The 72,089-nt window shown below is 43.6% G+C and overlaps 1 protein-coding gene across 3 annotated transcripts; it reads right to left on the bottom strand.

Annotated features, from left to right (window-relative positions):
• Window positions 1–12,654: 12,654 nt before the first annotated feature.
• On the bottom strand, window positions 12,655–59,937 carry ATAD2 (ATPase family AAA domain containing 2). Of its 3 annotated transcripts, none has more exons than XM_058668503.1 (28): window positions 59,720–59,937; window positions 49,395–49,543; window positions 47,170–47,219; window positions 46,367–46,532; window positions 44,916–45,018; window positions 44,307–44,394; window positions 43,495–43,647; window positions 42,783–42,900; window positions 39,262–39,369; window positions 37,596–37,704; window positions 37,009–37,124; window positions 34,677–34,851; window positions 31,971–32,059; window positions 29,985–30,144; window positions 28,584–28,674; window positions 27,983–28,297; window positions 26,735–26,861; window positions 26,288–26,474; window positions 24,126–24,311; window positions 22,655–22,790; window positions 21,629–21,825; window positions 20,367–20,526; window positions 19,005–19,127; window positions 18,748–18,891; window positions 16,327–16,713; window positions 14,859–14,992; window positions 14,002–14,130; window positions 12,655–12,809 (listed from the first exon to the last, which is right to left on the bottom strand). In XM_058668503.1, exons 1-28 carry the CDS (start codon window positions 59,885–59,887, stop codon window positions 12,765–12,767), a joined length of 4,113 nt encoding a protein of 1,370 aa, XP_058524486.1. In that variant the 5' UTR covers window positions 59,888–59,937; the 3' UTR covers window positions 12,655–12,764. The 3 variants fall into 3 exon arrangements, with proteins under 3 accessions (XP_058524486.1, XP_058524487.1, XP_058524488.1); XM_058668504.1 differs by having other exon boundaries at window positions 12,669–12,809; window positions 22,655–22,784; XM_058668505.1 differs by lacking the exon at window positions 59,720–59,937 and adding an exon at window positions 50,598–50,690 and having other exon boundaries at window positions 12,669–12,809.
• Between the last annotated feature and the right edge of the window lie 12,152 nt (window positions 59,938–72,089).

The raw sequence follows: 72,089 nt of genomic DNA, 5'->3' as shown, positions 1-72,089 counted from the left end.
TTTTATTACAAAGTCAGATATCAGAGAGGAGAGACAGAGAGGAAGATCTTCCATCCGATGATTCACTCCCCAAGTGAACCGCAATGGCCAGTGCTGCACCGATCCGGAGCTAAGAAGCCAGGAACTTCCTCCAGGTCTCCCACGTGGGTGCAGTGTCCCAAGGCTTTGGGCTGTCCTCGACTGCTTTCCCAGGCCACAAGCAGGGAGCTGGATTTGAAGTGGACATGCTGGGATTAGAACCGGCACCCATATGAGATCCCGGCGGGTTCAAGGCGAGGACTTTAGCCACCAGGCCGCCACGCTGGGCCCGTAAAATTAAATTTAAAAAGAGAGAGAAAGAGGGAGAAAGGACGAGATCCAGGGAGAAATGTAAGTAGCAATTTTAAAGTTTTAATGGGTGAGAGAATTTTGGGGAAACTATTGGGAAAAAACAGATCCTTAGGAGGATTAACAAAATGCTACATAGACTGCTAAGATTTTGAAATACAGTGATTCATTGCTTCAGTATTGCTTTCTAGTTGGATGTTACCCTAGGAATTTTTGTGTTCTAAGATTTTACGTTAAAAAAAAAAGCTACTTATTTTTTTCATGGATGACATTGACATAGCCACTAAACCCTTTGCTAGAAGCATTTATATACCAGGGAGTGAACCAACCTAAATCACACCAAGATGAAAATATGAAGAGCGCCAAAATGATCTTCGAATAAAATGAGAAATATTTTTTCCTTTGTTCTTTTTATTTTGTAGTTATAGCAATATCGTCAGATATATGATGCAAAACTTATATGAAGGAGTGGAGTGGGGTCCATTGCTCTTTGTATTTTATGAATTTTATTTTTATTTTTATTTTTATTTTTATTTTTATTGAAAGGCAGATTTACAGTGAGAAGGAGAGAGAGAGAAAAAAAGAGAAAGATCTTCTGTTTGCTGGTTCGCTTCCCCAAGTGGCCATGACAGCCAGAGCTGAGCCAGTTCAAAGCCAGGAGCCAATAGCCTCTTCTGGGTTTCCCACAAGGGTCTAGGTTCCCAAGGCTTTAGGCCATCCTCTGCTGCTTTCCTAGGCCACAAGCAGGGAGCTGGATGGGAAGTGGAGCAGCCAGTAACTTAAACCAGTGCCTATAGGAGATGCCGGCATCACAAGTGGAGGCTTTACTGTTGTAGCACAATGCAGACCTGCCCTCACCCTTTTATAAGGAGGAAATGTTATACTTGTGTTCTGTCTCAAAAGACGGATAGTTGATGTAAAGGAACAGGTTTTATTTTGGTTTCTCAGAAAACTACCAGCCATGATGATGCCGACAGTTTCCTCCAGGGTCTGTCCAGCCTGAAAGTAACAGGAACGCAAGGACCTAAATAGGTTTCCTGCAAGCCAGGACCCCAACCAGACCAGAAGTTACTTTAGTCTCAAAACAGCACACCTGAGCCCAGCACAGTAGCCTAGCGGCTAAAGTCCTCGCCCTGCACACTCCAGGATCCCATATGGGCACTGGTTCATATCCCGGCGTCCCTGCTTCCCATTCAGTTCCCTGCTGTGGCCTGGGAAAGTAGTCGAAGACAGCCCAAAGGCTTGGGACCCTGCACCCACATGGGAGACTCAGAAGAGGCTCCGGTTTCCTGGCTTCAGATTGGCACAGTTGTGGCTGTTGCTTGAGGAGTAAATCAATAGACAGAGGATCTTTGTCTCTCTCTCTCCTCCTCTCTGTATGTCTGACTTTCCAATTAAAAAACAAAAAACAGCACACCTGTCTCCAATTGCTGACCAAACAGAGACACACATTGGTGTTCATCAGGTACTCCCACCCCCGACTTTCGAGGGTGAATCACTACTCTTAATTCCTCAGGCCGCCTGAGAATTGACCTGTAGCCACCTGACTTCTCATCTGCACTTTCCTAATAACCAGCTAAGGTGCACTGTCCAACTTTACAGTTAAGGTGGCCACATCCCACACTGGGTTTGATTCCCAGCTTCAAGTTCCTGGTAATGCAGATGCTCAGAGACAGCAATGATGACTCAAGCCAATGAGTTCCTTTCACTGTCATGATGGAGCTGGACTATGCTCTTGGTTTTGGCCCTGACCCCACCATAACAGTTGTGAACATGTGGGGAATGATAAAGAAGACAGATGTAAAATATCTCAAATGCATTATTTTAAAAAAAATTTTAATTCCAGTGTTTTGACACAGTGGGTAAAGTCCCCACCTGTGACAATGGCATCTCAAATGGATGTTAGTCCATATCATGGCTCCCGGCTGCTCTACTTAAAATCCAGCTCCATGCTAATGGCCTGGGAAAAGCAGCAGGAGATGGAAGGAGTGTCTGAACCCCTGCTACCATGAGAAAGACCTGTATGAAACTCCTGGCTTCACAGAGAAAGAATCTTCTCTCTACTGGTTTACTCCCGAAATGACAGCAATGGCCAGAGCTGAGCTGATCAGAAGCCAGAAGCCAGGAGTGGTTCCCCTATTGATTCGGAAGCCCAGGAACCTGGGCCATTTTTAGCTGTTTTCCCAGGCACATTCGAAGGGAGCTGGACTGGAAGTGGAACAGGCAGAATTCAAACTTGCATCCAAATGAAGATGAGGAGAAGACTCAAACCAAGTGCTCAAATTTGGCATGAGAGCATCCCATCCCAAGTGGAAATTTAAATGCTGTGCCAATGCTCATCCCTGTATTTTGTACACATTTCTTCAATGCCTTACATGTTTATTTTCAGCTATAGCATATACTTCATTTATATGTATATATGCATATATACATATAAATTGAACGAGCATTTGTTGAACAAGACATAGACTTTGCCCAAATCACTAAAATTTTTTTAGTGTTTCATCTTTTCACTTGTCATGTAGTTTAGTTACCATGATCTCATTTTAATTATTAATATTATAAGTTGAAAATACAGACTGGCACAAGCATTGTGGCTTATAAAGTTAAGCTGCCGCTTGTAAGCCAGCATACCATATGGGTGCCAGTTCATATCCCAGCTGCCCCACTTTCTCATCCAACTGCCTGCTAATGTGCCTGAAAAAGCAGCTAAAGATGGCCCAAGTGGTTGAGTCCCTGACACCCATGTGGGAGACCCAGAAACTTCTGGCTCCTGGCTTTGGCCTGGTCTAGCCTTGGCTGCTGTGACCATCTGAAGAGTCACCTAGCGGCAGACGTCTCTGTTTCTCCCTCTCCTTCTGTAACTCTGACTTGTAAATAATCTTCAGAAGAAGAAAATATAAATCAATTACTCACAGTTGCTTCCCTTTCTGTTTCATAGCTGGATGATAATTTACAGTCAGCAAGGATATATGAAACAGGGCCCGGCAGCGTGGCCTAGCGGCTAAAGTCCTCACCTTCAACGCCCCGGGATCCCATATGGGCGCCGATTCTAATCCCAGCAGCTCCACTTCCCATCCAGCTCCCTGCTTGTGGCCTGGGAAAGCAGTCGAGGACAGCCCAAAGCCTTGGGGCCCTGTACCCGCGTGGGAGACCCAGAAGAGGTTCTTGGCTCCTGGCTCCGGATCGGTGCAGCACCGGCCATTGCGCTCACTTGGGCAGTGAATCATTGGACGGAAGATCTTCCTCTCTGTCTCTCCTCTCTGTATATCTGACTTTATAATAAAAACAAATAAATCTCTATCCTCTCTGTATATCTGACTTTGTAATAAAAAATATATCTTTAAGAAAAAATGATTGCATGGTTGATCAGGGTGGGTAGAATTGAGGTTTAGGGAAAATTGGGTGAATTCATTGCTTCCAAATTTGCTATTTCTTCTTGTTGTTCTTGGGGGAAGGGAAGAGTTACAAAGGGGGAACACACTCATGACTAGCCATATGTCCCAGTACCCAGGGATGAGGAATTGCCACCTCATATCAACCCAGAGTCTCAATGTGTACATATTCTGAGGGTTCTGTCCAAGTGATTTGGACAGTTCTGAAATGCTGTCATTTTCACTGACCCAAGAATGATGTCAGCCTCCCAATGTCCGTTGGCTCCATTCACCAAGATTTTTTGCTGTCATTGTTTGTTAGGGTAGTTGTCCAGTTTGTTCTGTTCTCCTTCCTCTGCTACAGCACCAAATATGCTGCCATATTCTTCTTTTACAACAGGGTCTATGTCCACTGTTTCACCTTTTTCATTAAGTAGGACATGTACCCAGGCCAGGTATCCCTAGAATCACTGGATCCCCCACTCCTGGGGCTAAAGAACCTGGCACCCACCTAGTAGGTGGGCCCTGGGACCCGGGCCAGGTGACCCAGTCCCCACCGTATCCTCCACCCCTGGGGTTTACGAAACCAAGATCCACCTAGCAGGCAGGTCCCAGGATCTGGGCCAAGCGACTCAAACCCTACCAGTTCCCCTATCCCCGGGGCTCAGGAATGCAACCCCCACCACACAGGTGGGCCCCAGGACCTGAGCCACTCTTTCTGAGCCCTGTCAGATCCTCCATCCCTGGGACCCACATACCTGGCACCTGCTGGACCCAAGCTGGCATGACTCACCTCATCTCAACATGTGCAATCTTATTATGCAGCCTGGTCCAGTCCAATCTGCCCCTGTTCCAGCTCCTGCTGGTGGGTGCTGCAGCCTATTCCAGCCCACCCTAATTGCTGTCCCGGTCCTAATGTGAACTGGCTGGTGTTGCAGCCAGATCTGGCTCCTTCTGTCCCCCGCCCTGGTTCTCAGATCTGCCAGTGGGTATTATGTGCTGGCCCAGATTGGTCTGTCCCCAGACCTGACCCACATCTATGCCGGCGGGTACTATAACCTGGCATGGTCTGGGCTGCTCCTTGCCTTGATTCTTGTGCTCACCTGCAAGGACATTTCTGTTTTTAAGGAGGTTTTTTTTTTTTTTTTTTTAAGCTTCTATTGGGGCTAGCACGGTGGTGCAGCAGGCTAATTCTCCACCCTGTGGCCCTGGCACCCCATATGGTGCTGGTTCCTGTCCTGGCTGTTGCACTTTCCGTTTAGCTTCCTCTTATAAACTAGGGAAGCAATGGAGGATGACCCAAGTCATTGGGCCCCTGCACCCATGTGGAAGACCTGGAGGAGACTCCTGGCTTCGGATCAGCTGAGCTTTGGCCATTGCAGCCATTTTGGGAGTGATCTTGTGAGTGGAAAGCCTCTCGGCCCAGCATTGGTAGCCTAGTGACTAAAGTCCTCATCTTGAATGTACCAGAATCCCATAGGGGTGTGGATTCATGTTCCAGCTGCTCCACTTCCCATCCAGCTCCCTGCTTGTGGCCCGGGAAAGCAACAGAGGATGGTTCAAAGCCTTGGGACCCTGTACCCAAGTGGGAAACTGGAAGCAGCTCTGGGCTCCTGGCTTTGAACTGGCTCAGCTCTGGCCATTGTGGCCGCACGGGGAATAACCTAGCGGGTAGATCTGTCTCTCCTGTTTGTAAATCTGCTAAAAATTAAACCTTAAAAAAAAAAAAGGGAAAACCTTCTCTACATTTCCTCTGTGAAATCTGCCATTCAAATAAAAATAAAATTTAGAAACGTTTTTAGTACTAAAGGAGTGTATGGTCACCACAAAACTTACAAAATATAGAATCCATCTTTTTTTTTTCCTTCCTGTCTAAACATTTTAGTGTAGTTCCAGGTTGGCTATTTTTAGTTGAAAGAAAATGTGTAGTTATATCCATTCTTTCTCCTGAAAGGTTATTTGGCCTCAGAATATTAGAAAACTGCCTTGTTAGATGTAGACATGTTCATTTAGTTAGCATTTTTGTGATTACATTTTGTGTAACAGCTGTGAGGTGAAGGCTCCAAAGACAGCAAGAAGTTTGAGCGGTGGTGGAAATTTCCGTTTCTCTGCAGTCGGGTGGAGAAAGGGACTTGGGAGAAATCTAAGGAAGAACAGCAAAGAGGCACATGCCGTGGTCCTAGAGCCAAGATCTGTAAGCTGCATGAAAAAAAAAATGTACAGAATTTACGATTGCGGATAGTTTAGTCTTCATAAGTAAAGCGAAGCTTGTTTTTTTTAATCCTAATTTTCCTAAAATATTCACTACAGTAAATTGCTACCATTAGGATTCATCACACGTAATCAGTTTCCAAATGATTTCATGAATACATTACCTATTGAAATGAGCACTCCTCCCTCCTCACTCCCCCGAGTCAATCTTCAAGCCAACTGAAGTTTTACAATGGTTCTTTACGCTGAGACTCAATGCGTCCGCATGCCGGGGTCCCCACGGCCAGCTCTCTGGCCCACCCGACGTCTTGGTCCCATATCTTTCAGCCATTTAGATCGTTTTGATTCGGCATGTTCCAAGAGCCTCTTGCTGCATGCTAAGTGCCGTAGCTCCGACTCCTCGCCAGAGCTCGGATGCTGGCAGCTCGGCTGATGCCTCACATGTAGTCATTTCATTTCCAACTCTGGCACATAAAATTACACAGCCAAAACACAAAGCTGCCAGATTTTCCTTTTCAAAAACAGGATAAAAACAGAGCATTGCTCCAAAACAAAACAATCTTTAAAACAGGAAACAGTTGAGAAATAAAATTGCTATGCTGTCAAATTGTTGGACCATCTCATAATTTTCATTGATCTTACAGCGTCTTAAGTTAGGCTCCTCTTAAAGCAGACCCTGAGTACAGGATACGTGAGTGGCTGGTTTATAAGTGGTGTGTGGGAGGCAAAGGGAAGGAAGCTCAATGTGTAGTTCCAAGCAGGTTACTGCTCTGGGATCTAGGCAACCTTGGTCCCAAGGCTTTGGGCCATCCTCTACAGCTTTCCCAGGGATGGGAAGTGGAGCAGCTGGGACACAAACTGGTACCACACGGGATCCCTGTTATTTGCAGGGATTTTGCCCACTCTAGGGCCAGTAAATTGTCCAAGTTGCTCCAGGAACATAAAGCATAACTAGGTACCTGTGACAAGGCTGGGCATGAGTCGCTGCAGCTGTGCTAAGAGCTGCGATTTACTGAGACTGTTATTTGTTACTCAGGGTTGCCTCCTGGAAGTTGCAAGCCTTCAATACATCCCAGAATTCAACAGTACTGACATGAGAATCCACCAACATCTTTTTCCTCTAGGTGGATAAATTCCTGGTGCTTTCTACTCCATCATCTTCCCAGAGACCTTGCAATCTATGAGGGCTTTTGAGAAGATTCTTGAGAAAATGGAATTCAGGTTGCATCTCTTTTAAAAAGGGAGAAAAAAAAATCCTCATAAGTCTAAAACATCACACTTTTTCTACAATTTCCCAAGAGCTTTCTGAGGACCTGTATACATGTTAAAATTCTACTTTCCACACTTTTTGAAATGTCTTCATGATGTCTTAGCCATCTCTTCGCGCACCCCAAATGCGACCAGAGTGGTATGCAATTACGTACTTTATCCCCACTCTGTTCACTGACTCCTGGGTTGAACTTTGCCACTCTTGAGACTTTGAGGTAGAAACATTAGAATTCAAGTGCTACAGCTTTCCTCGAGAACACGGTCATGGTTCCAATCATTTGGTCTGCTAAGTACTCCTTTCCAGTAGAGTTGTTCACTGGAAAAATGCAGTGACCATTAGGAATTCAGATCTGTACATCTGGGTTATTCCCCTTGCAAGGGAGACGGTAAAGAGGGCTGTTCTGATTACCAGCCTTAAGACTAGACAGAAATAATACAGCAGCTAGGTTTATTTTTTAATTATTTATTTTTGATAAGACAGGGACAGGGGTAGGGAGAGGTAAAAAGAGTAAGCTAGCTCCCACTTACTCCCCAATGAATCAACTGGAGCTGTGAGCCCAATCCAGGTCTTCCTGATGACAGCAGATACTGAGCCACCTTGTGCTATCACCTGTTGCTTCATGGCGTATACATCAGTGGCAAGATAGAATTTGAAACAGCACCACCAGGCCCAAACAAGCTAGATTCAGGAGCAAAGCAGGCAGTTCAACAGGGGGTGTAGCTGTCCTAACTACTAGGCCACTGTCCCCTTTAGGAGATAGGATTCAAAGAACTTTTCTTCTTTCTTCCTGCATTATGTCCCCGTCCCTACCCCACTATCTTCAAGGAATACCGGCTGACATTTTAGGTTTCAGGTGGGAATTGGAGTAAAATAAAAATCTTAAAATTATCTAGATTCCCACATACCTGGAAATGTACTGATGTTAGTAAACGTTTTTCCACCTGGGCCAAAAGTGGACACAGAGGAACACCAGCAGACTGTAGCAGATAGGTTACAGCAAGGGGCCCTCAAGTCCTGGCTGTGCTCCATTTGGTCTAATTACACACTCCAGCCAGAGCCCAAGACTAGAGTGAAAGCAACATTGATTCTCCTGTTCCCTCCAAACCAGGTTGCCTGCTTTGCTCAAAGTGTGACTATACAAGCTTCCTTTCATTCTGGTAACTGCTCTAACTTCTCCCTCATTCTTGGGGGCCTAGCACCATATCATTGCTTGTCATTCCCTTCCACCTTTAATCTTACCTTGTTCTTTCTTAATATGCAAGTGGGAAGTCTTGCACAATAAGCACAAAGGATGCAGGGGGCAAGGATTTTTTTTGTAAGATTCATTTTTTAAGTTGGAAAGGCAGAGCTGCAGAGAGAAGGAGGGACAAAGATCCTCTATCTGCTGATTCGCTCCTCAAGTGGCTGCAACAACCAGAACTGAGCCAATCTGAAGCTGGAAGCCAGGAGCTGGGAGCTTCTTCTGGGTCTTCTATGTGGGTGCAGGGTCCCAAGGCTTTGAACCATCCTCTGTTGCTTTCCCGGGCCACAAGCAGGGAGCTGGATGGGAAGTAGAGCAGCTGGATATGTACTGGCACCTGTATGTGGTCCTGGCGCTTGCAAGGTGAGGATTTAACTATTGAACCATTGTACCAGGCCAAAGAATGTTATAGTACTCAGAAATTAAATGCTTATCAACAGTAAGGTGGATTAATAAACTATGGTTTACTTACAAAACAGGATTTATGATAATGAATGAACTATAATAGTAAGCAATACTGTGAAAACATTGTAGCAAACTAACATTAAGGGGGACAAAATTATTCCTATAGAATACCTTTTCATTAAGTAAACACCTGATGGAAAAATGTTAACCTGTAAGAACATAGATTAATAGTCCCATAAATTGGAAATCAAGTCACATAAAATGTAAAGCAACAAAAAGACTTGGTTTTTTTTTTTTTTTCTTTTTTAAGACTTGGGTTTATATTATCATGTGCTTGTGGCAGGTGAGGCTATCTGGTGGGAGGTTTGGTTAGATGTTAACTATCATGGTTTTGATTTTCCTTTTGAGAAGTAAGTTTTATAGGTGCTAGTTACTTGCAGTTCAGTTTTTCAGAGGAAGTGGATTTATACAGGCAGCTATGGGAATCACCAGGAAGTCACAATTTAGCCAGGAAGGACCTCCTGGAAAGAGAATAGGTATTGAGGATGGCAGGCAATTACTGCTGGCCGAGGACACAACCTGGGCAGGGGGAAGGAAAGGTATTGTTTATAATTACTGTTGGTATAAAAATGATCACACACTCGGTGGCTTTAAAGAACAGATTGTTGGGCCCGGTGGCGTGGCCTAGTGGCTAAAGTCCTCGCCTTGAACGCCCCGGGATCCCATATGGGCGCCGGTTCTAATCCCGGCAGCTCCACTTCCCATCCAGCTCCCTGCTTGTGGCCTGGAAAAGCAGTCGAGGACGGCCCAATGCATTGGGACCCTGCACCCGCGTGGGAGACCTGGAAGAGGTTCCAGGTTCCCGGCATCGGATCGGTGCAGCACCGGCCCATTGAGGCTCACTTGGGGAGTGAATCATCGGACGGAAGATCTTCCTCTCTGTCTCTCCTCCTCTCTGTATATCTGACTTTGTAATAAAAATAAATCTTTAAAAAAAAAAAAGAAAAAAAGAACAGATTGTTCTTTCACAGTTCTGGAGTCAGAAGTCCAAAATCAAGATCATTAATCTTCAGTCCATCCAGACCCTGGCAGGGCCGCCTTCCTGGCTTTCAGGCTGCGTGATCTCCTTTCTGCAGGAAGGTCCTGACTCCCTTTTACAAAGATATAGATGATGTGTTCAAGGCCCACAGAGTCATGGAGGGAAACACCCACTGAACCCCAAAGTGCTTCATCAGCACTGAAAAGCATCCTTTCCTTTTCATGTTTTGCCACATCATGTAATTGACTATTTCCAGACTGCTGGTGGTGGTGGGTGAGTTGCTATCATGTTTTCAGCCAATCACCAAGGTTTCATGCAAAATATGAAGTAGACAGCTGCACTCTCTTCTGCCTCTGCACAGTACATGAAAACGCAGATGCTTCTGAACGTATCCAACTCATCCCTGAACGTGGCATATTCCACTATTGTAAACATCCACACAGAAGGCTTAGGAAAACACCTTCACAACTCGGAGTTACCTTTAATATGCACAAAGGGGGATTTTTTCTCAAACACCTACACTACTCCAAAACTCATCAAAACCATGCCCACTATGTTTCTTATTATTAAGACCTTCAGGATAGCTGAGTTTTTAAATTTTGAAGAAGTCCAATTTCTCAGAATACTTATTTTTAATTTTGTTAGCTTTTTTTTTTTTCGGGCTACCCTATCCACTATCTAAGCACTAACCATCACCAAATCAAGGCTTTATTATAAAAATTTGCTTTTTGTAGTACAATCCCATCTCAATTTTAGGACTGATCTTCCCATTTTCAAAAAAAAATCAAAAAAGCAAACAAAAAAAACCCCAAACCATGTCACTGGGATTTTGATCAGGATATAATCTATAAACTGATTAGAAGGTTACTGCAATCTTACCAACACTGGATCTTCCATACCATAAACAGGTTATGTTTCTGTTTATATAGGTATTATTTCTTTTAGCAAGATGTTGCCATTGTGTGTGTAAATTGTTCGCCTCTTTAATTTTTTCCTTTCCAGACTGTTCAATGCTAATCTACAGAAATACAACAGATGTATAGGAGCAGGTCTTTAGCCTAGTGGGTAAGACATCCACATCACACATCCGGGTGCCTGGGTTTCATTCTGTGTGCCAGCTCCGGATCCTAGCTCCCTACCAATATCCATCCATGTGGGAGACAGGATTGTGTTCATGGCTCTACGTGATGGCCCCAGTTGCTGTGGGCATTTGGGGAAAGAACCAACAAACAAGAGAACTCCTTAAGTAAGTACAAATTAACTTTTGAATACTGATTTTCTATCCTGTAATACTGCTGATCTTGTACATCTAAGTCATTTTTTTTATAAAGATTTATTTATTTTATTACAGCCAGATATACACAGAGGAGGAGAGACAGAGAGGAAGATCTTCCGTCCGATGACTCACTCCCCAAGTGAGCCGCAACGGGTCGATGCGCGCCAATCCGATGCCGGGAACCTGGAACCTCTTCCAGGTCTCCCACGCGGGTGCAGGGTCCCAAAGCTTTGGGCCGTCCTCGACTGCTTTCCCAGGCCACAAGCAGGGAGCTGGATGGGAAGTGGAGCTGCTGGGATTAGAACCGGCGCCCATATGGGATCCCGGGACTTTCAAGGCAAGGACTTTAGCCGCTGGGCCACGCTGCCGGGCCCCATTTTTGTTTGTTTTGCACTAAATTATCTTTAGTATGTTTTAATATACTGAAAATGACAAATCTGGTAAGTTTTCACCTTTAAAATTTATTATGCAAGCTGTACATACAAAATGAAGTACTAGTTACAAAAGCTGTGTTTGCAAAAATAAGTTAAATTTTAAAGAGCATATGTATGTGTCTCCAGCAATACACACACACTGAAATCTTGTGACTGGCATTGCTTGATGCATTACAGAGGGTGGCAATCTACCTATTAAAACACCCAAATTACTGCATTTGACAAGCCCTGAAATATAATATTCAGATAAAGCAACAAGAAGCAGGTCAATTCTGCATTGTTTCAGAATCCAAAATCTCTCATTTCAGATTCCCACTCACTATTCCACTCAAACAAGGATTCCAACAGTTTCACAATTTCTTAGAGTGTCTTCTCCACAAAGGATATGCAAGGAAATGAATGATCTTAGCATTAAGACTGCATTTTTTATATTAACACAGAATTTATATTTGCATTTATATATTTGTATATAAAAGATATATATAGGCTACACAATTTAAGATATAGTTTTTAAATATAAAAATTTTGCTATTAAAGATGCTTAACAAGGTAGTTTTTAATAGATTTGCTGTGAATATAATTACAAAAGCAAACAAAAATGTTTTAAATCTTTATTGACACAAACAAGATTATAAAAATGTATCTAAAAACATTAATTCTAATATTTAAATGAAGAATTGTATGGTGCAGTCAAAAACTGTTCAAGGGCTGATATACATGGTAACTTGAACTCTGGCTTTGAAGTGGACACGCAATGGATGCTTGAAGGCAGATGGGAAAACAGCATTAAAGAAAACCAAAACAACAAAACAATGGCAATGATACAACGGTTAAGTAGGTTTCTGCTCTGATAGGATAAACTGCTCTGATACAATAAACTGTTTTTAGGTAGGATAAAATTAAAAGTGCGCAATACAAAAAATTTCAATGTTGCTAATTACTCTAAAGTGCCATAAACTCTTAGCTATCAAAATAACTTCTAACAGTTGGCGAAGTTTCAACTACTATTATTATAGTGCTGTGTTCAAGCATCCAATGTTCATCAGTTCTTACACATGTACAACATACCTGGAAAGTCTTATGATTTTAATATTTCCCTTATGAGGCAGGACTTCATCTCATATCAGTTACATGGATAAGTAAAGTGATTTACATAGGAATGGAGTATGAAGAATATCTGAGACAATATCATGATCTTGAACAACTGAAGTCTTCTACCTCTTGCTCCATTTTCTAGGTAAGATAGGAAAGAAAAACATTACGTTAACATAAATTACACATTTGATAGTGAAAATAAAAAGTGAACTTTACAGATAACTGCATATAACTTGATTTTAGTGATGCAAATTATCATTCATTATTTAAATATCTTTGAAGTAAGTTTAAGATGCATCCATGCTATATTTAATTCCAACAGGCAAAATTAACATAATGGTATAATTTGACATAGTATTACACTTGGTAGGTCACAGCACTATGCCAACCTAGGTATCATAATATGGGTTGGTAGGTACACTAAATGCTACACATAATGTATATACTTAGTATATTTATACATATATATATTACATAGTAGTAGGTAGGTAGCAGGTACAATTTTAAACTTTGTAAATACTGATATTGTAATGTACCATGGAATAACAATTTATTGAAATCAGCATTTCAGTACGAGTAATAAAGCAAAATTATATTTAAATAAGTAGTTCTAACAAAAAGCTACAGCTTCACTAATACAAAGTTTTCATAGTTTACTGATATTATAGTTAAATTGCTTGATGAAGATACAAATGAATGAAGTTCTACATTTAAGAAATTCTGAGCTCGAATTTGTACTTACAATATACATATTAAGGATGGTCTTTAAATTCTTAGAATCAAACCAGTTGGGGGGAGAGAATTTGGGGAGGGAATAAGAGAAATCCCAGAGCCTATGGAATTGTATCATAAAATAGAAGGGGAAAAATTCTTTTTTTTTTTTAAAGATTTATTTATTTTTATTACACAGTCAGATATACAGAGAGGAGGAGAGACAGAGAGGAACATCTTCCATCAGATGATTCACTCCCCAAGTGAGTGCAACGGCCGGTGCTGCGCCGATCCAAAGCCGGGAACCTGGCACCTGGAACCTTTTCCGGGTCTCCCATGTGGGTGCAGGGTCCCAAATCCTTGGGCCATCCTCAATTGCTTTCCCAGGCCACAAGCAGGGAGCTGGATGGGAAGTGGAGCTGCCGGGATTAGAACCAGCACCCATATGGGATCCCGGGGCATTCAACGCGAGGACTTTAGTTGCTAGGCCACCGCTGCCGGGTCCGGGGAAAAAATTCTTACAATGAGCTAATTTTTTATTTATCTAGATTAAGTAAAACTTTAGCAATCTTATGATACGTGACAATGGAGGAATAAAACATTTTCAACAACAGTTTACCTGTATAAGAGTGGTTTTGTCGTAGTCCCTGCGATGCTGATAAATACACTGGCTGATGACTGCATACAAATTTTCCAGCTGCAATATATTGTATTCTTGACTTTTTTTCACAACAGTTTTCAAAAGATTCTAAAAGAAAACAAGATGATTGCTGTGAAAGATCACACTTCCTGAAACACGATATTTAGTTTTAAAGATCTGGGGAGCTATTATATAAATCGGAGAACAGACCAAGCCATTACATAAAAGATGGTAGGCAGTGCTTGTCATTTCGCTGTAGTTAACTTCACCATCATTTGGTGATCCTGGCTCTAGCCTTGAGAAATTTCCAGGGTAAAAATTACAGCTGCCTACCTCTGCCTAACATGCCCACCCCTACAATGGCTCAATTCTCCCACTGCAAGTACTGTGATTTCACTGGGGCACTGGTCCATGTTCCACTTCCTATCAACGTCCTGTTACTAGTCCACAATCCAATGTGTGGAGATTATTAACTTAAAACACTAAGATTTCAATATACATACTTTTTAAAAAAGATTTTACTGGAAAGGCAGATTTACAGACAAAAGGAGATACACAGAGAAAGTTCTTGTGTCCACTGGTTCACTCCCCAATTCCAGCCTCAATGGCTGGAATTGAGCTAAAGCCAGGAGTCAGGAGCTTCCTCCAGGTCTCCCACATGGGTGCAGGGTCCCAAGGCTTTGGGTCATCCTCAACTGCTTTCTCAGGCTACAAGCAGCGAGTTGGACGGGAAGTGGAGCAGCCAGGATATGAATTGGTGCTCATATGGGATCCTGGTGCATGCAAGGCGAAGATTTAGCCATTAGGCTATTAGGCCAGGCCCTCAATATACATACTTTTAATCGCTCATGGTCCACAACAAGTGAGGGTGTAGGCTGAGAAAGAATCGCCAAAGCCTTTTCAACACTGATGAGCTGCTGTTGCTCAACTTGGGAACGTCTGGCTCGAGTCATTCGCAGAACAGACATTTCTGGAATGAAAAGTTAACTATTACTTAGACAGACATTATAATGCTTAAAATGACTACTAGGCACATTCAATAATACAGCATGTTTACTAAGCACATAAGCACCAAACAGAAATTCTGGTTTATTACTTCTAAGATCACAACAATGGAACTTTTTAAAAAACTTAGACAATTTAAGAAATACTCCTCAAATGGATTTCTTTTATTTTAAGGGAATTATCAACCAGTCTTTCACTTGAGCTTAACACTCACATCCATTTTACACCTATCATCAATGGAATGTCCCCAGCAGGGTTAAGTAGTTCTGGATGGAGACCAGCCTGAATTTTTTCATTAACCTGGCCTAATAATAATAATAATAATAATAATAATAATAATAATAATAATAATAATAGAAAACAAACAAAAAACCCAGGCTGACACAGTAAGTTAATCCTATGCCCAGTGGCGCTGGCATCCAGTATAGGCACTGGTTCATATTCCTGCTACTCCACTTCTAATACGGCTCTCTGTGGAAGATGGCCCAAGGCCTTGGGTCCATTCAGCCACATGGAAGACCAGGGCTGAAGTCAATGTTCCAGCCAGCTTTCTCACATGGGTGGCAGGAGTCCAAATATTGGGCCATTATCTGCTATTTTCAGGTCATTACTAGGGTGCTGGATGGCATGTGGTAGAGCCAGGATATGAAGCAATACCAATACGGGATACTGCTGTTGCAGGTGGCAGCTTTACCTGTTACTCCGTAATGCCAGCCCCTCTTTATGACTAAATAATATCAGGGACCTGCAAAATCCACATAAATCTATTATTAAACATTGAGAAGATTCACATGGAGACAATTCTATAGGGAAAATTTGAAGAGTAAACTCATTGAAGAAAGAATAACAAGAATTGTTCCGTATCATTCAGTAAGAGTAACAGAAAATGCTTATCTTGCTTAAATGCAAAAGGATATTCTGTCAGCTTTTTAAAAGCTCCAAGATTTACATGGATTACCCTATTCATTCTCAAAATACCTCTTAAGCCTGAACATTTTCCCTTGCTTTCACAGATGAGTAAGCAGGCCAACAGGCTAAGTGTCCTCATGAGGGTCCCAGGTACTATGTGGTGGACTAGCGGATCAGCTTCACGTCAGCTCGCTGTCAAGTACACTGCTGGCTAGTGACCAACTTACTACTAGTTCAACAGCAAGTAATGACGATGTTATTTTTCCCCAAGTAATGATATTTACATTAAGAAAAAAAAAGACCATAAATTGAGAAGTACTAAGCTGCTTAGGGATTTTGAGCAGAACTTTTAAAAATTAGTAAGCTGCTCTTTAATCAAGGAAAACTTACCCTTTGCTTCATTTTCATCATAAACACCTACTATCTGAGAGCTAGAAGCATCTCCATTGCAAACAATCTTTTCTTTTCTGAATTCCAGGCAAGCTGCAGTCTTTCTGGATTCTTCGAGCTCATTCTCGGTATTACTAGCACTTGAATTATTTTCCACTTCCCCCTTGTCCTCAGAGGCATGGTGCAGCTTCTCGCTGTCTTCCAGTGAAGACTCCCCTGTGTTGCCTGTCTCGTGGTCTACACTCGTCTCCTGCATTTCCTCCGGATCACTCTCGATTTTGTCGACAGCACTTTGGCTACCTTCCTTTGCTTGTGAAATCTTTCTTCGCTTTGTTATGGTGCCCAAGTACCACTTTGACTTTTTGCGAATTTTTCTTTTCAACTGAGCTTCAAAGAATTTAAAATTATAAAAAAAAAAATTAATTTTTAAAATTCTAAGAAAATATGAAACATTTGAGAAACCACAGTAATTTCATATGGTTGTAGTATAGAAACAAAACAGAGGGCACAGTGAACAGAAGTTGGCAAAGTGGGAAGGCCCAGATCACAAAACTTGTCATTCCAAGGAGTCTGAATTTTATCTTCACTAATTTCAGAAATCCTGAATAATTTGAAGAAGGGCAATGACATTTTTAGGAAAATCTACCTTTTTAGGAAAATCACTTTGGCAGCAACATAATAAACTAAAAGAAAGGCAAACCTTAAAATAGCCTATAAGTATAAACTGCTTACACTTATTTAGGAACTTGTTTAGCTTTATCTATACTGACTCATCACTCACTAGACTTATGCTATCATCACCATTGGACAGGGGTACCTGTGTTCAAAACCCAATTCCGGCACCTGGCTCTTGGAAACAGGGGTGATAAATTAAGTAGATGAAACCCAAAGTGGAAGACATGGAATGAGTTCTTGGTTCCTGGCTTTGGCCAGGCCGTTCATTCCCTGTCTACTATGGGCTTTGAGGAGCAAATCAGCAGAGGAAAATCTGTCTTTCAAACAAGTGAGGATTAAAAATAGCAACAAAACAGAATATCTGGAAGGGTGTTCGGTCTAAAGTTTCAGAAATCAGGATGCTGATGCCCGCCCCCCACCCCTGTGGAGTTCTGACCTATGACCTCTGGCTCTCGCTTCCAGCTTCCTGACAATCAGGACCCTGGGAATCCCAGTTCCTGCCACTCAGGAGGGAGACCTGGATAATATTCCTGGCTCCTGGTTGGTGGCATTTTGGGAGTGAGCTAACACATGAGAACATTGCTTCCATCTTTCAAAATAAATAATACCTAATAACAAAGAACCTGATTTCTAAAACCAAATTAGTTCTGCCCTTTGTAAACAAAAACTTAAATCATATTATCATGTGTGTGTATAATATAAACATGTCCTATTCTTACACGCTGCTTTATGTAGAGGTTTAATCATTTCTACTGCTGTGCCATAATCCTGTTTCCATTCTGTTGAGGGAAATTTAAGCTGTTCCCAGTGTTGCTTTCATGAAGATTCTTCTGGATTTTTTAAAGGGATTACAGCATATGCAATTCAGCCAGGTATGTAACCAGGAACCTCAATCTCCACATATAAGCTTGCCCAGAGTTAATTTAACCAGGGGCTTTCTGGTTAGGGAAAGCTTCTTGCTGACATTCTTTGTCATCCCCTCCTTTCTTGTTAATAACTTTAACTCAAATCAACTTGTGAATGAACAAATCTGTGAGGGAATAGCGAGTCCTAACTTGAGCAAAGTATACACACACACACACACACACACACACACACTCAAGATTTAACGTGGCAGGGAAGAACTGGGATGCCAAAAGCAGAGTCTGCTACTCAAGGATTCTAAGAGAATAAACTGGAATTAAGACATGCCTGGGGAGGTAGCCTCAGCAAACTGAAAAGTCTTTGGCTTGCTACTCTGTGGTGTTTTACCACAGGGGCAATGGGAAACAGGTCAGGAGTCACAGAAAATATGATCACTCATAATTAGATGGTAAATTGGGTTTGTAATCAATATAGAACAAACTTCGATTTAAAAATGCAAAGTTGCATTAATATTAGTAAAAATTTATGCGATTCATTGTATTACCAGAAATAAAGTGAGGGACAGAGTAAATGGCACTCAGATATATAGAGAAGAGAAAAGACTTTCCATTCGTTGATTCACTCCCCAAGTGGCCGCAATGGCCAGAACTGCGCCAATCCAAAGCCAGCAGCCAGGAGCCTCTTACAGGTCTCTCACATGGGTGCAGGGTCCCAAGGCTTTGAGCTGTCCTTGACTGCTTGGAAGTGAGGCTGCAACACCCATATGGAATCCCAGTGCGTGATGACTTTAGCCACTAGGCTACCGTGCCAGGCCCTAAATGGCATTCCTGAAGAGAACAGACACACTGATTTCATGGATGAGAACTAGCCCAGAGTGCTTACCAGGCGTGCTGCAAGCCACAGGAGGACTGGCCACCTTCAGCTTCTCACTGTGCTCTTGGTCAGATCTTTTATCACCAGCAACAGTGGAATTTTGTTTTGGCATCACATGGTAGTAGGAAGGGGCGTACTTGGAGGAGATACAACCTAAAAATAGACATGTGGGGTGTCTAAAAGATTTCCAGATTTCAAAATTCTGTAAATAATTAAAAGGACTCAATCACTACATCTGAAACTGCTTCCGGTAATAACTTTCTTACCTCTTTTCTTTCTAGATTCCTGAATTTCTTCACAAAGCTGCTCAAAATCTTCATCAAGTTCCTCCTTAATTATTGCGTAGGCAGTATCTCTTAAAGCACAGGCTCTATGCCTGATAAGACGATCTGAAAAACAAATAAAAATGTAATTATTAACTTCTTATTTTTCCTCTCTAAGAAACTACATATATTGAGCTAAAAATTACAACTTACATTTTTAGTAAAAGTTGTTGGAATTACTATCTTTCTCTGGTATTGATCTAATGTTCTAGATACTTGAAGTTATTGCTGCTACCTCATTCTGATCCTTCCTTTTAAATAAATTGAAGAATCAACCAATAGCAACAACGAACAAAACAATTAAGAAAGGAATAAACAAAACATGGGGGGGTTAAGTGTCATTAAGGGTATCAGGGAAACCAGGCATGTGAAAGAATTTTGGAAGAAGTATAAAGGATATTATTACACAGAAACTAGACCAAATGAAACAGCAATTCTACACAGGAAATACTAGAAAAACCCTTTAGAACAAAGGGGCATATAACTAGTGAAAGCAGACCAAAACCCCTCACAGAAAATACTGCAATAGCAACTCCACGCTACAGCTCATGAGAATCAGCTCTGTCTGCATCAGGGTGCTACAGGAGGCTTCCAGAAAGACATCTGGTTCACAAGAAAAGCACGGCAGTCTAGGCAGTGGTATCCGAAGGGTGGGTCCCAGACCCACCACATTTCAGTATGACCTTGAAACCTGAAAGAAATGCAACTTCTCAGGCCCCCACATCCCACATCTAAAGGACAAGGAACCTGATATTGGTGTCCACGTATCTGTATTAACAGTTCTATGAGATTCTGATCTCTACTGATGTTGGACAATTTTAGTCTCACAACAGACAGGAAGCCCAGAAGCAGCAATATGACTACTAAGCAAACAAAAAAACCCTGCTTCCTTCTTTGTATGATTCAGACACGTTCCCAGTTTCCTAGCTTTCCTTAATTTCCAGAACCCTGAGCTACAGAAAAAGCCTGAGGAAGAGGGGGCAGAAGACTAGGAGGGGAAGAACAGTGGCTTTTCAGTCCAATTTATAAGCACCACTTAACTTTGTGGCTATAACCTGTGTCCTCCAACAGCACTGCTTCCAGTCCAGTTGCTCCACTTTGATCCAGCTCCTTTCCTTGCTAATGGCACAGGAAAACAGCAGAAAATGCCCAAGTGCCTGGTCCAGGCCACCCATGTAGCAGTCCAAGATTAAGCTCCACGCTTCTAGCGCCCATCTGCCCCAGCCCTGATCTGTGTGGCCACTGGTGAGTGCGTCAGCAGAAGGAAGCTCCATCGTTTGTGCCCCAGTGCATCCCTCCACTCACCTCCAGGGTCCCTATCTGGGTTATATTCCAATGCGTTACTACAGATCAGGTCAATATCTCTCAGATAGTCTTTCACAGTAAGATACTTGTGCAGATCAATTTTGCTTATTACAGATGAAAGGTCCATTGGCTGTTTTATTACAGTGACATAATCAGGAACCTAGAATTCAAGCAGACGTCCAAATCACATTAACTCTAAGCAAAACATCTGAGTTAAGCTGCTTTACCAGGCAAAATAGAGGAGAGAGTAAGTGCATATAAAGTGACTTGCTTCTCTGAAGTAGCTGTATTCCATAAAAACCCATATCACCCAACTGCCCCCCATCGTTCAATGTCAACTTAAAGTTTGGCTGTTCTAACTTTGTAGATCACAATATTATGTGGCTATAATATATTCACAAACTGCTTCTAGAATGTTCTAGGCTAGAAGTTATTCTCCACAGGAAAAGAAAGAATAAAATTATACATGTTGAGCACACTTAACTCAGAACATGCACCTACGAGGGAACACACCCTGGGTCCAGTGCTGTGGCAGTGACTTCGGCTGCTGTTTATCATGGAGAGCTAGTTTGGGTCCCGGCCACCCTGCGTCCTACCCAGTTTCCTGACACTGAATCTAGGAAAGCATATCACTCACGTGCTTGCCCCTGCCATCCATGTGGGTGACCCAGATGAAGTTGTAGCCATTAGTGGGGAGTGAAATCAGTAGATGCAGCATCTTTCTGTCTTTTCCTCTCTCTTGCTATTGTTCTTTCAAAATAAATCAATACATTTTGTAGAATACATTCTTGTTTTTGAGATTCATTTTATTTTTTTTGAAGGTTAAGACCAGATTTATGGAGGAGAGACAAAGATCTTTGAACCACTCGTTCACTCCCCTAATGGTCACGATGGTCTGAACCGAGTGGAGGCGCAAGTCAGGAGTCAAGAGCTTCTTCGGGGTCTCCCATGTGGGTATAGGGTCCAAGGTTTTGGGCCATCCTCCAATGCTTTCCCAGAACACAGGCAGGGAGCTGGATGGGAAGTGGGGCAGCTGGGACACAAACTGGTCCCCATATGGGATCCAGGTGCTTTGTGAGGATTTAGCCATTTAGCCATTAATATATCTTAAAATTTTAAAAGATCAAAATGTATCGCTTCTCAGCCTTTTGGCTAAGATCAAGTGTAAAAAGATCAAAATGTAGGCAGGGAAACTATTCAAACATTCTGATTTCGAAGCATTTTGGCAAAGAACACATCCAACACAAAGATTAAATTAATACCTCATCAGGGTCGACGGGTTTAGTAAATATTCTAAATCGCTTATCAATGGCAAGTCTATGCGTAACATTTCTTAAGAAAATCCTCAGTTCTCTGAATGTATCTTCCTCTTGTTCTTCAAGTCTCTTCATTTCTTCTGCTGTCAGTGGTTTTGGCTCAGGTGGTGGTGCAACTGGGAGTACCTCCAAGGCCTGCAAAACTTCACAAGTAAAAAAGTTCAGTTACTATTCCTCTGTAAAACACAGAAATTACTCAGCAAAAATAAGTTTTGAGGGGGTTATCTTCCTGACATTTATCAGGAATAATAAGAATTTGAAATATAAAAGTGTTATCATAATCTTTACCCTTATATCCACCCTAGAAATAACTGGTAACTTATAATTTTGGATTGCTAATTTGTAATCTCCTCTGTTCAATTTCAAGATAATTTTTAAGAGTCTATTAAAACTAAAAATGCATTATCTCCAAGACAGGAAGATTTAACTATAAGTCTTCTGTATTAATTTATTAACTAATGAGAAATTATAAATTCAAATATGAAAGAAGTTTAATATTGTTTAAATACATACACAATGAGTACATGGGATAAGAGTCCTATGTCCAAGAAACTGGCAATCTATTAAGGGGGTAAGAGACAATGATGTCACTGTGATGTCATAGTATTAGTATGAAAAAATACAGTAAGTCATGAAGGTAGCAAAAATAAGTTTTGACCAAGTAAGTTTTGGAATACTTCCTAAGTAAACAAAACAAGACAAAAAATCAGTTAAACAAGTCCATCTTTAGGCACAGATGGGCAAAACGGACAGAAGTAATACTGAAAGGAGTTATGAACGAAATTAGGAAATTCAGAAATATGTTTATTGGGCTTAAAATGAGCTGGAAAGATCAGAACAATCTATGAATGGCCTATGTGTTGTAGAACATTTTAACAGGAAGCATAGATTTTTAGATGGTTGTCAGCACCATTAACTAACATTTTATTCTGTTTTTCAAAATTACCTATTAGCTTTCATAGAGGAACTAACCTGCTTTCTTCTTTGAAACAGGAGGCTTAGCAGCTTGCTTTAGAATTAAATCTTCAAAAAATTTAGTTCGTTCTTCTTTACCTGGCAACTGTACAGTAAAAATCTCTCCATAATCTTGGATAAACAACTCCTGCACCTTAAAAATACAGAATAAATATTAGGGTGCCTCAAAAATGTCATGGAAAAAGGTAAGATAATTTTGGTTCCAAACTTCTGAAATCCACATCTTTTCAAACCACAGCTTCTAGGAACATTTAGAGGACACCCAGCATAAGAGATCTCCATGGACTGAGGAGGGAGAAGGAAGAGGTGACAGCTCCTGACGGGAGGAAATGGACGTGCTGTCATCGCCCAACACTGTATCACATGCTGAATGGCGGTTCAGATGGTAAGTTGTTAATGTGCATCTTACCACACACTAACCAAAATAAGAAATATAAAATTGATAGAAAAAAGAAGTCTCAAAACAAGTCTCCATATTTTCCAGTATCATGCTGACTAGAGGTTCATTTTACAACCAGTATGTGGTGTATTTTGGTTCAGACATCTTTGATACACAGAAGTTTACATGTATGGCTTTGACATGTTCCATCCTGCAAGGTCTTCCATGCTCCTACATTACTGCCAGGACCTGGGATCTACATGGTTCCTCCAAAACTCCTGTTGACACTTAGCCCTGATGCCTCAAAATGAAGAGCTCCAGGGAAGGAGCTGGGCCCCTTCCTCTGTGTATAGACAGGGTTCACCAGCTCTGCCAAGAGCACTCTCCTGGAAGTGAACCACAGTGCTCTCCAAACTCAGCTGCTACGGCCTTTATAACGCATTGCTAACCACCAGAGTTACAAAGCTAAATCTCTGTTGTTGAAAAAGACATTCTTCTACTCACTGGTTCACTCCCCAGATGGCCCACAATGGCTAGAGTCAAGCCAATTTGAAGCCATGATCCAGAAGTTTCTAGATGTCCACATGGAAGACAAGTGCTCAGAGAATCCACACCTCCTCCACTGCTTTCCCAATCAGAAGGGACTGAAGTGGTGCAGCTATACTCGAACCAGGACCCATGGGACACAAGTGGAGGATTAGGCTGCTACACTACCATACCACCCCCCAGCGATCATTAACATACTTCAGTTTCATTTTTATGTCTGACATTGGCCAGTCTCCACCTAGTACAGGAACATGCATTCATTTTGCGTCCTTACTATGCTCAATCCTATTATTTCAAGCGTAAATCAACCTAGATTTAATGTTCCTTAGAAGATTTTGCCTCTATGCCTTACTATTTTATTTAATCAACTTTCAAAAAAAAAATCTGAAAAGCATGATTACAGTGAGAGACACTTTTTTAGCAATATTTTTGATAACTTTACCTTATCATTTGGCAGTACTTGAATTTTTACAATGGGCTATAATGATTTTGGAAAAACAAGTCTCTTGGTAAAGTATGATAGTCTCCCACCCCCTCAATTACCTCTTCTGGCAGAGCAGAATGGGGTTTGTCAGAAGTTGCAAGTAATAAAACTGGAGCAAATGAAGGAATATTTTGTAATAACGTGGTAAAGGTGGCTTTGAGCGTTGGTCCAACTATTTCCCACCACAAATGGATATGTGGAATATACACTATGCTTGGTGCTGTTCTCTTAGCTTCACGAATCACCTAGTAAATAAAGGAGGAAAAAATACTCATTTTGACAGTCAGTACATTAATTTACTATTGCTTATTCTATTAGTCTGAAACATGGTATAACTTCACAGACTGCCTTAGGGTCAGCTAGGAGGCATAGTAGATTAAGCATCTGCTGGCATTCCCCACTGTTCCACTTCCGATCCAGCTTCCCTGCTGTGGCCAGGGAAAGCAGCAGAGGATGGCGCAGGTTCTTAGGTCAGGCACTAAGGTGGGAGACCCGGAAGAAACACCTGGAGCCCAGTTTCAGACCATCCGAGCTCTGCAGGTTAGTCAGTGGGAAATGAGTTTGCAGATGGAAAATCTGTCTTTCATATAAAAGTAAATAAAATGTTCACAAAACTTCCCCCTATATCCTGTAACCTTGTTTATATGTTTTATGACGCTCTCATTTTTTTTTTTGGTAACATTCTAATAAGCACCAGAAACAACTTGAAAAATCTAATTAATATACTTTCCCATTGTGGTAACTACCCTTAAATAAAAACAGCTTCAAGCAATTCAGAAGAATTGAACACAAAGATAATATTTTGGTGCAAGTTGGAAATACATGCATAGTGCCCGGCGTGATAGCCTAGCAGCAAAAGTCCTCACCTTGCATGCACCAGGATCCCATATGAGCCCCACTTCCCATCCAGCTCCCTGCTTGTGGCCTGGGAAAGCAGTTGAGGACAGCCCAAAGCCTTGGGACCCTGCACCCGTTTGGGAGACCTGAAAGAGGTTCTAGCCTCCTAGCTTTGGATCAGCACAGCTGGTCATTGCAGCCACTTGGGGAGTGAATCAGTGGACAGAGATCTTCTTCTCCGTCTCTCGCCCTCTCTATATGACTTTCCCATAAAAATAAATAATAAAAAAAAAAAGCAAGTTGTTTGGGAGACGGGCATCCACAGTAGATCCTTGGCTTGGCGTTGTGGCTTTGCTTCCAGTCCAGCAGTAACACCTATCCTGGGAGGCAGCTGAAGGCGGCTAAAATACTTAGGTCCTGAGCAACCATGTGGAGAGCCCGGAATGAGTTCCAGACTCCCAGCTTCTGTCTGGACCGCTATGGCTGTGCTTGTTACCAGCAGTTGAGCGAGTAAACCAACAAACAAGAGATCCATTTTCTATGAATAAATATTTTTAAAAACACATTAAGTAGTAGATCTGGGATTTAAATCTGTGATTTTTTTCTCTTTACTTATTCAAGAGGCAGGGAGACAGAAAAAGAGAGCCTGCATCTGCTGCTTCACTCTCCAAATGCCTGCAATGGCCAGGCCTGTCCAGACCACAGCCAAGAGCTGGGAACTAAATCCAGTTCTTCAGTGTAGTGGCAAAGACCCAACCACCGGAACCATTACTTGCCGACCCCCACGTTCTCCGGCAGGACCAGTGCCAGGAAGAGAACCTAGCTACTGATATATAGGATGCAGGCATCTTAATTGCAAGGTCAGATGCCCACCCCAAAACCTACATTCCAATCTATCAATAATTTTTACAGCTCTATTCCATAATCCTGAAAATGAGAACCATAAAAAATGCAATTCAAAAAAGACGACTCACCTTGAGATTTTCTCTCTGAAACATTTCTCTTTTTTAAAAAAGATTTATTTATTTGTTTATTTATTTATTTATTTTGGAAAGGCAGATGGATATACAGAGAGGAGGAGAGACAGAGAGGAAGATCTTCCACCCGATGGTTCACTCCCCAAGTGAGCAGCCACAATGGCTGGCGCTGAGTCAATCTGAAGCCAGGGGCCTCTTCCGGGTCTCCCACAAGGATGCAGGGTCCCAAAGCCCTAGGCTGTCCATCACTGCTTTCCCAGGCCACAAGCAGGAAGCTGGATGGGAATCGGGCCCGCTGGGACCAGAACCAGCACCCATATGGGATCCCAGTGTGTCCAAGGCAAGGACTTTAACTGCTAGGCCACTGCACTGGGCCCCTGAAACATTTCTTAACCACAAATAATTACCTGGGCACATGTTTCTTCAGGAGATGTAGCACTAACTCCAAAGAGAACAGCAATGTCTAATGTATACACGGCAAATTTTTCCAAAGCATGGATGACAGCAGGCGCCAAGTGTGAACCCTGACCAAACCCTGGCTCTCCCACGATCAACATTCTTGGTCGAAAAGACATAGGCTGGTAACAAGCATTCCTGAAACAAATGATTAAAATGCTGTTTTAGAAAAAACGTTAGTTCATGTTTCTCCAAAAATACTCTCTTGAAGTCAAAAGCTTTGCCTATATGATGCAATCATGACATGGGGATCACGTAATATGTGACTCTCAGAGATGTTTATGTAGCAATACTTTCATATACTTTAATTTTATCACAATTACATCTGTGACAACAAAAAATTGCTCTGATATTAACAATTTACATAGCAAAAAAACTGAACTGTAAGGAAAATATACCTATTCAGACGAAGAAAACACTGTTTCGCCTTATTCACAGACTTCTGAGAAGGCCCATTTTCATATACAGATGAAACCTCGTCATCACTGTAGGCCAGGTCACTTTCTAACAGAGGACAAGAAATGTCTGTAAAGCACAAAAACCATGAACTTTTCTGTATAGTAATGTTTCAGCTAGCAAATCACTTTTTTAAAATTTTTTGAAAGTTAAAGATTTATAGGGATGAATAGCAAATGAAAATAATTCATTTCGAATTTAAATTGAGTTAATACATTATATAAAGTTCCTTTAATAAAGCAAAAAGAACATTTTCAGGAGGTCTTTCACAAAGAAAACATACTTAGAATGGAAACAGTCAGCTATATTAAGAACACTAATTTACCACCTACTCCATGGAGTACTACTCAGCCAATAAAAAGAATGAAATTCCACCAATTGCAAGTAAATGGTATCAGCTAAAGACCATTACGCTCAGTGAAATAAACCAATCCCAAAAGGGCAAATATCATATGCTCTCTCCAATACAAGGCAACCATCATGCAAAATACAAGTTCAACAGATATATAGGTAAACATGCATATATACATAGTTATCTAGAGGAACTATATAATAGAGACTATCATATTGAGATGTGATGATACAATGTAATATGAATCTCTACTTCTAAATCAAAGATGGACTCCCAATGAAACTGTTAAATATATCTTGACAATAGGATGCTGGACTCTGCCATTGCCCATACCTACAATATCAGGATACACTTCAGTGGAATTATGGACTTATGACTGTTTATGAAGGGCTATACTATTGGAATAATATAGGGGAAATCAGTGGGGAAAGCGACTTGAGGCGGTGGGGTGGGGGGAACCCAACAGCCTATGAAACTGTATCATAAAATACACAAACACAAATTTACAGTGGCTAGTCTGAGGTGAGCACCTGCCCCGGCAGTTATCTGATTATCTTACGTGGAATTCCTGTGTCTGGTGCCTGGCCCTGGCTCCTAGTATCACCCAACCTCCTGCAAACACAGTACTGGAGAGTGGAGGTGATGGCTTAAGCAATGAGCTCTGTCACCTCGATATGGAAAGCCTGGACTGGACTCCTACCCAGGCTTTCATTCCACCCTATCCAGCCCAGCTTTCATAGGCCCTAGCCACTGTGGACAGGTGAGGAGAAGACCAGGAAGCTCTTCATCTACATCTCGAATGAAAAAAGGAAGAGAAATGGTCAATCAAGTTTGATACCTGAGTCTAAGGCTTTGTTTGTTCCGACTTGCGCATGGGGGAACACTCTCTGCAGGGCTCCCAGGATCTTGTGCAGGGTGCACTGCAGCAGCGGCTTCACAATGGCAGACAAGGCCTGCCCGGGCGACGACACTGCTCTTTGAGAGGCCGGTATCATCTTTTGCATAGCTACCTCAAAATCCTTAGCTGAGATATTAATTGACGAAAGATCCAACTGCAGTTTCTCACTAGTGGTGTAGATCTGTGGATAGCGCCGACGAAGAGCACACAAAGCAGCTTCAGCACATATTGACTTAATATCTGCACCACAATATCCTATCCAAAGCAACCAGGAAAACACAAAACCACCAGAACCCTGTTAGCATCAATCAATCAACCACTTAAAGGAGATAATGCTATCCACTACACAGGTCTGATGTGAGAGCTACTTCAACTGTCAAACACTTCTGCTAATATTCAGGACGACTGAGAAGAAAAAAAATGCCCAAAATAAAGAAACGAGAAACAAATAGGTTTGTTTTTCTTTAAATATGATCTTGTAGGACTACTTGTTTCATTTTCAAAATTAATTTAGCATTTAAATGCTTAAAACAATTTTTACCAACACAGCTTTCAGCCAGCTCATCTAGAAATGTGTCCAGGGGTTTAGGATTCCAATCTCTTGTGTGAATCTTCAAAATCTCTTTTCGAGCCTATGAATTAAAAAAAAAAAAATATTTTCACAACTTTAATAATAAAGTGCTATTCCAAGTAGAATTTCAATTAAAAAAAACTTACACTGGCTAAAATTTTTAAGCAATCAGTACTTGAATTAAAAAAAAATCCAAAGCAAACTGAGGAAAAAAAGAATTATCAGAGTTCAAAAACGTTGGATTCATGGCTAAATAGGTCTATTTTCTAGAATTCAAGTTACACCCATCATAAATGTAAATAACAGAAACTGAGTAACTACTGAAGAACTGTTTATTCTAGTGCAAATTAAGAATTGTTTTTAAGAGTATTGATAGCTCTATGCTTCTTTCCTTAGTTCTTATAAAATAACTAGGTAGAATTATATGATGGTATCCATGAAACAGTCAATGCTGAATAAACTGGCTAAGTCACAAGTTCCAAAACAGGCATAGCAAATTTTGTCTTCTAAGGTACATTTGAATATTTATAACAGCATTTGCATGCACACAAAATGATCAACTTAAAAACTATCCTCCTGCAAACTGGCTATATTTCAAGTTCAAGCTGCGGCCGTTACATGGCCTGCGGGCTGGATGTGGACCAACTCTCTTCCATAGCAAAACTCATAACATACAAAGGCTGTGCACAGGGCTGGCATGATAGCGCAACTGACTAGTCCTTCCCTGGCAAGGGCCAGGAACCCATTTGGGCGCCAGCTTGCATCCCAGCTGTTCCACTTCCCATCCAGCTCCGTTTATGGCTTGGAAAGCAGTGTAGGATGTCCCACAGCCCTGGGCTCTTGCACCCATGGAGGAGGCTGGGAAGAAGTTCCTGGCTTTGGATCAGCCCAGCTCTTGTTGTTGTGGCTGTTTGGGGAATAAACTAGTGGACCTCTCTGTCTCTCCTTCTCTCTGTAAATCTGTCTTTCACATGTAAGTATTTTTAGGAGGCATTAGTATATTTAGTAAATAAAAATAGCCTTATTTGCATTCTTTTGAACTATTTAGTAACATTATCATATTGAAGACTCTTCAAGTAATCTGTTTTATGAGACTTCTTTCTTTTTAATTAAATTTATTCATTAATTACATTGTGTTGTAATTACATAGAATCTGGGATTCTCCCCCCCACCCTCCCCCCATGGTGGGTTCCTCCACCCCGCTGCATAACCATAGTTCAAGTTTAGTTGAAATTCCCTCCCTACAAGAATTTGCCAAGCATAGAGTCCAACATCCCATAGTCCAGACAAGTCCAACTACTTATTGGGAAGAGACTTCTTGATGACAAAAAGGACATTTTGTGAAAATTCGAAGTGATGTCACATGCTTACATCTTTATCAGGTAGAGTAAAAAGGAATTCTCTGTCAAAACGACCAGGCCTTCGTAAAGCAGGATCTATAGAATCTAGTCTATTGGTAGCCCCAATGACCACAATTTCTCCTCTACTGTCCAGTCCATCCATGAGAGCTAGCAGAGTGGAAACAATAGAGCTAAATGAAAAAAATAAGAGAATCAAATTAATAAATAGAGAAAAAAAATCTGGGGGGATAAATATGCAAACACACTATATCACAGCTCCCTATTATCTTCAATGGATAAGAGAAATCTGTATTAATAATGTACGAATTAGCACACAGAAACCAAAATCAATGGAACACAAAGATGGTGATTGGAGTGCCTCAAGAGATCCTAAAGCCATTTCATATCACATAATCCCAGATCTTCAAAGTTCCCAAACAGCGGCCAGCAGAGTGACTCAGCAAACTGATCCTCCGCCTGTGGTGCAGGCATCCCATATGGGGGCTAGTTTGAGTCCCAGCTGCTCCATTTTGGTTCCGGCTCCCTGCCAACGGACGAGAAAGCAGTGGAGGATGGCCCAAATCCTTGGAACCCAACACCCATGTGGAAAACAAGATGGAAGACCTCTCTGTAATATATACTAAAAAAAGTACTAGTAGTTCACCACACCTTAAGAAAAGAACTAGCACTCAAATGTTTGGGTCTCTGCACTAATGTGGAAGACCAAGCTATAGCTCCTACTTCAGTCAGGCCATTGTAGCCAGTGAGTGGGAACACAGGTCCCCACTGTCTCTAGCTTTTTCAAATAAAATATTCTTTACATAACTGACAGGCAACAGTCACATTCCCTACCACAATTCTACACATAACACTGGCCTTCCTCATTCTGCTAACAAATTCTGAAAAAAAAAAAAAAAAGGATCTTTTTCATTTATTTGAAAGGCAGAGCAAAAAAGAGAAATCTCACTGGTTCACTCGCTAAAAGTCAGCAAGAACCAGGGCCCATGCCAAGAGCCTAGAACTCCATCGAAGTCTCTCAGGGCAGGGCAAAGACCTAAGCCCCCGAGCCCAGGATGCATTCACAGAAGCTGGACTGGGAAAACAGCAGCCAAATTCAAACTGATACTGATAAGGAATGTGGGCATCCCAAGTACCAGCGTAACCTACCGTCATAAAATACCTGCCTGCAAACCATGACTGGTAAACCACACTTCAGACCAGATACTCAGGGGCCCGGTGCTAGGGCTAAGTGGCTAAATCCCTGACTTGAAAGCACCGGGATCCCACATGAGCACCAGTGTGTGTCATGGTGGCCCTGAGTCTTGGGACTCTGCATCCACACGGGAGAACTGCAAGAAGCTCCTGCTACCTGAATGGCTCTGCTCTGCCTGTTGCAGTCAACTGGGGAGTGAATCAGCAGATGGAAGATCTTTCTGTCTCTCCTTCTCTCTGTAAATCTTACTTTTCAATAAAATAAATAGTAGTAGTAGCAATAATAATAATAATACTAGGACACTCAGAATAGGCTAATTTTAATTTGTACTATTTATACTACTGTTTTATAAATGTTCTCTCACCATTTAATGTTCTGTCAGTCATACACCGATTTCCCCTAGAACTTACAGGAAGAAAGGTAGAACAGGGGCTGGCATGGTGGCCTAGTGGCTAAAGTCCTCGTCATGAACGCGCCAGGATACCATCAGGGCGCCAGTTCTAGTCTCAGCAGCTCCGCTTCCCATCCAGCTCCCTGCTTGTGGCCTGGGAAAGCAGTCGAGGACAGCCCAAAGGCCCAAAGCCTTGGGACCCTGCACCCACATGGGAGACCTGTAAGCGCTCCTGGCTCCTGGCTCCTGGCTCTGGATCCGTGCAGCACTGGCTGTTGCGGTCACTTGGGAAGTGAATCATCGGACAGAAGATATTTCTCTCTGTCTCTCCTCCTCTCTATTTATACATCTGACTTCACAGTAAAAGTAAATCTTACAAAAAAAAGGTAGAACAGCAACAAAGTAAATTTTACCTGTGAATCTGATCTTGCCTGCTTGATCGTACTGGAGCTAGGCCATCAATTTCATCAAAGAAAATAATTGATGGGCGCATCTGATAGGCCTACAAATAAGGGTAAGTGTCATGTTATTTAAAAATTCCCTACAATATGAAAAATTTAACATAGATTTACTTTCAAAGTCCTTACCAGAAAAACTTATCAATCTGAATATATACCACTGGAACCCATTTTCATTCAAAGCTGCTTATCAGATTTTATTTATAACTTATAAATCCAAATGTAAATTCCAAGAACAGATTAAATTTCTTATATCTTCACCTGGAAATACTCGAAGCTGGATTTCCCTATCATAGTTACTGGGACATAGAAAGTACCAACTAAGGGCTAATGGGAGGGGGCTCCTAGTTCTTCGCTGAAATGCTGGCCTGGTACATCAGGTTGTCAGGTGTACTCCATTTCTGCTAGCATGCTTACTGCTAAACAGTATACAAACAAACAAACAAACAAAAACCCCACAAAACTGGAACAGGACAAACAATAGATGACAGTGACAATCTTTGTCCATAACAAGAAGCGAAAATTGCTATTTAGCAGGATCTCATAGCGTCTATTTCCATAAGCAAAGGTCTTCAGAGTTGCAAAAAGATGTCAAAGTATTTGTAGCAATGTTATTCAGCGGAGCAGAATGTACCACGTCACACATTGGGTTGAAGGCCAGTCAGGAAAAGCCACTGTTCCTGCTAGGGCAGGAGGTGAACGGAGTAGGGCTGGCTCATGGACCCCCTGGTATGCGTAATACGGCATTTGGAGAGGTTCTGATGGAGGAGCCTGGGCAACTCCTCTGGCAGGACACATACCCTGCAGATAAGTGCAAAACACGTGATAGGAAACAGCCCAGAACAGGCCATGGAAAGTTACCCACTGGCATATATTTGGCACGGGTCAGGGGAAGACCAGGCTGAATCAGTTCACATCATCCACTGGCAAATCTGAGCGCCAGAACAGAGTGTGGGTCAGGCCAGGTTTGGTCGCAACAAAAACTAGTGCACATTACAGAATGCTGAGGTGAGGTTGCCTGTACTGGAGGTGACCGCAGCGCCCAACCAACATGCATGAGAACCAGGAAGGGAGAGGTGGAGCCGGCAGAGGGAATATGGGGGGGTTCCCTTGCTGGACAGCTACTCTCCCTGGAGAGCATGAGCTGGGATGGGGGCAGAATAGACTAAGCAGGGCTACAACACCTGTGGGCCTCATGTGGACTAGATCAGGGAAAAGCCAGGCTGGGCTGATTATTCCTACTGGTACAAACAAAATTAGAGTGGGTGAGGGTTATTTGGGCTTAGCTGCAGCATCAGCTGGCAGAAGCTGGCACTGGGGGCTAATTCTGTCAAGTCAAACCACAGAACCACCTGGAGAGTGCATAATCCGGGAGTGGGAGAGGCCTGGGAGGGAAATAGTGGGCTCCTCCCTCTTGGGTTACCACTTCCACAGGAGGGCACGAAAACTAGGACAGGGGCTGGGGTGGCTAGACAAGAGACACCTAACAGCATCTGTTTGGGCTGTATAGTGGGGCTGGTTAGATGAACTAAGCTTTAATACCCAGTGACACGTACGAGAGCCGAATGGGGTGTGGGACACACTGGACCAGTCTGTTACACATACTTGCAAACCAGGGTAGAGGGCGGGCCTGGTGGGGGTTATTGAGGGTCGCTCCTACTAGGCTGCAGCTCCCACTGGTTTATGTGAGGGCTGAGTATGTGCTGTGCAGAACCAGGCTGGAGTGCAACACCCATTGGTTCCAGTGGAAGTCGGCGCTGAAAACAACCAACCCAGCAATTGCAACCACCAGCTGATCAGGGCAATGGACTGTGCCGGGCCCTGTACTTGCCAGTACATACAAGAATTTGGACTGGGAACACCACAGACAAAGTTTCTTTTGAGTTCTCCCCCAATCAAACTGCCGGACTCAGAACCCTAACCAAGAAAAGGCAGAAGACAGAATAAGTCAATCAACCACCGCAGCTATATGTTGGCAGCGAAATACTGGGCAAATGGAGACTATGATGGACTATGTCATTCAGTGGATTCTTCAACGACCTCATCGTGTTTGGAGTGGTGAGACTGGCAGCGATTCATAACTGGTCAACTATCAAAACCAACAATCTCGGGGCATGCCCCACATCCGGGACCTGGGGTGGGTGGGAAACTGGGTGGGGCTTCTCCGTCAATATCAGCCTTTGCCTCAGATACATGAAGGAAACAATATGGAAATAATAGTCTTACCCACTTTCCTATAGCCCTTGAACCTTTTTACCCTAAGTAACTATGTAAAGATTGTCAAAAATCTAAAAAATGAAAAAAAAAAAAATAATGAAACATAAAAAAAAAGTCACCCAGGGCAGAATGAGGCTTGCATTCCCAAACGGAGGCACAAGTCAATGAATCATGTCTCTTTCCCTCCGAGACCACCCTCTCTCAGCATGTAGCAGACCTCAGATTCCAAAGAACTCGGGCCCAAACATTCCTTTTTGTCTTACTAGAGAACTGTCCTTTGTAGGCCCATGTTACTTTCTAAGAGAAAGTAACCCAGAAAGCTTATATTGTTTGATCTTCTAGCTTGTTTCTGTGTAAAGTTTTCAGATCCAAGATTTACCTGAAGTCTGTACACTTTTACCTGCATGCATCACAGAGCCATCTGTGCAGGTGAGCTTACCATACCTGATCAAACAGCAGGCGGAGCTGTCGCTCGGACTCCCCGACCCATTTGCTCAGACAATCAGCACCTTTCCTCATGAAGAACGCTACTCTCTTATCACCCTGACTACATTCATTGGCAAGCGCTCGAGCCACCAGAGTTTTTCCAGTTCCAGGTGGACCATAAAACAAGCAACCTCTGAAAACAAAACAGAAAACATTTTGGTACAATTACCAAAAAGAAAATGACTTAAACAAGAATTCATCTCAGTACTGAATAAAAACTGCAAGACAACTAAAACATCCATTCCACAAACATAACTTAAAACATGTGAGAAAATAATACTATAAAATTAGCATTGGAATTGGGCCCAGCATGGTACTCTAGCTAAAGTCCTCACCTTGAATGCACCGGGACACCATATGGGCACTGGCTCTAACCCCAGCGGCCCTGCTTCCCATTCAGCTCCCTGCTTGTGGCCTGGGAAAGCAGTTGAGGACAGTCCAAAGCTTTGGGACCCTGCACCCGCATGGGAGACCCAGAAGAGGCTTCTGGCTCCCCACTTTGGATTGGCTCAGCTCCAGCCGTTGTGGCAGCTTGGGGAGTGAACCAACGGAAGGAAGATCTTTCTTTCTGTTTCTCCTCTTCTTTGTATATCTGACTTTGCAATAAAAATAAATCTTAAAATTTTTTTAAATTAGCATCAGAATTAGAAATTAAACCTTTTACTTGAAATATAATTTCTTTTCAGAAGACTTTATTCACTTGAAAGATGGAGTGAGTGAAGAGTGAATACAAGGACATAAGCTGATTTCCAAAACGGCAGCAATGCCTAGAACTAGACAGAGCACAGTTGGGCACCTGAACACTGTGGGCTGTCTGCTCCTTTCTCAGCTGCAGTAGCACGAGCTGTACTGCAAGTGGAGCAGCCAGGACTAGAACCAGTGTTTCCATGCTCTGCTTATAGGGCATGCCAATGTTGCTTAACGACCTGAGGCATAAAGCCAGCCCTGAGCCATATTTTCTTTTAACCATACAACAATGCTTATTTCATCTTACCTTGCATATATAAACACATAATTTAATTTTTATGGGAGGAAATTTGAGTTAAGAAAGAAAACAAAATCTGAGAAACTTCTTTTCAAGTATTTAAATGATGCTTGGTACCTCTCCAACAATATCCTGTAAGTGCCACATGGTATCATTTAGTATCATTTGACATCTTCAATTACATTTACCTATGTTTAACTTTTTATAATGGAGAAGTAAAAAGCTTATGAATATTAAAAAGTTCACATAGAGGCCTAGCGCAGTAGCCCAGTGGTTAAAGTCCTCGCCTTGAAAGTGCAAGGATCCCATATGGGCACTGGTTCTAATCCCGGAGGCCCCGGATCCAGCTCTCTGCTGTGGCCTGGGAAAGCAACTGAGGACGACCCAAAGCCTTGGGACCCTCCATCCGGGAGATCCAGAAAAAGCTCCTGGCTCCAGATTGGCGCAGCTCTGGCTGTTGTGTTGAGTAAATCAGCAGACAGAAGATCATCCTCTCTGTCTCTCCTCCTCTCTGTATATCTGACTTGCCAATAAAAAAAAAAAAAGTTCACATGGGCCCAGTGTAATAGTCTAGGGGCTAAAGTCTTCGCTTTGCATGTGCTAAGATCCCCTAAGGATGTAGGTTCATATCCCAGCTGTTCCACTTCCCTTCATTTCCTGTTTGTGGCCTGAGAAAGCAACACAGGATGGTTCAAAGCTTTGGCACTCTGCAGCCACATGGGAGACCCAGAAGAAGCTTCTGGTTCCTTGTTTCAGATTGGCCTAGCTCCAGCCATCGTATCCACTCAGAGAGTGAACCACTGGATGGAAGATATTCCTGCCTCTCCTCTCTGTAAGTTGGCCTTTCTAATTAAAATAAATCAATCTTGGGGAAAAAAGTTCACAAGTCTTTCTTTCCCATGGAGTGATTCAAAAAGAGAAGCTGAATGAGGAGTACGAACAAAGTAGAACATAAACAGACTGAGGAGCAGGAGCTGGGATGGAGAGGAGTCACTGCTCGGCATAACCAGGTCCTAGCTCTAGCTCTCCTTAATGTATGCCCTCAGAGACACTCTGGCATCTGCTGACCTCCGGGGGACCCAGACGGCAGACCTGAGTGGCCTGGCCAAGTCTCACTGCTGTGGCCACCTGAGGAGTAAACAGTATAGGAAACACATCTCTTGGTGTCAATCTGGCTTTCAAATAAAATTGAAAATAAGTCAGTTAGTTATAAAAGTTAAAAATAGTTTCATAAGTAAAACGGAAGAGTTAGAAAAAGCATAGCACAGATTATGAACCAAAATCTTAAAATTAGAATTAAGTTACCTTGGGGGTTGAATTTTGAATTTTTCAAAAACTTCTGGATAGAGTAATGGAAATACCACCATCTCTTTTAGAGCTGCAATATGATTAGATAAGCCACCAACACTATCAAATCGAACCTGGGAACGGAAAATGAATAGTCTTAAGATGTGGAGTCAAAATGTAAATGCCACCTCACTTCTAAATGATATGTAAGTCATACATAGTCAACTGAGTAATACTATCTTTGTGGGTTCAAAGTTTGAAAAAACATACGCAAAGGTTTGAGGTTCTTGAATTTATAAGCAGCCGCAGGTGGGCAGGGACTGTGTCTGGCCAGGTCCTGAGTGCCTGCGTTTCTTCCCCAGCTCTTGCTCCCAATTTCAGCCTGTTGTCAAGAAGACCCTCGGAGCAGTGGGTGCTGGCAAGTGGCTGGCAAGGGACAGATGTGGCCTAATTTCTTGGCTTTAGTCTGGCCTAATACTGGGTTTGTGGACATTTCAGGAAAGAACCAGCAGGTGGAAGCTCAGTTTTTGCAAATTAAAACAAAAAACTATAGATCTTTTTAAATTTTAAAACTAAGAACAAATACATCAGAACAGAATACTCACTGAAGAATCGAGTTGCATTGGATCAACATCAGCAAGGCTAGCTCCAATTTTCATTCGATCTTTATAGATTCCTTTTAATTCATCTTTTCGAAAATTTAGTGGGAGGCACCTATTCAAGAAGACAGGCATGTATCAACTCACCTTCCTTTCAAGTTTCATGTTAAAATATAGACACCTTAAAAATTAAAAAACAAACAAAAAACAAAACAAAACATCCAAACAATGCGTTTGTGGGGTTATATAAAATCCCACATTTCTTCCACAGACCTAGAACTGAAAGTTTACTACTAGATATACACTCAAATAAAAATATCAAGTTGAAGCCCAGCGCAGCAGCCTAACGGCTAAAATCATCACCTTGCACACACTGGGATCGTGTATGCTCACTGGTTCATGGCCTGGCCGCTCTGCTTCCCATCCAGCTCCCTGCTTGTGTCCTGGAGAGCAGTGGAGGACAGCCCAAGGCCCGGAGGAAGCTCCTGGCTCCTGGCTTCAGACTGGCTTAACTCCAGCCTTGCAGCCACTTGGGGAGTGAACCAGCGGACAGAAGAGCTTTTTGTCTTTCCTTCTCTCCGTAAATCCTACTTTCCAATAAAATAAATCTTTAAAATAAATAAACAAATAAATTTTAAAAAATCAAGTAATCCAGATGCCACAAGAACCATTAAAAAATCCATGGTAAAGGGGGTGGCAAGATGGCAGAGCAAGCTAATCCTGTGCCAGGATCGCATATGGGCGCTGGTTTCACATACCAGCTGCTTCACTTGCAACCCAGCTCCCTGCTTACGGCCTGCGAAAGCAGCATGGGGTAGCGTATGCGTTTGGAACCCTGCACCCATGTGGGGGATGTGGAAGAAGCTCCAGACCCAGGATCATCATTTATAGCTACAATGGCCATTTGAGGAGTGAATTAGCAGGCAGATGGAAGATCTGTTTCTTCTTCCCTTTCTGTAAAAACTACTTTTCAATTAAAAATAATAAATCTTTAAAGAAAATTCATGATGGACAATTAGAATACTGATATACATTAAAATGGCAAATAATTTACCATATATACTCTCAATTTTCACTGCTTTACATTTATTAGATCATTCAATCCCCACAACAGTCTTATGATGCAAGTATTATTTAACCCACTTTAATAGAAAGCCAAGGGCTTGGAATTGTGGATAGCAGTTAAAACGCTGTTTTTGACACAACCAAAGACTGTTGCAATGTCTGGTTTAAGTCCAAGTCCCTCCTTTTCTGATCCAACCAACTGGTAATTCGCAGCAGCTGATGGCTCAGGCACTGTGGTCCCTGTCACCCACTTGAAAGAGCCAGGTGATCTTCATGTTCTGGCTGTTGGCCTGGCTCAGCCCCAGCTGTTGCTGATATTCAGGGAGGGAACCAGTGGATAAGAGATGTCCCTGTCTTTCAAATAAAGGGAAAATGTAAAATAAAAGATTAAGCATGCCAACATTAATCAGAATTAGTTAGTTCCTGCCAATGCCCATCCATGTAGCCAATTGAGGCACTGCACTGGTCCCAACTGTACACGTTTCAAGCAAGAGAGTGTTTCGCGCAGCATTCATCAGCCAAGCTTTATCCATTTCTGAATGATTCTACTTTTTCATGACTTTCTACAATAAAGATATCTGAGGCTTTAAGAAGTGATAGCACTCACCTATTGATGGCTCTGTTACGACTTCTTTTTCGTCGCCTCTCAAACTGTTGCTCATCTTCAGAAGATGAAGAAGATGTTGAGTCACTACTGTGGATTGCATGCCTTCTCCTGAAATAGAGGAAATAAAATATAATGATGAGGAAAGGCACGGGAAAACAAATAGAGTAACGATGTTTTAACTTTTGGGACCACGGTTTAAAATGATTTGAAAATTTATTTTCGGACCCATCGTGAGAGTCTAGCAGCTAAAAGTCCTCATCTTGAACACCCCGGGATCCCATATGGGCACTGGTTCTAATCCCGGCAGCTCCACTTCCCACCCAGTTCCCTGCTTGTGGCCTGGGAAAGCAGTTGAGAATGGCCACAAGTATTGGGATCCTGCACCCGCGTGGGAGACCTGGAAGAGGCTCTGGGCTCCTGGCTTTGGATTGGCTCAGCTCCAGCCACTATGGCCACTTGGGGAGTGAACCATTGGACAGACTCTGTATATCTGCCTTTCCAATAAAAATAAATGAAATTTTAAAAAAATTCCCAAGTTTAGAATATTACCAAAGCCTAGCAACCATTAGCAAGAGATTTACAATAGCAATCCTGGAATTCTCCCTTCCTTCCTATTTCTGTCAAGAGACCCTTGGAAGATCCACAGTTTGGCTACAAAGTTTCTTGACCATTTGCCATAGGTAACTAAGAGCAGTATTTGAATGATTCTCTTCATATATACATTCATTGTTGCCATGCCTTACTAGCTAAAGCAGTACATGAGGCATAAACATAAGCTGGTCTCCTTAAAAAAAAAAATTAAAATTCTTCAAATGGATGATATTCTTCAAACCTTGGCAAGCAAAAATAAAAAAAAAGGGTCATGTAATAATAAGGGTTGGCAAGAATGCAGAGAAACTGAAACTCCGCTAAGCTATGTGGGACTATAAAATGGAATAACCACTTTGTACACAGAATTAGTACCTGGCCCAATTCCATTGCTAAGTATAAATTTCTCTTTTTCTTTAAAGATTTATTTATTTTTCTTACAAAGTCAGATATACAGAGAGGAGGAGAGACAGAGAGGAAGATCTTCCGTCCGATGATTCACTCCCCAAGTGAGCCACAACGGCCGGTGCTGTGCCGATCCGAAGCAGGGAAACAGGAACCTCTTCCAGGTTTCCCACACGGGTGCAGGGTCCCAAAGCATTGGGCCGTCCTTGACTGCTTTCCCAGGCCACAAGCAGGGAGCTGGATGGGAAGTGGAGCTGCCGGGATTAGAACCGGCACCCATATGGGATCCCGGGGCGTTGAAGGTGAGGACCTCAGCTGCTAGGCCACGATGCCGGGCCCAATCCAAAAAGTTTTAAAATCAATGCTTACTCTCACCATAATCTGCCATTTCCACAAACACTCTGAAGACATAGCAGCTTTTTGTTACTATCACTCAAATACCTAAAGCTTTCCGTACCTGGTGGCCCTGCCAGCCTGTCATCAGATAAAGAGTGGTGGACAGTGAGATACACACAGACAAGGATCCCAGCAAGAGCCAGGAAGCAGGAATTCATTCTCCTCTGTGCAACCCTGCTTTTACTACAGAGGCCCACCCTAATCCAATTCAATTCAATCTTTTTCTAAATTTTAAAATAAAGCCAGACCGATTTTCACCTGCCGGTTAATCCCCAACTGCTAGCAACAAACAAGACTGCACCAGGCCAAAGCCAGAGCCAGAACTCAACCCGGTTCCCTGTGCCACCACCGAGGGCCAAGCACTAACGCCATGACCAGCTCTGTCCCAGGGTGTGCACTGGCAGAAGTTGCCAGCAGAAGGAGCAGGGATTCCAATGCAGGCACACTGATATGGGATGTAAGTCACTGTCTGAACTGCTGAACACAAATACATCGGTACAAGATGAATGAATTCTGGAAATGTTGCATTCAGTGAAAAATCACTCACCAAACAGTCAACATAAATGAAATACCCACAAGAAATAAATCTACAGAAAAGATATGGGTTAGTGGTTGTTTAGGCCAAGGGAATGGAGACTAGAGGAAAATACAGTTTAAAATTTTTCTGAATGATAAAAACATTTTAAAATTTTGGTGCTAACTGTGTAACTCTGAATATATCAAAAGCCAATGAATTGTATACTTCAGTTGGGTGGACAAGAATGCTTTATAGAAACAAACATATGGAGGTTATCAAGTCAAATAAAGGTAAGCAAATCAAAAATGATTCAGGAGATGGCTTATATCTTAGTCGATACTTCCATTTAAATGTGTCCTGTGAGAGCCAGCGGCAGGAGTTCTGTATAGCTGTCCAGCTTGGCACATGGTAGCACTCAAAAAATAGTTGTTACATAATGGGGGGGGGGGGGGGGAAGAGTGGAGGGAAGGCAAATCCCAAATCCCTTCCAACCTCTTCCTTCTGGATCACACAGAGGCCTCTACTGCAGCCAGGTACCAGGACAGCCGTCCAGCTTTGTGCTTCCTGGCGCTGCAGATTTGGGGGAACACCATTCTTTTCTGAAGGTCACCACATTTCACTACCAAATACAAGCCTTTAATAACATTCCAGGAGTCAGAGAACATGGACAAAACTGCCTTTCCAACATGATGGATTCTGGCATCACAGACATGTGCAGTTCACCTTCCTGACCTTGCATCCTTCCACGCTAGTCATGATATGGTACGATGGAATAAGAAATCTAGAACGTACACTTGTCATTCTCACAATAAAGTAAAAGACCAAGGAACATAGTAGTATTAATTTTCCTAAGAGAGATCCATCTTTAGCATTTTGAAAGTACTGTCTTCCAAGAACAAACCATGATCAGACAATCTGTTTCTTTGAAGAAACTGACAGGAACAGCTCAAAAAATAATTGAAATTTCATAGATTTTAGTCTTCTGAGAAATTAACCCCAACATCATTATTTATTCTTCTCTTGTTCATAAGCTTCTGTTAATGCTTTGTTCCTGATTAGTCCAACATACCAGAAAATCCTGCATTATTCCAGAAAATTTTGACAGACAAGAACAACTACTGGGAAGCAGAAAGAAAAGAAACTCACAAATAATTTAAGTAGTAATAGAAAATGAATGTTTTCTTAAAAGGAAGAGAAATAAATCTAAAATAGATACAGAATAGGAATAATCACCCAAAAAATATGCAACTAAGTATATTTGACAGGGCAGGAAAACATGTCCATGACAGTAGGACAAGATTGAGCCTGTGCTCTAAAATAATTTAATGGGAGAATTAAATCAAACCATCCACAAAAGATACTTGACACTGAGCCAGGAAGACAATCAATACCAAAAGCCACTGGTAGCTGAGTCACTGAAGAAGGTACGAACACTTGGAATAAGCCATGCAGCATCGAAGTCCATGTGGCTCAGGGAGGACAGCAGTTAACCGCACGCGTTTCACGTATTCTACCCTAACATCATCTTAACACATTGAATCCAAAGACTCTAGAATCCTGTCCAACATGGCTACAATTATGTTCTCATAAATCAAACACTATCTTAGAGCCAAACCTGTTCATTCGTTTACAGTAAGGACTTCTTGGCCCCGCAGAAGATAATCGGTATCTTCGTCTTGCAGGAGAAGTTGGGCCACTATAAAATATATTGGGCTTCCTCTGGTGACGAGGTTCTAAAAAAGGAAATACAAATGATAGAAATATGAATAAAGAGAATTGTGCTCATTTTAAATATTTACAAAAGAATATTCACTAGCAAAACAAAGTACTAGTAAACATTTACTACAGAATATTTTACTATTCATGCTTTTACATGCACTCCAGGTTGCTGCTGAAAACATAAACAGTATAGACCCCAACCAACCAAAATCCATACTGGCCTCACACACAAAAAACCCGCTGTGATTATACACATGCCTACTGGGGGATTGCCAGCCCTGTGTAAAATGTTTACAAGTATTAAAAAATAAGTTTATAAGTCTTAAGCTTTAATGTTAACATAAATCAAAATCCTATACACACTAACTGGCAAAATAAACAGAAAGCTGTGCAAAAAAAAAAATCTAAAGACAAAAAGGAATTTCAAAATAGCCCAATTATTTGCTTTGGTAAAAACTAACATTAGATTTTCTTTGGAGGAAATCACTTCTTACAATATAGGATGAGTTAACAAAAGTAAGGCATGAAATTATCAAAAACAAAGGAGGCTGAATGATAAAGATAAAGCTAATACATCTGTCTTGGAACAAAATACACAGAGCACTCACTTTCCAAGGGAGCCTGGTAATACACAGTAGCCTTCCTCTGTCGGAGATAATAACGCTGCTGAGTATCCTCTTCTCCATCTTCCTCATCGTCATCGTCTTCATCATCCTCACCATCATCTTCATCTTCTTGATCATCACCCTCTTCAGATGACTCTACAATTAAGAAACAATTATAAAAAGCAGCTCATAAAATGGTAACAATGCTTTTGTAAAGCAGCTGTGAAGTCTCCTTTTAAGATTTACCAACTTCCAAAATTCTTCACAGAAAAAAACTTGCCACGCTTTTGAAACATGAAACAAGGATTTTTCAAAATGCAAAAGCTGTAGAATTAAAAATAACTTATAGCAGTCCCCCTACATTCCGGCTCCGGTTCCTGTTTTAGCTCCCTGCCACTGTGTACAGGGAAGCAATGCTAACTCAAATCATCGAGTTCGTGCCACCCACCTGGGAGACCTAAATTGTTCCCTGCTCCCAGTCTCAGCCTTAGACACAAACACGCCCATATGGGATGCTGTGCCTGTAGCTGGAGGATTAGCCTGTTGGGCCACAGTGCTAGTCCCATAACTTTAATCACTTTTAAACAGATATGTGGTGCTGGCACATTGCACAGGTTAGCCAATGGATGTGCTGCAGGATCACTGATACCACTGCTTCCCCAGGCAAATGATACTTCTCAGGCTCTCTTGCCTGTTTTTTCTTTTAAACCATGACCAGTGCTCTGACCTCACAAGCATTCCGTGTCATAGCCTCTGAATGAATAATGCTATTTCCTACTGAACAAATATCAAGCACTGAAGACAAAAAAACTAACCCACACTGCCTTCTTGATTATCAGTCGTTTCTTCATCAGTTCTTTGAATACGTTTTTGCTTTCCTCTTGCATACACATTAAGGTTACCCTAAAACATTTAAATAAAATCCATTAGCATTTACTATCAATTTATAAAATTCAGCATTACTCTCCAATCTTGCCTAAAACATTTTCAGCTATAAACTCTTATAACAATAACTAATAACTGGGCTCAGCAGCGTGGCCTAGTGGCTAAGGTCCTCGCCTTGATCCCATATGGCCGCTGGTTCTAATCCCGGCAGCTCCACTTCCTATCTCTCCTCCTCTCAGTATATCTGACTTTGGTAAAAACTAACATTAGATTTTCTTTGGAGGAAATCACTTCTTACAATATAGGATGAGTTAACAAAAGTAAGGCATGAAATTATCAAAAACAAAAGAGGTAAAAACAAGAGATAAAAATTTTAAAAAATAAATAAATAACTAATAACTGATCAAATACTAAACAAAGTGATTAACAATTTAGCAAAACTTGATACTAAGTATAACTTGCTAAATTAGATTAGTACTATGAAAAAAGAATGAACGGGAGACCATGAACTCTTTCCTCTAATGGGAAAATGCACTTACTTCAGCTGCTTCATCAAACACAGTCAAGTCTCCAAGTCCTCTCATCCTCTGTCTTCTCATTTTCTTCATGTCATCCATTTTTTGCAGCACAGCTTCAGCAGTGCTTAAAAAAAATTGACAAGCATCAGTAAAAATGGAAAAAAGATTTTGAAAATCAAAATTCATCAATTTTTAAAACAATTTTTAAAAAGACTTATTTTTATTGCAAAGTCAGATATACATAAAGGAGGATAGAGAAGATTTTCTGTTTGATGATTCACTCCCCAAGTGACCACAACGGCCAGTGCTGCGTCAATCTGAAGCCAGGAGCCAGGAACTTCTTTCCAGGTCTCACACGTGGCAGCGGGGTCCCAAGGCTTTGGGCTGTCCTTGACTGCTTTCCCAGGCCACAAGCAGGGAGCTGGATGGGAAGTGGAGCTGCCGGGATTAGAACCAGCGCCCATATGGGATCCTGGTGCGTACAAGGTGAGGCATTTAACTGCTAGGCCACAGCGCCAGGCCCTTGTTATTTTTTTTATTCTACTCTAATCTCTTGGTTCTAAAATGGTACAAAAAACATTGATTGGGTCTGGCGTGGTAGCCTAGTGGCTAAAGTCCTCGCCTGGCATGCACTGGGATCCCATATGGGTGCTGGTTCATTTCCTGGATGGCTGCTCCACTTCCCATCCAACTCCCTGCTTATGGCCTGGGAAAGTAGTCACAGATGGCCCAAAACCTTGGGAGCCTCCACCCATGTGGGACACCTGGAAGAAGCTCCTGGCTCCTGGCTTCCCAAAGGCTCAGCTCTGGCCATTGTGGCCACTTGGGGAGTGAACAAGTAGAGGGAAGATCTTTCTCTTTACATCTCCTTTCTCTGTAAATCTTACTTTCAGTAAGAAAAATAAGTTAATTAAATAAATCTTTATTTTTTTTAAAGATTGATTTATTTATTACAAAGTCAGATATACAGAGAGCAGGAGAGACAGAGAGGAAGATCTTCCGTCCGATGATTCACTCCCCAAGTGAGCCGCAACGGGCCAGTGCGTGCCGATCTGAAGCCAGGAACCAGGAACCTCTTCCGGGTCTCCCATGCAGGTGCAGGGCCCCAATGCATTGGGCTGTCCTCAACTGCTTTCCCAGGCCACAAGCAGGGAGCTGGATGGGAAGTGGAGCTGCCTGGATTAGAACCGGCGCCCATATGGGATCCGGGCGTTGAAGGCGAGGACTTTAGCTGCTAAGCCACTGTGCTGGGCCCTTAAATAAACCTTTAAAATAAAGTGTGAAAATTTCAGGAATCTAGACATATACAACTACTACAAAGATGAAAAAGAAAATGAAAAATTTCTAGTAATTGTTTTGCTTTATACTATGCACAAAATGAATACATTAAATACTCAAACTGGTCTAAATTTTTTATCCTTTTCTAACATTTTGTAAGATAAATCATATTTATCAAAGAAATTTTTACTCACTTTGTTATAAGTTTGTCAAATAGAACAGACTGGTTCACAGTACCATAACGACTTCTAATCCTACAACTGCGGCGAACTTCAACGTCCCCATTTTCTTCACGCAAGCGTTCTGTGGTTTGAACAATGTTTCTAGTCCTCAAAGATCTTGTAACTGGAATCACCTTGTCTTCATTGACATGTACACAAAGAGAGTCAAATTATTTAACTACATTTTCATGCAAGGAAATTACAGTATGTTTTTTGAAAACAAAACACACACCCATCAGGTAATCAGCCTTCCAACTCACAAGAAAAAAAGTAGGAGGGGAAACAAGCCTCTTGCACAGAAATAGTCAAAGCAATTTTGTGACAGCACCAAACTGGAAGAGCCCAAGTTCATCAAGATAACGAGCCATCTAAGTGATAGAATACTGCTCAGTAATTAAATGAAACCAAAAACTCCCCAATAAGAATGATACACAAATTACAAATTATGTACAGCAAAAGTCAGACCATTACATACAACTGTAGATAATGCAAACTAACCAGTAACATAAAGCAGACTGTTGGTTAGACAGAAACTGCTATGTCTGAGTGATGGCGAGCAGAGCACGTGGAACAGCCTGGAAGGATAAGGAACCCTGAGGCCAGAGTGGAGGAGCCAGTGAGCCTCACAACCTTACTGTGAAGATTTCCTATATATGCATATCAAAACCATCATGCCATACATATGACACACATAAAACTTACTGTACAAAGATAAATAATTAACAAAACCATTAACTGCACACTTAAACAATACAATGGCTTTTAACATTACTTACCTTCTTTGCACTCCTCTTTTTTTTTATCAGCCTGTTGTCTGGCCAGCTGCCTATAAGAAAAACATATTAAATAAATAATTAATATAGTTTTAAATTATGCTCCATCATGCCACAAATGAAGACATTATGAAAAGCAAACACTCACATCTAAAAACTTACACTGAAAATACAGCTTGAGTGTAGGAGGACATTGTGACCCTAGGTCAGTGAGCACAGGATTACACTTGGTTGGATAATATTTGAAGGAGAACAACCAAATGGCTACCTTTTGTATGCCTTATTGGATATCATTTGCATAAGAACAGTTGAGTGGACAGTATTATATATATGAGAACACCTAGTGGAAAATACAAGACAAAAGGAGTTCCAAACAAAAGCATTGATGGTTTTGTTAATAAGCTCAATGCTTCCTCCCTTATCCTGTATGACCCTCAGTGTATAAAGTCTGATGCCACTAATGAACTAAGGCTTTGACCATCAGGGTCCACGCATGTTATTATCGGCTCCGTGCACCAAGTCCATCGCTGCGGGACAGCGACATTTGAGAACATTTGTGCTTATATGAGTTCCAGCTAAAGACAAGGAACTGGTTCAACATTCAACAGTATTACCATTAAAAATGCTAAACAGACTTAATAAAATCAAAGTATCACACTTGAAACAAACAAAATCAACAGCAATTTTAACACTAATCTGTCTCCCTTGCACTGAACTGCAGCCGATTTACAAGTGCTGATTCAACTACCAGCTGCTCAGCTTCCAACCCAGATCACTGCAAATGTGCCTGTCAAAGTGCAGAAAACGGTCCAAGTACTTGGGCCTCTGCCATTACCGTGGGAGACAAGGATGGAGTTCCCAGCTCCCGCTTTAGCGGGTGAGGCCACATGAGGAATGAACTAGTGGATAAAAGATTACTGTCACTTTTTCAAAATGAATCTCCAAATGAACAAACAAAAAACACCCACTGGGCAAACAAAACTCATCTTTAGTGACACAATTATGCATAACCGGCCAAGTTTTCTCTGTTGATCTATGTTTTAAGCTATCTGTATATAGGCTGGTTTCTACATGTGGAACTCCAAATATTTATTTCAGATAATTAAAATCAGTTACTACTTGATGTCAATTCAATTGCAAACAAAAATGTAGAAATAGAGGCCTTACGGTAATTTTCTAGAAAGCATTAATTTGGGTGATTTGGAATTTTTTTCTTTCGCAATCTTTAAAAAAATTATTTTTTAATTCTCATGGGGAATTTGTAGACCATTTCGCTCACCTCCACAAGAACAAACCCAAACAAAATGCTTTCCCTCACTCGTTTTAGAAGTTACGCATTTTCCTCCTCATTTTGACATCTCTGGAACTGGAATGTCATACAATTAATGAGATGCCATAATGTTACTTTCTTTCATGTTTAGTGTCTCATAAAACAAGGCTGATCATGAATTCTGTGAAATGTAGTTGAAGCACATCAGAGACAAATTCATGTTAAAAACAATTATTTCATCAACAATCTTGACTCTAATTGGGGTTTTCCCCAAATTTTCTGCATTTCCACAGTAGTAGGAAAAGTGAGGGTACAAACTAAGATTCCAAACTGTCCTGAACCAAAGAACTTTAGCTCCATGAACTTAGCCAAACCACCTACTGAAATCAAACTTTCCAGTTTGAAAATGAGATTCATGCCTCCTCCCGCAAAGCAGATAAAAACGTACATGTGTATAAAGCATTCATCTCCATTAGATCAATTAAAAAAAGAAACCCAATGTTCCGCCACCTCTGTGAAGAGGTCTCAGAAGCTCATAAATGACTCAGAAGTGATGACAAACCTGATAGCAGCAACGAGAAACAGCAGTTATTTGGAACAAAGGCCTTGTAAAGACGACAAAGAAAAACCACGTTACCAGAACATTAGTCACAATGCCTTTAGATGCTCAAATCCTTTAAAGATTTGATCTTGCATCAACCAACCTTGCCAACTGCAATTAAATTATCACTTTTGAACAAAATAAACCTGGTTACAAAATATGAATTTTTAACTAAACAATATCCATTTGTGACATTTAATCACTTCTCAGCCTTTTAGGTAAGATCAAGTGTGACAATTTCATTTCAAGTAAGTTACATTTTACAAGTCTGTAATCTTGGCAACGTATTAAAAATAGTTAAAATTCCAAATCATTAAACTATTATTTTAGAACTAGTGCTCAATCATCTTGTATTACCTTGTAAAATGTCTTCCATTAGTATGTTTCTCAGTTATTTCCATATTCTTGTCAAAACTAGAATCTGAAGAATTCTGTGCAGTTTTTCTCAAAGATCTTACAGCACGTGTCCGGTGATAGGTTTCAACTTCCTTAACTGAAGACCCATCCTTTAAGAAAAAAAATCAAAATAGAAAAAGCCATCTAAGTTTTTTTTTTTAGTCAAAATTCCCAGTTTAAATCCATTAAGTTTCCTCTGCTTAGAGATGACAACTGCTTTCTGTGGATAATCATTTTATATCTCCCCAGAAACTATGATAGTTAAAATCTAAAATAATCATGTTATAAGAAACAAATACAAGGATTATTTATAAAATAGCTACTTGAATTGATGGACGGTTACAATTATTCTAGAGAATAAAGTTTTCCACCATAACACAAAAATGAGCCATTTTAGGGCAGGCATCTGTCACAGAGATTAAAGCCAACTGGAATGCCTGCATTCCAAACGAGAGTGCAAGGCCCACACCCTGCGAGGTGGGTCATCCCATGGCAGACCTGAGCTCACAGCTTCCAGGATCAGCCTGGAGCAGCCTACAGCTATTACAAATGGTATATCTAGTTCAAACAAACAAATAAAAATATTTTAGTTTCTGTACTTGCCTCAACCTAAGACAACTTTATCTAACCACAGGATTTGTATAAAAATGAAAAAAGAAACCTTAAAAAGTTTTAAAAGGAACCATATCACGTGTATGATTTCTCACTACTTTATCTGTGTACACATACTGAAGATGTCTGAAAAAATACCTACACATTAATATAAGTATTATTTTTTAACACAAACACCTCATATCTTAGACCAGTGTAGTATGATAGAAAACTTTCCAAGAAATATCTTGAAGGACTCTATCTGCATATATACTTATCAGCAGAGTTGAAGGCTGTGCCTGGGGAAACCTGGAGAAGCTCCAGGCTCTGGACTTCTGGCCAGCCCCGCTTCAGCCACTGTGTCATTCGGGCAGTGAACCAGCATCAGTATTAAATGCAAGATCTGTCTCCCCTCTTTTCTCTGCAAACCTGCCTTTCAAATAAAAGTACACCCAAAAAACAGAAAAAAACACAATTTGCCTGAGAAGGCACAAGACATTCCATTCATTTGCTTTCTTTCATTCAATAAAAACAATTTGGCCCAGCACAGTAGCATAGTCGCTAAATCCTCACCTTGCAACTGCCCATGTGGGCACCAGTTTGTGTCCCGGCTGCTCCCATTCCCTTCCAGCTCCCTGCTTGTGGCCTGGGAAAGCAGCAGGAGATGGCTCAAAGCCTTGGGCATGGTGCACCCATGTGGGAGACCAGGAAGCAGCTCCTGATCGGCTCAGCTCAGACTGTCACAGCCACTTGAGGAATGAGCCAGTGGATGGAAGATCTTCCTGTCTTCCTGTCTCTCCTCTTTATAAATCTCTCATTCATTCCAAATATTATTATAGACTGCCAAGGCAAACCAAACAAAAAACCTCCCAAAAGCCAATGAAAATATTGATGCAGGGACTGGTATTGTGGCTAGACCTGTTAGTGCCAGCAGCCCGCACAGGACGCTGATTCAAGTCCTGAATGCTCCACCTCAGATCCGGAGCTCTGCTAACGTACCTAAGAAAGCAGTGAAAATTTGCCCACATACAAGATGAGACACATCTCCTGGCTTCAGCCTGGCCCAGTTCTACTGCAGTCATTGGGAAGTAAGCCAGTGGACCCAACCTCTCTCTATATATGACTTTTTCAATTACATATATCTTCAAAAATGGATCTAAGTGAAATGACTAAGCCAGACAACAAATCATTCCTTTTGCTACGTGGTTTGCAAATGCTTTCACTTCTAATAAAACTGAAATGAGGTCTAATAAAGCTAAAAGGCCATTTAAAACCATTATTGGCAAGTAACTTTGTGCAAGATAGTTAAATAGTTTATGGTGTCAAAAAAATGGAAATCCTTGCATGTACAGTCTTCAAACATTCATGGAAAATCTCTATCATAACAAAACTGAATTAATTTTGGGATTTGTTGGCACCAAAATAAGCACATCCTTTAATTGAAAGGATAGGGAACAAATCTTTTGGCCAAGGGGTATTTCGATATTTATGAAATGAGTCACAGATCATACAAAATTATTAACCTAAAAATTAGCCTGTGGGCCTAGCAAATAGCACAGTGGTTAAAGCCCTTGCCTGGCGTGCAATGGGAACCCATATGGGCACTGGTTCCTGTCCCAGATGGCTGCCCCACTTCCCTTCCAGCTCCCTGCTTGTGGCCTGGGAAAGCAGCAGGGGATGGTCCAAAGCCTTGGGACCCTACACCTGTGTGGGAGGCCCAGAAGGAGCTTCTGGCTTCGCAGCAGCTCAGATTTGGCCATTACAGACACCTGGGGAGCAAACTAGCTGACGGCACTTCTTTTTCTCTCTCTCCTTCTCTCTGTAAATCTGTCTTTCCAGTAAAAATAAACAAATCTCTTTTTAAAAAAATTAGCCTGCTATGTGTATAGATTGCCTGAATTTCAGGTTTTGCCTGCAGTTGCCCTGGCAAGACCAGACTAAATGACTTCATGAGACATACACTGCCCTTCGGTCACAAGTTCCCCACCCCTGCGTTAATTCCATTTTCCATTGACCTTTTTTTTTTAAAGATTTATTCATTTTATTACAGCCAGATATACAGAGAGGAGGAGAGACAGAGAGGAAGATCTTCCGTCCGATGATTCACTCCCCAAGTGACCCGCAACAGGCCGGTGCGCGCCGATCCGAAGCCGGGAACCTGGAACCTCTTCCGGGTCTCCCATGCGGGTGCAGTGTCCCAATGCATTGGGCCGTCCTCAACTGCCTTCCCAGGCCACAAGCAGGGAGCTGGATGGGAAGTGGAGCTGCCGGGATTAGAACCGGCGCCCATATGGGATCTCGGGGCTTTCAAGGCGAGGACTTTAGCCGCTAGGCCACGCCGCCGGGCCCTCCATTGACCTTTTGAGGTCTCTGTATATAAACTAGAAAAATGTGAATGGAATTGCCAAACAAAACTATTCCTGGGGCTGGTGTCATGGCACAGCAAATGAAGCCATTGCCTGTGACCAGGCATCCCGTTATCAGAGCACTGTTTCACTCCACTCCCTGGCTGTTCTATGACAGGTGCCTGGGAGCAGCAGGAGGGCCTAGTACTTGGATTCTGGCTTCACCCTGACTGTTGCAGCCATTTGGGGACTGGACCAGCAGACGAAGCTGCTTCTCTGTCCCTGCCTGTTTCTATAGAATTCTGCTTTTCAAGTAAATTTTAACAGCACATTTCCAAAAAAAAAAAAAAAAGAGAGAAACTACTTTCATTATCAACTACTTATTCATATAAAAGACTGTTTCTGGAATGCTCCACCCTCTGGCGCCCTGATCCCAGCGTCTGCCCCTCCAACTCTGGCCTGCAGAAGCGGAGGAAGCCTGATCAAGTTCTAGGGCCCCTGCACGCACATGGGAGACCCAGAGTCGCTCCTGAATCAGCTCAGCTCTGGCCACTGCTACCATCTGGGGAATGAACCAGTGGAAGGAAGAACTTTCTGTAAAATGTAACCATTCATAAATTAAAAAAAAAAAAAAAAAAAAGCACAGAGGTGTAACTCAAACCTGGCATTCCTATGGTACGCTGTGCCAAACATCTGCCTCCTCATTCTGCAGTTTTTAAATTGAAATACTATTTTCTGTTTTTTCTATTAACGTATCTTGTCATTTCTTAGTCACCACACTAATGTATTTAACAAACTGCATAACACACTATTTTGAGGCTATCTTCATTATTTTATGTTATAAATACTTCTAGATGAACTATCTTATCTCTATTTGATTTCCTAAGGAAAACTAACAGTTATTAAATTATTGCATTTTATTTATTTATTAAGATTTATTTATTTTTATTGGAAAGGCAGATATACAAAAAGAAGGAGAGACAGAGAGGAAGATCTGCCACCTGATGATTCACTCCCCAAGTGGCCACAACAACCAGAGCTGCACCAATCCAAAGCCAGGAGCCAGAAGCTTCTTCCAGGTCTCCCACAGGGGTAATAGGGTCCCAAGGCTTTAAGCCATCCTCAACTGCTTTCCCAGGCCACAAGCAGGGAGCTGGATAGGAAGCAGGGCCGCCAGGATTACCACTGGCACCCATATGGGATCCTGGTGCAAGCAAGGAAAGGACTTTAACTATTAGGCCACCCACAGGGCCCAGTGGCACATTAATGCACTAACAAACTAATTCCCAAGAGATAAACTAAGCACCAATTGTTGTAACAGTAATCATAAATTAACAGTGGAAAACAGAGATGGAACTTTCACTTTCTGTTTTTTACATTTTCACATACAATACCACAAAAATAATTTTCCTAAGCAGAAAATAAAGGTGACATAAACTTGATATGAGCACTGCACCTGGAGACACACAGTTCCCTCATCTGTCTGGGGGTTGAGCCGTCCTCACAGAGCACCGACAGCCTGTTCTGTCTGAATTACTACAAAGGCAGAGACAGAGCGAGCCCCGAGTCAGTGGACTGATTTACTCCCCTATGCCCACCAGGGAGTCCAGGCGGGACAACCCAGGCTGCAGCTAGCAGCACCACCTGGCTTCAGGCCCCCCACACAGGTGCCATAGGTGCGAAGCAGAGGGTGCGAGCTCACCAACTCTTGGATAAAATGGTCTTTGCTTTTACTCTTAATTTATCTGAAAGATAGAGGTACGGAGAGAGGACAGAGAGGTCGTCCATCTGCTGCTTCCCTCCCTAATGATCGCAATGGTAGGAGCAGGCCAGTCCCAAGCCAGAAGGCTGGAAGCAACTCTGGGGCCCCCACATAGCAGGGTCTAAGCATATGGGCCATCCTCCGCTGCTTTCCCAAACTATCAGTAGGGTGAGGGGGGCCTGGACTGGAAGTGGAGCTGTTAGAGCTCAACCTGTTGCTTGTATGGGATGCTGGCACTGCAGGTGGAAAGGTCTGCTTCGCCACAGTACTAACCCCCAATCGTTTCAAAATAAAACACAGCCAGGCGCTGGCACTGTGGCATATGACGTAAAATTGTTACACCCTTTTAACTGACCTTCCAGGTTCCAAGTTTACTGACTACAATCCTACACACTATCTCACCAGATCCAACTGTAGCTCCTCAGCACTTGCTGAATAGTTTCTGACTCCTAAGGCTAACAACCAAGGGCCTGGGCTGGCGCTGTAGTGGACATAGCCACTGCAGCCATCTGAGGAGTGAACCAGAAGCAGAAGATGGAAGACCTCTCTTTGTAACTCTGTCTTTAAAATACATGAATCTTAAAAACAAAACAAAACAAAGCAAAACAAACGAAAGGCCTCCTTCCGCATCAACCTGCAACTGCCTGCCACATCACGTAACCCCAGGGAGCGCCAATCACTGTTCCCCGTTGGATTCTCCTAACCAACTATCAGCAAGCCTTCGTTTAACTGTGTATTTTTCTAGTTTCTGTGTTGTTATGCTCCAAGCTTTGCACACACAAACATCACAAAACAAAAACCAACAGCCTCAAATGACACTTCAGCATGAGTAAATATTAGTATGAGGAAATCGAGGAAGCAAAGTAGAATAGAAAATGGGTAGTCTTGACCCTGAAGAAAGAAAACTACAAAAAAAGATAACCACATTAATATGCTTGTTGGGGAAAAAACAACCTTGGGGGCTGGCACTACGGCACAGAGTTAAGCTGACATCTGCAAAGCCTGCACCCCACGTGTGCATAGGTTAAGTCCTACCTACCCCCCTTTCAATCTGCTCCCTGCTAATGGACCTGGAAAAGCAGCAAAAAATGGCTTGAATGCTTGGGCGGCTGCACCCATAAAGGAATCCTGAATAGAGTTCCTGGCTCCTGGTTTTGCCTGGTCTGGTCCTGCATATGCATTTGGGGAGTAATCCAGCAGATAAAAGAGCTCTCCCTCTCTGTAACTCTGCTCTTCAAACACAAGAAATAAGATTTAAAAAAAAATATTAACTTAGGGCCCAGCGCAATAGTGTAATGGTTAAGGTCCTCACCTTGAACGCACCTGGATCCCATATGGGTGCTGGTTCTAATCCCGGCAGCTCCACTTCCCACCCAGTTCCCTGCTTGTGGCCTGGGAAAGCAGTTGAGGACGGCCCAAAGCCTTGGGATCCTGCACCCATGTGGGAGACCCCAAAGAAGTTCCTGGTTCCTGGCTTCAGATCGGCACAGCTCTCTGGCCGTTGTGCTCACTTGGGGAGTGAATCACCAGACAGAAGATCTTCCTCTCTGTCTCTCCTCCGCTCTGTACATCTGCCTTTCCAATAAAATAAATAAAACTTTAAAACATACAAATTAATTTAAAAATGTAAAGAAAAGGGCCCTGCGCGGTGCCCTAGCAGCTAAAGTCCTCACCTTGAAAGTGCAAGGATCCCATATAGGTGCCAGTTCTAATCCCGGAAGCTCTGCTTCCCATCCAGCTCCCTGCTTGTGGCCTGAGAAAGCAGTCAAGGACAGCCCAAAGCCTTGAGTCCCTGTACCCATGTGGGAGACCAGGAAGAAGTTCTTGGATCCTGGCTTCGGATTGGCACAGCACCAGCTGTCGTGGCCACCTGGGGAGTGAAATCAGTGGACGGAAGATCCTCCTCTCTATCTGACTTTGTGATAAAAATAAGTCTTTTTAAAAATACATAAAGGAAAAAAAATCACCATTACATATACAGGGAATCTGTACAAATCAGGAAAAAACAAAATGCAAATCCTTTAGCAAAAGTGAAACAATAGTCAAAATCTAAGAGTAGAATTTAACTAATAGGTGATTACAACTTCCAAGATAAAGAGCGGCAGTTAAGCTCTAGAATGGAGGCCAGTATTATGGCATAGTGGGTTAAAGCTACTGCCTGAAGTACCAGCTTGTGGCCTGGGAAAGCAGCAGAGGATGGCCCCAAGCCTTGGGACCCTGCACCTGTGAGAGACCAAGAAGCTCCTTGCTCCAGATTGGCTCAGCTGCAGCCACTGAGGTTATCTGGGGAGTGAACTAGTGGATGATCTTTCTGTCCCTCCTTCTCTCTGTACATCTAACAGTCTAATAAAATTAACTCTAAAAAACCTGAATGACACAGTGAGAAATTTCCCCATCCACTTATTCACTCCCCAAATGCCTGCCCAAGAACCAGGAACTCCATTTGGGTCTCCCTCATGGGGGAACCATCACCCTCTGTGACCTCCAGTGTGCCTGGGAACAGAGGCTGGGCTCAACCTGGGCACACCTGCACTAGACACCTACGTTCCAAGGGGTTAGCTTAATCTATTGCATAAGAGCTGTCCCTGGAGGGAAAGCTGTCAAGAATTCTGCGCCATTACAGATGAGAAGATGGTTAGGGAACACAGGGAAAATTGGTAACTTTTACTCTGAGATACAAAATTACTACAGAGTGGGCCCCACTGTGTGGTGACGTAGTGGTTAAAGTCCTTGACTTGGTTGTGCCAGGATCCATATGGGTGCCAGTTTGTATGCCAGCTGCCCCACTTTCCATCCAGCTCCCTGCTGGTGGCCTGGGAAAGCAGTACAGGAAGGCCCAAAGTTTTGGGGCTCTGCATCCACATGGGAGACCCAGAAGAAGCTCTAGGCTCTGGATTGGCTCAGCTCTAGCCATTACTACTACTTGGGAAGTAAACCAGTGGATGGAAAATCTTCCTTTCTGCATTTCCTCCTCTCAGTAAAATCGAACATTCCAATAAAAATAAATAAATCTTACAAAAAAAATTACTACACAGTGTTTGAGCAGAGAAGTGAGCAACTATTTTGTTGTTTGAAAAGCCTAGGCAGGGGCCCGGCGGCGTGGTCTAGCGGCTAAAGTCCTCGCCTCGAAAGCCCCGGGATCCCATATGGGCGCCGGTTCTAATCCCGGAAGCTCCACTTCCCATACAGCTCCCTGCTTGTGGCCTGGGAAAGCAGGAGAGGACAGCCCAAAGCTTTGGGACCCTGCGCCCGCGTGGGAGACCCGGAGGAGGTTCCTGGTTCCCGGCTTCGGATCAGCATCGTATCGGCGCGTACCGGCCCATTGCGGCTCACTTGGGGAGTGAATCATCGGATGGAAGATCTTCCTCTCTGTCTCTCCTCCTCTCTGTATATCCGGCTTTCCAATAATAATAAAAAATCTTTAAAAAAAAAAAAAGAAAAGAAAAGAAAAGCCTAGGCAGGTACGTAGCAGTGAAGGCACTGTCCCCGACACCCACGTTCTATCCTGGGGTCCTGATCACGTGTACCCTGGGAAGCCGCAGTGAGAGACAAGCAGCAGGCTCCTTGCCAACCAAGGGTGACCTAGCGACCTACACCCTGCTTGGGCCTAGGTCTCCTGAGCTCTTGCAGGCATGTGGGACATCAATCAACGGATAATAGTGCTCTCGAATTCCTTCATTTAAAAAAAATGACAAAAACTGATGAAAGTTCTAATAATAATAATAATAATAAAACATGGTATTAAGCACTCTCTGCTGGAGGAGGGGAGGAAAAGAGGGAGGTCAATCTATTTAATGATCCAAGTAAGAGGCAACAATATAAGCAGTGCTTAGACTCCCCGGATACTTTGTAAATAAAAGTTGCTAACTTACTGGGTTTTGCCCTGAGAATCTCCAGAGCTGGACGATGACCAAGCTAAAATCACCCAGGGTCTTACAAACACAAGCATCCTCGCCACCCACGTGGTAGCACTCTTTGTAATAAGTATAGAAACTCGCTCAGCAGGGGCCTGCATTGCGCCAGCACCCCACACAGGCTTCAGCTCAAGTGCTGGCACCCCCGCACCGTGCCCACACGGGAGACCTGGACGGCAACCCGGATGGAAATCCCACTGTCTCCCCTCTGTAACTCTCCCTTTCAGCACACAAACCTAAGAGACCTGCTGATCACCCTGCTGTGCTTAGATTCCAAACAGCTGTCTTCAACAGTACTGGCATGTCACCAGTTTTCAACCCATCCTTGAAGTCACAGGAAGCAGCACCCTTCTGAACCTAACATTCAATAACGATTGAACCAACTAGCTTTTCTGAGCACAGGTTAGGAACTCGTGGAACCTCAGTTCGGTCCTTAGCAGGCATGGCATTCCCAGAGCTCTGCCAATTCCCCCACGTGATGGAGAAACAAACTCGAAAGCCAAGAAATAAGGTTTTTTTTCCATTCAGAACCACAACTTCATAGCTTGAAAGGAACTTTAGTTCCCCCTTGTAAGAGCAGCAACGTTATGGGGCACTCAGAAAAAAATACAGACAATTCATTTTGTAGTCATCTTCAATCGAAAGCGTCAAACGTTAGGGGGAGACGGTCATTGCCAGGGCACACACCGCTGCCGCCTTCCTGTGCAAGCCCATGTGCCCAAGCCGCTTCCCCATTTCCCGTGCCTCCCTGCATTCCAGGCAGCGTGTACTACCTGCTGCCTCGACTTTACTAGTGTGGCTTCCTCATCTTCTCCAATCTTTCGTAAATGCCGTCCCCTCCACCTGTAGCTGGGGTGGATGGGACAGGGCGTCAGTTTCCTGTCTGAATTTTGCCCATCCACAGATCCTCTCTGCACTTCAGGCACGCGGTTACCTCGGCGCCAACTTCCCCCATAGACACTGTTTAGAACTGCAGCAAGACATAACAGACAGGGAGAGCTCTGGGCGGCTCGGAAGCAGAGTTCCAATTTTAGATCTGCCCGTGCCCGGTTTGCAGTCCGCTTCATCTGCCAAACACACATCACAGTTAACTAACTACGCATTCGGGACTTGAACGGAAAATCCTGCTTTCCTCCCTCCGCGTTATGCAAGCCGAGTTTTGGCCTCTGCCTTTCTTAACTTTACCCTAACCCCTTCTAGGTCTGAAATGGAGGAGGATCAAGGAGAAGCCCAGGGATCATCTCGACTCCTCGCGCAGGCAGCAGGCAGCGGGTCACCGTGTGCGGCACTGCGGGCCCAGCATGGACAGCAGTCAGGGAGGTGGGGGCGGGGAGGGCGGCCCCCAACGAGCCCGGCTCGGGCCCCACACTACTGCACTTCCAGCTCCGGCAGGATCCGCTCTTCTTGCGTAAAAGGAGGGGTACACCAACCGCTCAGCCCTCTCCTTGGGGCCGGTCCCAACTCCTCGCCCCGACCCATGCCGGGGCGGCTCCGACCACGGGAAGCCTTCCATTCCACACCATCACCGCCGTCCCCTCGCCGGTCCTCCACCACAACTGCCCTCCCCCCACCAACCGTCACCCGGACCCGGGCAGCCCTGCAAGCCAGGCGCGCCGGGCCGCGCGCGCCGAGTCCGCCCCGGGTCCGCCGCCCACGCCGGCCCGCGGTACTCACGCCCGCGCCGGCCGCAGGGACGGCAGATTTGGCCTCCGCGCCGGCAGAACGGAGCCGCCTCCGTCCCAGCTGCTCCAAGCTGAGGAACGCGTTGGACAGGTCCAGGGAGTCTGTGGCCGAGGTGGCGGAGTGGCCGTGCAGCTCCAGGCTGCTGCGCAGGACCACCATCTTGCGGCTGCGGCGGAGCGGGCGCCCGCGCGGCCGGGGAGCGCCGGGCAGGGCCGGGGAGGGCCGGAGGCGCTGAGGAGAGCCCGGGGCGGCAGCCGCTCCGGCTTCCGCGCTCTGAATTCTGGCGCCACAAGCTCCGCGCCAGCCGCCGCCGCGCGCGCGCCCGGGATCCCTCCGCCGCCCGGCCCGCCCCACGCCTCCACTCCCCACACCCTCAAACGCTCCACTTCCTGGGCCCAGGAGACCCCGAGGCCGGGCAGGCGATCGCACGGGGGCGGCGCGCAGGGTCCGAGAGGCCCGGGCAGACGGCGGACGCCGACGATCCCTCACGGCCCTGGTCCCGGCTCGCGGGACTCTGGCGGACGGACACCGAGGCCGCGCCGCGCCGGCTCCTGTTTGGAATTTTGGCGCGTGGACCGGGAGGGGGCGGGGCGGCCTCCGCGCGCTCCGATTGGCTGGTGGCGCTGGGTCTCCGCCCCGCCCCTCCCGACACCTGCCCGCGGCTTCCCGCCTTGGAGGATTCAAATGCAAAATGGGCTGGCCCTTGACGGGTGGGAAATGGAGCACTTGGCCTTTGACTGTGTTTGACTTGGAGTCTGAAGAGCATTTTTCCTTCTGGCGTAACCAAAACAAACCGGCAAAAGGAAAAAAGACTGAAGGAACCCAATGTGCGATAGACACAGCGCTGTACCCAGCCCTGCCGGGTCCAAGTGGGTGATCCTAAACAAATTACTCTCTCTCTGGGGCCTGATTTTCTCTGCCGGGAAAACAACTGTAATACTAATACTAACACCAGCACCTAAGAGTCCTTGCAGTCCTGTGTGTGTGGGACTGCCTTGTGGCTTTGCTTCCTAACCAGCTCCCTGCTATTGTGACTTGGACGGGAGCAGCAGATATGGTAAGTACCGTGGCGCTTGCTACCCATGTGACAGGCCAGCAGTTCCTGCCTCCTGGCTCCAGCCTGGCCCGCACTGGCTATTGCCACCATCTAGGGAGTGGATCAACAGGTGCAAGAACTCTTTCTCTCCCTATCACTGTGCCTTTCAAATAAATTAATTTTTTTTAAAAAAGTGTATGCCTATATCAAATGTTACCCTCAGAGAACTAAAGGCAATGACTTTGGAAGATGATAGCAGTTCCTTGAGTACTGTGGGATACAAGACAGTGTGCAGAATGACCGTACGTGGAAGGAGCCCTAATAGACCAAACCAGAATCTATTTATTGACTTGCGTAGTTACAGTTTATTCATTCAGCACGTGTTAAATATTTATTAAGCATGTATTACAGGCCAGGCATTAAACATGGGAAATCTAGCAGTAGCACAAAGAACAAAACTGCCCTCATCAATCTTAAGTTTTAGAGGAAAGGGAGAAACTGTAGCCTTGGGGGTGCTGCTGGGAGTGGCCGTTGAATTTGTTGGAATGGGCATTTGGCCTTCAGAGGTGAAGAGGCCCATTCCCACGTTGGAGGGCTGCACTGGGCTCCTAGTTCCATCTCCCAACTTGAGCATCCGGCTCACACGGTTCCTGGGTGGCAGGTGGTGGGATGTCCGGTATGAGCCACCAGGTCCCAGCTTCTGGCCACCCAAACCTGGCAGGCATTTGAAGAGTGATGAGGCGGAGGTGCTTACTCTCTCTTTGTCTCTCTTTCAGTCTTGTGCTTTTCAAATAAATAATAGATAAGTGCAAAAAAATGATTTCTAGCTCTATGCAGGCCATTTTATAATACTCATTCTCAATGAACTTAGAATGGTTCCTGTGTGTCTTAAACAGACTGTAAGTAGGGCAAGGGAAGGGGAAAGTGTAATTGTTACTATTTTTCCTAATTATTCTTTATTTTTATTCAAGAGGCGGAGAAACAGAGCTCCCACCTATTGATTTACTCCCCAAGCACCCACCCAGACTGTGTTGGAGCCGAAACCGGAGCAGCTGAGCCTCACTCAAGTCTCCCACATGGCTGGCAAGGACCTCATGGCTTGAGCTATGACCTGCTGCCTGCCAGGGTATGCATTAGCAGGAAGCTGGAGTCTCGGGAGAGAACCATTGTAGGAACCCTGACACTGACATGCAAGATGCTGGCATCCCAAACAGCACCTTAGCCTCTAGACCCAACATCCACCCTCAAGCGTGTCGTCTTAAACAGGCTGTTGGGGGCAGTCTTGCTGAGAACACTGAACAAAAGCCTAGTAGAAGTTAGAGGTATCTGTGAAAAATGACGCAGGCAGAAGGGGGAGGAGAACACCAAAGCCAGTAGGGAAAACGAAACAAAACAAAATCCAACCTCAAGGGCCTGATGCAGTGGCCTCACAGCTAAAGTCCTTGCTCTAAATGCACCGGGATCCCGTATGGGCACCGGTTCTAATCCTGGCAGCTCCACTTCCCATCCAGCTCCCTGCTTGTGGCCTGGGAAAGCAGTCGAGGACGGCCCAAAGCCTTGGGACCATGCAGCGCATGGGAGACCTGGAGGAGGTTCCTGGTTCCTGGCTCTGGATCAGCTCAGCAGTGAGCATTGTGGTCACTTGGGGAGTGAATCTTCGGACGGAAGATCTTCCTCTCTGTCTCTCCTCCTCTCTATATATCTGACTTTGTAATAAAAATAAATCTTTTAAAAAAAATACATCTGGACCTGACAAAGTAGCCTACCGGTTAAAGTCCTCGCCTTATACCAGCTGGGAACCCATATAGGTGCCGGTTCTAATCCCACTCCACTTCCCATCCAGCTACATGTATTACATATTGTGTAATTTGCAGGCATTTGCTACTTGCGACAGCCTGAAGAGATGTGTATGGTTGGTATGAAACTGGTGGAATTTCCCTTTCTCTTCAGTCAGGGGTGACTTGATGTAGAAAAAGAGGCAATAGAAAATAAGGTCTTGCTCATAACCCCTGGCTGTGTTAGAAAGACTCGAGAGTTTTTGTTTCACGTATGACAGAAAAGAGATTGAAGTAAGAGCTAAATATCAGTCTGTAACTTCATTTTAGATGAGGTCATATGCCAATCCCTTTCTGTCCTTTGGTAGCAAAGTTAGAAAATAAACATCAAATGGGGCCTGGCAGCATGGCCTAGCGGCTAAAGTCCTCGCCTTGAATGCGCAGGGATCACATAAGGACACCAGTTCTAATCCCAGCAGCCCCACTTCCCATCCAGCTCCCAACTTGTGGCCTGGGAAAGCAGGCGAGGACGGGCCCAATGCTGCACCCCTGTGGGAGACCTGGAGAAAGTTCCTGGTTCCTGGCTTCAGATCGGCATAGCACTGGCCGTTGCGGCTCACTTGGGGAATGAATCATCGGATGGAAAATCTTCCTCTCTATCTCTCCTCCTCTCTGTATATCTGACTTTGTAATAAAAGTAAATAAATCTTTTTTAAAAAAAACAAAATAAACATCAAATTGGACAGAAATGAACTTTAATGACATTGTGAAATGTCCTCCTTAAATACGATTGCTAATCTCACTGGTTTCTCAGAAAACAGGAAAAACCACAGATTGCAGGAGATGCGGGGGAACTGTACTTGACATTGGCCGTGTTTCAGCAACTCTGCATTTTAGCGGCCTTGCTGTCTGGGAGTGTCCCCTTTTAGTTGGTTTCGGTTAGGTAGGAGCCAGCCATTAACCACAGAAATCCTACAGGGACATGGACAGTTGGCTCCCTTGACCTGTGAGTTCTGTATCTGGTGATTAAAACAACCACAGATCAAAATCATGGGGAAAAAAAAATTGTATCTTTTTTTAGAAGATTTATTTTTATTGCAGAGGCAGATACACAGAGAGGAGAGACAGAGAAGATCTTCCGTGCACTAATTTCACTCCCCAGGTGGCCACAATGGCAGGTGCTGAGCCGATCCGGAGCCAGGAGCCAGGAGCCTCTTCCAGGTCTCCCACGCGGGTACAGGGTTCCAAGGCTTTGGGCCGTCCTCGACTGCTTTCCCAGGCCACAATAGGGAGTTGGATGGGAAGTGGAGCTGCCGGGATTAGAACCAGCGCCCATATGGGATCCCGGGGCGTTCAAGGCGAGGACTTTAGCTGCTAGGCCACGCTGCCGTGCCCTAAAGTTCTTGCCTTGAACGCACCGGGATCCCATATGGGCACCGGTTCTAATCCTGGCAGCTCCACTTCCCATCCAGCTCCCTGCTTGTGGCCTGGGAAAGCAGCAGAGGACGGCTCAATGCATTGGGACACTGCACCAGCGTGGGAGACCTGGAAGAGGTTCCAGGTTCCCTGCTTCGGATCGGCGCGCACCGGCCGTTGCAGCTTACTTGGGGAGTGAAACTTCGGACGGAAGATCTTCCTCTCTGTCTCTCCTCCTCTCTGTATATCTGGCTGTAATAAAAATGAATAAATCTTTAAAGAAAAATAAAATAAAAAATAAAAAAAGAACTTTAACCACTATGCTATTGCGCCCAGCCCAAAAATTGTATCTTTACTGAACACACTTAGGTTTTGTTTTTTCCTTGTCATTCTTCTCTAAACAATATAGTATAATAACTATTTAATAATAGAGCCATTGGGCCCAGCGGCGTGGCCTAGCAGCTAAAGTCCTCGCCTTGAAAGCCCCGGGATCCCATATGGGTGCCGGTTCTAATCCCGGCAGTTCCACTTCCCATCCAGCTCCCTGCTTGTGGCCTGGGAAGGCAGTTGAGGATGGCCCAATGTATTTGGGACACTGCACCTGCGTGGGAGACCTGGAGGAGGTTCCTGGTTCCGGGCTTCGGATCGGCGTGCACCGGCCCGTTGCGGCTCACTTGGGGAGTGAAACATCGGATGGAAGATCTTCCTCTCTGTCTCTCCTCCTCTCTGTATATCCGGCTTTCCAATAATAATAAAATCTTTAAAAAAAAAATAATAGAGCCATGATATAGTAGGCTAATCCTCTGGTTGTGGATTGGCATCCCTTATGAGCAATGGTTTGTGTACTGACTGCTCCACTTCCCATCTAACTTTCTGTTTAAGGCCTGGGAAAGCAGCAGAGGATGGCCCAAGTCCTTGGGAATCTGCATGTAGGAGACTTGGAAATAGCTCCAGTTACTACAATGTAACAGCTCAGCTCTGGGGTCCCACTGTTGTGAACATTTGGGGAGTGAACCAACAAATGAAAGACCTCTCTCTTTGTATCTCTTTCTCCTTGTAACTTTACTTTCCAAAAAAAGTTAGATCTTTAACTAAATAAATAAACGAAGCATTTGGACTGTAGGGCACAGTAGCGGAGTGGCTTAAGTCCTCACCCTGAAAGCACTGGGATCCCATATGGGCCCCAGTTCATATCCCGGCGGCCCCACTTCCCATCCAACTCTCTGCTTGTGGTGTGGGAAAGCAGTCAAGGACGGCCCAAAGCCTTGGAACTCTGCACCCGCGTGGGAGACCTGGAAGATGCTCCTGGATCCTGGCTTTGGATCAGCTCAGCTCTGGCTGTTGTGGCCACTAGGGGAGTGAATCAATGGATAGAGGATCTTCTCTGTCTTTCTTCCTCTCTGTATATATGATTTAAAAAGCATATGTATATATTGTTAGGTATTATAAGTATTCAAAAAATGATTTAAAGAATGTGGATGGTGTGCATAGGTCATATGAAAATAGTACCTTGTAGAAAGACATTGTGACCCTAGAAGGTCAGAGAGCACAGGATTACAACTGATAGGATAATAGTATGAAAGCAACTGAGTGGGTACCATTCCTATAGCTAAATGGATATCATTTGATGAGAACAGTTGAGTGGACAGCATGTGAATGACAACACTTGGTGGAATGTACAAAACAAATAGTTCCAAACAAAAGTATAGAAACATGATGGGTTTTGTTGATAAGTTCAATACCTCCTCCCTTATCCCATATGACCCTCAGTGTATAAAGTCTAATGCCACTAATGAACTTCCGCTTTTCGACCATCAGTCAGAGTCCACGAGTGTTATTATTGGCTCCATGCACCAAGTCCATCGCTGCAGGACAGCGACAGTACATCATTTTGTGTAAGGTACTTGGACACGGTTGGAAAGCCCCCATTCCCCTGCTGCATGGCTGTAATCCATTTCTCTGGTAACTTTGCAGGCCCGTGACCTTGACCCTGGCAATGAGCTGCTTCTATCCAGGACATTTACTGTCTTGTGAGGGAGTGCCCCAAGATGCAGATACTGAGCCTATTTGGTGTCAGAGGAGAGGGTACAGAGGCGGTCGGAATAAGGGAGATAGCTTCACCAGCTTATACTCAGATTCTCTGAGGACTAGCTCAGTGTAACCCGAGCTGTCCTTCCTGCCCTAATAAGCCAAGCCCAACCTTCTCACTTCCCGGTCTGCCAAGAAAGTTCTTTTCTGCTTAAGTTAGCCTGAAATGCTTTCTGTTGTTTGCAGCCAAGAACACAGACTGCTAGAGAGGCTTCAGGCTGGAATGGGAAGTGTTACCAGTAGATTCACAGAGCTAATGTTGGGAGGCCATGTGGGACATGCAGGCTGGAGGACAGAGAAAGAGCCGGCAGGATGTGAAAGAGGAAGATGCGTTTTAAGGATGTGGTTTTCAGGCCTTACTTTTTTATCAGCCTCCCCTAAATATTTTTTCAGTTTCTTCACGTTCTCCTGTCAGCTGTGGTATGTGGCAATGAATGTGATGCCTTTGATTGGTTATGATCTAGCCCGTGCAGAGGATCATGGGACCACTGTCCCCCCCTCACCCCAGGCTTAGTCAGATTGGCCTGTTCCTGTGTTCCAGTCCACAACTCCTGTCAGATGCTGTCCTGCGCTTGACTGCTCCCCACCCAGCACTTTGCTGCCATAGCATTTATTGTATTGAGCTTACCACTTTAACGTGGGAAAAGAGTGATCAGATCATTACAACACAAAAACGGAGATACCAGGATTTCACTTGCTTTGTTTTATCTAATTCTTTTTTTGAAAAAGAGAGATTTAAAAAAGAGTCAGATATACAGAGAGGAGAAGAGACAGAGAGGAAGATTTTCTGTCAGCTGATTCACTCCCCAACTGGCCACAACAACTGCCCACAAAGCCAGGAGCTTCTTCCTGGTCTGCCACACAGGTGCAAGTACCCAAGGCTTTGGGCCATCCTTGACTCCTTTCCTAGGCCACAAGCAGGGAGTTGGATGGGAAGCAGAGAGGCTGGGATTAGAACCGGTGCCCATATGGGATTCCAGTGCATACAAGGCAAAGGTTTTAGCCACTAGGCTACCATGCTGGGCCCGGAAAAGTTTTTTTTTTTTTTTAAAGGATTTATTTATACTCACTTCATAGAATTATAGAAAGAGAGAGAGGGACAAAGAATGATCCTCTACTGCTCATTCACTCCCCAGATGGCTGCAAAAGCCAGAGTTGGGTTGGTCCGAAGCAGTTTCTGGATCTCCCTGGTGAGTGTGTGTGGGGGTGTGGTCTAAGCAGTTGAGCCATCCTCTGCTGCTTTCCCAGGCTGTTTGCAAGGAGCTGGGTTGGAAGTGGAGCATCTGGGACCCAATCTGGTGACCATATGGGAAGCTGGTGCCTCAGGCAGAGGAATAGTCTGTTATGTCAGCAGGCTGGCCCCAGGAAAAAGTTTAAAAACCTTGCTATTCTTACAAAGCAACTTGTAAAAAAAATTTCAGGCAATACAGAAGTGCAGAAACTGGAAGTACAACTTGTTCCATGTGATGATAGTGAGGAGAAGGTATTTTTTTTTCACCTCAACTTTTTTTCTTATTTGCATTTAAAAAAAATTAAATTGGAATACAATTAGAAAACAGCAGCCTTCTGCCAGGAAGCTTTTTCATTCCTCTGGAGTTGTTGGACCTGGAAAAAATGCACCAGTGAGGCTGCCAGTAGCTATTCCACCCACACAAAATGAGGACCAGCGCTCAGAAGGTGCCCTGGCCTGGAGACGGAGGCAGAGAGCTGGCGGGAGAGGAAGGCTGGGAATCCCTCCCCAGTTTCAGACCCTTGAAATCACGCAACTTCGCCTTCCCATCTCAGAGCGACTTAACTGTGCTTCCCGTGAGAGGCGTTGATAAATAGCCTTTCTGACTTGACTCACAATTAATTATTTGAAAAAAAAAATCAATTCAGAAAGGGTCTCTGCCATGAAGTTTTGTTTCTTACAGTTACAAACCATCCGAGGAAGACATTGCGTTTACTAAGCTACAATGTTTGAAACGCATATTTCTTTTTCCCTTTTATGTGTGTCTCAAGGCAGCAAGTATCCCTATTTAATCTTACATCATAGCTTCCAACGTATTTTTTTTTTCCCAAAGATCCGTAAAAGAAGCTTTGGTGATAGAATTCAAAAAACTTCAGGATTCTGGAATATAACTCCAGGTCTGAAGATTTTTGGCTCACTTAAAACAACTTAGTGCTTTCTCTCACTGTACCTAGTTTGAACTTTAATTTCCTTTCATTGGTCTCTTTTATTTTTCAACAGTTTGAAGATCATTTTTCTTTAATAGAAAAAAAAAATACAAGCCAACTACTCACTGGGTATTTCCGTTTTCTTTCAGTTGTCTAATCACATCATCTTAAGGTTTCAAACAATGGGATTTTCTTTTTTCCCCCTTGGCTCTTGAGTTGTTTTTTTAATACACCCCCAATTAAAAATGAAAAGCTTCCTTTGTTGTTAAGCCTCGGGAAATATTGTGTTGTAGACTTCCTGGGTCTCCTCTTATGTGATGGTGGCAGTTTTTAGACTTTCCTTTGTTTCAAGTTCCCCCTCTAAACCCTGTGGATGCATCTCTTATTTCTTTTCCAGATCTCTGGAGTTCATGGGTTAGAATCTGGTCCCAAGCACCCCTTACTTCTGAAATCATACCCCCTTTTACAGTCTATACTAAGGAATTCTGTATTTTTTTCTTTCAATTGAAAAAATGTTTCCAGGGCAGTCGTTCTGTGTACTGTTAAGATGCTGCTTTGGACTCCCATGTTGAAGTGTTTAGGTTCTAGACTTGCCTGCTTGATGCTGATGCACACTCAGGAAGGTAGCAGGTGATGGCTCCAAATAGGTGGGTCCTGACCATGTGGGAGAGGAGGATTCAGCTCTCAGCTCCCAGCCTCCACCAGCCTGGCCGCTGGAGTTGGAGAGTGAATTAGCAAATGGAAACTCTGTTTATCTCTCTGCTTAAGAACAGAAGAAAACAAAAATGGAAAGTTTAGAAGCATAAAGAAAACACCAATGCTGTCTCTCTCTCCCCCTCTCGCTGTTAATATGTATTCTTCCTTTTCCCTTGAGATTCTTTGTCCTGAAGAAGCTCTGTGCTTTCAAATCTCCTTTGCAGCACGTGTGATGTTTTGTCAGTGGAATTTGAGCAGAAGGGCTGTGCATCATGTGCAGGTTCTGTCCTTAAACTGTGCCCTGGCTGCTTTGCTGGCTGAACTGGCCAGAATGCAATTGGGCAGACATGATTGTGAGCCATCTTCGAATGTTCTGACCAGGGCAGCATCATACATATGGCCTAATTACAAAATATCATTTGTGTGTCCTTTAGAGATATCACAGCAGCTTTGGAATACATTTGTTCAGCTTGTTCCATGAGGAATGTATCTGTATTGTCTTTAAGTCACTACAGATTTTTTTTTAATCTATTTTATTGTATTGTTGTTGACAATCTTTACATAGTTAATTAAGGTTAAAGAACAACAACAAAAAAGGTTCAGGGGGTATAGGGAAGTGGGTAATACTATTATGTCCATATTGTTTCCATCATGTGTCTTTGGTAAAGGGGGATGTTGAGGGAGAAGCTCCCCTGTTTACCCACCCACCCCAAGTCACGGATTGGGGCATGCTCTGAGATATTTGCTCGAGTGGTTTTAATAGTTCTCCAGTTATGAATTGCTTCCAGTTTCGCTCGATGAGGTCGTCCACTGATTGATATGGTCCATCATAAAGTCTCCATTCGCCCCATATTTCGCTGCCAACATATAGCTGAGATGAATGATTGACCTGTTCTGTCTTCTGTCTTTTCTTGATTAGAGTTCTGAGTCCAGCAGTTCGATTGGGGAGGTCTCCAAAGAAACTTTGAGGTATTCCCAGACTAGTTTCTTGTATGTTCTAGCAAGCACAGGGCCCGGCACAGTCCATCACCCCAATCAGCTGGTGGTTTCAATTGCTGTATTGGTTCTGTTTTCAGTCCTGAGTTGCACTGGAACCAATGGGTGTTGCAGTCCAGTCTGGTTCGGCCCTTACATCAACCAGTGGGAGCTGCGGCCTAGTCGGGGCGACCCACAATAACCCCCACCAGGCCTGCCCCCTACCCTGGTTTGCCAGTATGTGTAGCAGAAGACCAGTCTGTCCCCCATCCCATTTGGCTCTTGTACTTGTCAATGGGTATTAAAGCTTACTTCTATCTAACCAACTCAACCATCCAGCCCTCACAGATGTTGTTGAGTGCCTCTCTATCTAGCCATCCCAGGCCCCGTCCTAGTTTTCATGCCCTCCCATGGGAATAATGACCCAAGAAGGGGGAACCCACTTTTTCCCTCCCAGGTCTCTCTGTCCCGGTTTATGCACTCTTTAGGTGGTTCTGTGATTTGACTTGACAAAATTAGTCCCCAGTGCCAGCTTCTGCCAGCTGATGCTGCGGCTATGCCCAAACATCCCTCACCAACTCTAATTTATGCTTGCACCCACAGGAATAATCAGCCCAGCCTGGCTTTTCCCTGATCTAGTCCACATGAGGTTCACAGGTGTTGTAGCCTTGCTTAGTCTGGTCTGTCCCCATCCCAGCCCACGCTCTCCAGTGGGAGTAGCTGTCCGGCGAGGGGACGAGCCCCTCAATCCCCCTGCCAGCTCTGCCCCTCCCTTCCTGGATCTCACGTGTGCTGGTTGGGTGCTGTACTCATATCCAGTACAGGCAACCACGCCCTGGCATTCCATACTGTGTACTTGTTTTGTCGCGACCAAACCCGGCTCATCCCACACTCTGTTCTGGTGATCGGATTTGCCAGTGGATGACATGAACTGATTCAGCCTGGTCTGCTCCTGACCCATGCTGAATGTGTGCCAGTGGGAAACTTTCCAAGGCCTATTCTGGGCTGTTTCCTATCATGCTTCTTGCGCTTACCTGCAGGGACTGTGTCCTGCCAGAGGAGTTCAGATTTTTTTTTAAAGATTTGTTTATTTATATTGGCAAGGCAGATTGACAGAGAGAAGGAAAGACAGAAACAAAGATCATCCATCCAGTAGTTCATTCTCTAAGTGGGTGCAATCACCAGAGCTATACTGATCTGAAGCCAGGAACCAGGAGCCAGGAGTTTCTTCCAGGTATTCCATGTGGGTGCAGGATCCCAAGACTTTGGGTCATCCTTGACTGCTTTTCCAGGGCACCAGCAGGGAGCTGGATGGGAAGCAGAGCAGCCAGGATTAGAACCAGTGCCCATATGGGATCCTGGTGCCTGCAAGGCGAGGATTTTAGTCACTAAGCTACCACACAGGGCCCGAATTCTTTTGTTTATTTTTAAGATAAATTTATTTTTATTTGAAAGAGTTACAGAGAGGAGACACAGGTCTTCCAGCTTGGTTCACTTCTCAAATGACACCTATGACCGGAGCTGGGATGCTTTTAAGTCATGGCCTGGAACTTCTTCCAGATCTCCCACACGGGTGCAGGAGCCCAAGTACTTGGGCCGTCTTCTGTGCTTTGCCAGGCACATAGCAGGGAGCTGGACTGGAAGGTGAGCAGTCAGGACTTGAACTGGCACCCCATGGCATGCCTGAACTATAGCTGGAGACTTCGTCTAAACCCCATGGCACAGGCCTCATGGTGCTGCATTTGAGGGTTTCTTTTACATCTATCTCATTTATTTTCCAACTAGTAGTAGAAAAATACATGAATTCACCAGGATCGTTGCCAGCCATAATGCTTACTCTCTGATTACAGCGCTCTACAGTGGTAACAATTTTTTTTTAAAGATTTACTTATTTTTTATTGCAAAGTCAGATATACAGAGAGGAGGAGAGACAGAGAGGAAGATCTTCCGTCCGAAGTTTCACTCCCCAAGTGAGCTGCAACGGCCGGTGCTGTGCCGATCTGAAGCCGGGAACCAGGAACCTCTTCTGGGTCTCCCACACGGGTGCAGGGTCCCAGAGCATTGGGCCGTCCTCCACTGCCTTCCCAGACCACAAGCAGGGAGCTGGATGGGAAGTGGAGCTGCCAGTATTAGAACTGGCGCCCATATGGGATCCCAGTGCTTTCAAGGTGAGGACTTTAGCTGCTAGGCCATACTGCCGGGACCGCAGTGGTAACAA

Source organism: Ochotona princeps, chromosome 9 (genome assembly GCF_030435755.1).
Source record: "Ochotona princeps isolate mOchPri1 chromosome 9, mOchPri1.hap1, whole genome shotgun sequence".
Classification (NCBI taxonomy): domain Eukaryota; kingdom Metazoa; phylum Chordata; class Mammalia; order Lagomorpha; family Ochotonidae; genus Ochotona; species Ochotona princeps.
Note: the sequence above shows the minus strand (reverse complement) of the source record. Positions and strands in the feature narration are given on the sequence as shown.

What these genes read in the sequence shown, in the direction of transcription:
- ATAD2 (XM_058668503.1), bottom strand. Translation starts at nt 59,887, where the DNA reads ATGGTGGTCCTGCGCAGCAGCCTGGAGCTGCACGGCCACTCCGCCACC. An exon ending in TTTGACAAACTTATAACAAA is followed by an intron (nt 45,019 to 46,366) that starts GTGAGTAAAAAT and finishes ATTTTTTTTAAG; the next exon opens with CACTGCTGAAGCTGTGCTGC. An exon ending in TACTGTAAACGAATGAACAG is followed by an intron (nt 39,370 to 42,782) that starts GTTTGGCTCTAA and finishes CCTCTATTTCAG; the next exon opens with GAGAAGGCATGCAATCCACA.